This window comes from Monodelphis domestica, chromosome 5 (assembly GCF_027887165.1).
Source record: "Monodelphis domestica isolate mMonDom1 chromosome 5, mMonDom1.pri, whole genome shotgun sequence".
NCBI classification, from domain to species: domain Eukaryota; kingdom Metazoa; phylum Chordata; class Mammalia; order Didelphimorphia; family Didelphidae; genus Monodelphis; species Monodelphis domestica.
This window is the reverse complement of record NC_077231.1, coordinates 55449494-55521015: the sequence shown is the minus strand read 5'-3', so window position 1 is coordinate 55521015 and position 71522 is coordinate 55449494. Positions and strand designations below refer to the sequence as shown.

The window sequence follows — 71522 nt, the reverse complement described above, 5'->3', positions numbered from 1 at the left end:
GAATGAGAGGAGCAGAACCAGGAGAACATTGTACACAGAGCCTGATACACTGTGGCACAATCAAATGTAATGGGCTTCTCTACTAGCAGCAATGCAATGAGATCCAGGACAATTCTGAGGGGCTTAGGAGAAAGAATACTATCCACATTCAGATAAAGAACTGTGGGAATAGAAACACAGAAGAAAAACACCTGCTAGATCCCATGGGTCGATGGGGATATGATTGGGGATGTAGACTCTAAATGATTACACTAGTGCAAATATTGATAATATGGAAATAGTTCTTGATCAATGACATATGTAAAACCCAGAGGAATTGTGTGCCAGCTATGGGAGGGAGGTGGGGGTAGAGGAGGGAAAGAACATGAATCTTGTAACCATGGAAAAATATTCTAAATTAATTAATTAAATAAAATTTTCCAAAATTAAAAAATAAAGTAAATCATAGTTATAGAGTTATAATCTTAAAAAAATAAAAAAATATAAAAATAAAAATATCACACTGAGGTGTCCATTTGTTGGTTCACCGAACAGCCAAAGGAGTCCATCACACACACACACACACACACACACACACACACACACACACACACACACACACACACACGGTTAAGAACCTCTACCCTCCTCTCAAGGAACTTCCATTCTAATGAAGAAGACAACATGCAAATAAATAGGGACATACAAAGAGGACGAATAACATCACCCCATGATGCTTTAAGTTGCAAGTGAATAGGATTTAAATGAGGCACAGTTGCACAAAGTCATTGCCCTCACTCTCTCTTCCAAAGTCCTCAAAGTCCAATGGCAAGACAAAGTCCAGACTCCATGAGCAAATAAAAAATAATCTCAGACAGAAGGCATTAGCAGTAGAGCTAACATAGAAAAGCTTCCAACATAAAGTAGTATTTATAAAGTTGTCTTGAAGAATGCCAAGGAAGCTAAAAAGTAGGGATGAGGAAGGAGAGCTTTCCACTCATAGAGGACAGCCAAATCCTAAAGGCACCAAATCAGGAAATGGAATTTGTAAGAAATAGCAAATAAAACAGTAAAGCTAAATAATAGAATGTATTAAGAAAGCAAAGTGTAAAAAAAAAACTGTAAAAGTAAGAAGAACTATGAAGGGCTTTAAATGCCAAAAAGAAAATTTTATATCTGATCCTAGAAGTAATAGCAAGACACTGAAGCTCCTTGAGTATGGGAGTGATATTTTCAGATCTTTTGTTGCTGATCAGCTGTTTCAGTCGTGTCTGATTACTTGCCGACCCCATTTGGGCTTTTCTTGGCAAAGGTACTTGCCATTTCCTTCTCTAGCTCATTTTACAGATGTGGAAATTGAGATGAAGGGGCTAAGTGACTTATTTAAAGTCACGTAACTAGTCAGTATCTGAGTCTGGATTTGAACTCATGAAGATGAGTCTTCCTGATTCCAAGCCTAGTGTTCTATTCACTGTGCCACCTAGCTGGTGCTAGGTCCAGATCTACACTTTAGGAAAATCAACTTAGCAGCTGGGTAGAAAATAGAGACTTGAGGCCAAAAATCCAATTAGAAAAATATTTCACTATTCCAGGTCTGAAATCCTATACCAGGGTGGTGGCAGTGGGAGTAGGAAGAAGAGGGCATATATGAGACACAAAGGCAGAAATGATAAGACTCGGCAACAGATTCTCTGTGTAGGTTGAGTGCTAATAACGAGTCTGGGATGACATTGAAGCTGCAAGCTTGGGTGACTGGGAGATCGGGAGGTAACGCTGAAGGAAGTTAAGAAGAGAAAGTGTGGAGGGAAAGACACCAAGTTCTGTTTTGACCCTGTCAATTTTGCTGTGGCTAGAGGACAGCCAAGTGAAACTATACAGAAGGCAGTTCATTGGTGATGTGGGCTGATGCTTAGGAGAGAATCTAGGGATGGAGATGGAGATGGAGATGGAGATGGAGATGGAGATGATGGAGATGGAGATGGAGATGGAGATGGAGATGGAGATGGAGATGATGGAGATGGAGATGGAGATGGAGATGATGGAGATGGAGATGGAGATGGAGATGGAGATGGAGATGGAGATGGAGATGGAGATGGAGATGGAGATGGAGATGATGGAGATGGAGATGGAGATGGAGATGGAGATGGAGATGGAGATGATGGAGATGGAGATGGAGATGGAGATGATGGAGATGGAGATGGAGATGGAGATGGAGATGGAGATGGAGATGGAGAGAGATAGATGTTACACATATCCTTGTGGTATGCATAATATAGATCCATGCTGGCAAGGTGGTGGCACAGGTGCCCTGGCAGCACCATTCTCTGTCTCCACAATGCCCAACGACATTTTTTGCATGCCCCACCTCTCCATGCAGCTGTCTAGTGTGAGCTCTTCCTCCCTCCTCTGTCTGGGGTAATGGGTGGAGCACAGCTTGAAGTTGCAGTTTGGGCACATGCTCTTGAAAATATTCGCTAATGCTGCTATAGATAATATGTGTCTATATAACATATACATATTATAAATTCTAGATCTATAATACTCTACAAAATATACATAGTACATGTCTATATACTCTATACATATATGTACACATAATATATACACACCGTATGCCCTCTATTATATATGTAATATCTTGTAGAATCATCTGGAAAGAGATAATAATTGAACTCACAGGAACTAATCTGATGACCAACTAAGTTAGTTTAAAGGAAGAAGAGATGCGGGCCTAGGACAGAGCCATGGGGAACACATCCTTTTAGTGGACATGACATGGAGACCTACCAAAGGAGACAGAAGAAGTGGTCAGAAAGGCCAAAGAAGAATCAGGAGAAAATAGCTTCATGAACACCTAGAAAGGAAAAAGTATTCAGGAGAGAACGATGGGCTGGTGGTTTCTGCCCCACTCCTCCCTTCTTTGAACAGTGACAAAGATTTTAAAGAGGTCTAAAAGAATTAGGGCTGAGGGAAGGTCAGTAGATTTTGCAGTTAACAGGCGACCGGTAACCTTGGAGAGGGTATTTTCGATAGAATTTGAAGATGGAAGCCAAATTGCAGAGGATTTCAGAGAGATCAACAAGAGAGGGGCTACTCAATGCAGTCACTTTTTACAAAGTTCAACTGAGAAAGGGAACAGAATATACAATGAGAGCCAGGAGGAATGATAAGAACAAATGAGGGTTGCTTGGTTGGTTTTTAATTGTTTGCAGGCAGCAAAGAATGAAGCATTAGATAAGGAGAGATGGAAGACTAAATAAATAGAAAGTAAGGAGTTTGGCAATGGGACAATCTGATGGAAAATATTGAAGGGTATAGGAGCAAGGGTGTATATACAGGGCCTGGTCTTAGCCAGAAGAGCCATCTATTCATTGGAGACAGGAGTGAAGGAAGCGTTAATGGAGCTAGATATATGAGTGATATGAGGTGGAGAGAAGAGGAATTCTTGGTGAATGGCCTCTTTTTTTGAGTAAAATGTGAGGGGATGTCCTCAACTGAGAGGGTAGGAAGAAGGTACTATGAGAGGCTTGAAGAAAGTAAAAAAAAAAATGGGGGGGTTTAGAGTAGAACAAAAGGAAAAGGAGAGAAGGAAGAAGGGGAATTAAAGGAGGGGGGCAGTATTAAAGGTATATTGGGGGAGCTAGGTGGCGCAGTGGATACAGTACTGGGTTTATAGTCAGGAACACCAGAGTTTAAATTGGATCTTAGACACTTACTAGCTGTGTGACCCTGGGCAAGTTATTTAACCCTGTTTGCCTGTTTCCACATCTACAATGAGGTAGAGAAGGAAATGGCAAACCACTGCAGTATCTTTGCCAAGAAAATCCCAAAAGGAATTGCAAAGAGTAGGACAGGACTGAAAAATGACTAAATGACAACAATCCCTTGAGTTCTAAACAAAACAAACTCTAAAGATATTCAGAAACATCTCTACTTCTTTTTGAGGTAGGAAAGAATGGGCATCTGAGGGAGTGTCCATAAACTGAGGAATCAGTGACCAAGATATAGGATAGAAATATGATGACATACGAATGATGCTGAAGCTTTCATCAACCAAGATTCTAGAGGATTAATGATGAAACATGCTAGCCACCTTCTGAAGGAGAGGTGAAAGACTCAGAATGCAGAATGAGATGAATGTGGTTTTTGGACATGGCCAGTGTGGAAAGTGTTTTGATTGACTATACATGTTTGTAATTGGTTTTGTTTTTCTTGTGTTCTCCGTGGAGCACTAAGATGAGAAGGCAGATCTTGTCTAATTTAAGAGAAATAAAAGACTGAAGGAAAAAATGATGAGTATCTCTTTTAGAGTCCCTCTAAGACTGATAGCATCATCTTGGATTTTAAACTCTCCATGGCCATTGAATAAGCACTTGTCTGAATAACTTACTACAATATGGGCAGTAGCAAAATTCAAATCTTTTGCTTCCCCAAGTCACAACTTTACCCTCTTACTCTCTCTTTTTGAAACCCTTACCTTCTGTCTAGTATTCGATTCTAAGACAGAAGAGCAGCAAGGGCTAGGCAATAAGGGTTAAGTGACTTGCCCAAAGTCACACAGCTAGGAAGTCTATAAGGCCAAATTTGAATCCAGGTCCTTCCAACTCTAAACCTGGAGATCTATCCACTGTGCTACCTAGATACCCCACAACTTTCCTCTCTAAGAAAGCTGTTACTCAGGAACTCTATGTGTGAGCTTTGTTCTCTAAATTTGACACCCAAATTGTCAAATATCCCTTTTCTGGCAAGAAGACCAGATTCTGGAATCATATTGTCTAAGTAATCAAAATCTCTCCTTCTCTACAAGGGAGGTTGGGGTTTATGAAACAGCATCTATAAGCTCCACTCTTGAACCAAATGGGCATACACCCATCAGCCTCTGCCATGTCTTCTGCCAGAAATCTATCACTACTCAGCTGCTGAGATCTCATAAGCTGTGGAGGGGGGGGAGGGGGGGAAATTTCAGGATCATTCTGATCAGACCACATGCAAGCACAGATCCTAGCTCCTGCGGGGAGAGCCGGACTTCCCTCTCCCCAGAACCAGGTCTGGCCTGCTCTGTGCTGATCTATCTTCTAAGAAGGGAAAATAAAAAAGAAAGCCCAAGAGAGCAAACTGGTCTTTCAGTTTGTTTTGCTGGAGTACAGAGGGAAGCATCCCCTCCCAAAATATCCCGTCCTCCTAAATCCCAGTCAGCTAACAATCTTGGAAGCAACCCCCAGTCAGTCACTGAAAAATCAATCAAGAGTTTTCTTTGTCCTCTTCCAAGTCACTATTGAGCATGCTCTGACTCTTCATGGGAAGGTACCCTTCAAATGTTCCTTTAAAAAGACTTTTTTTAATTGATTAGAGAACTCCTTGAGTGAATTCTCCTCTGATCAGCCCTGCTTATATAATCTTAGTTGTCTGGAGCACTGAGAGATTATACAGGTTGCCCTTGGTTTCACAATAGCCAAGAGGTGTCAAGGAGGACGGAAACTCATTATCTCTTGACTCCAAGCCCAGCTCTCTCTCTCTCTATCCACTGTACTATCTCTGAGCTAAGAATTCTTTATACATGATCTAATTTCCACCCTACCATCAACACCATTTAGAGCCTTATTCTCTGATAAAGTCAAGAGGAGCAGCTAGGCAACTCAGTGGATAGAGAGCCAGCCTCAGAGATGGGAAGTCCTCAGTTCAATTCTGGCCTCAGATACTTCCTAGCTGTGTGACCCTGAGCAAGTCACTTATCCTCAATTACCTAGCCCTTACCACTCCTCTTTTCTGCCTTGGAACTGATCCTTGGTATCAATTCTAGAACAGAAGGTAAAGGTTTTTTGAAAAAAAGATAAATAGAAATGGGGGGGTGTAAAATAATCATTGACATTCTAATAATTTAGAGCAGACAGACTATAAGAAGTCAACTTCTCGGGGACCTGTGGCTTTAATGAATTGGATAACATTTGCAAGCCTTAGAAGAGCTGACAGTTAATAAATTTGGTCTGGAGAGGTGGTATTTTTGGAAACCCTACATAGAGAAAATTTTCAGTTTAGTCTAGTATTAACATGAGGCTTAAGACTCAAACCCCAAGCTTCACCAAAATAAAATGAAAGGTTCATTCTTTAAAGTGGTACCCACATCATTTTAATGGGAGAGGTGCCCACCTCTTCAGTTTGTCCTGCAGATCTGTTCTCTTTATAACTGCCAACATGATATCCCTAAAGCAAAGGGCAGACCAGGTCAGTAGTTGTTTTTCAGTCATTTTTCAGTCATGTCCAACTCTTTGTGACCCCCTTTGGTGTTTTCTTGGCAAAGAGATTGAAGTAGTGTGCCACTTCCTTCTCTAGCTCATTTTACAGATCAGAAAACTGAGGCAAACAGGGTCAAGTAACTTGGGTAGGGTCACACAGCTAGTAAATACCTAAGGCCAGATTTAGGTCATCCTAACTCCAAGGTGGACACTTTATTCAATGGGTTACCTAGTTGCCCAAGCCAGGTCATCCCTACACAAAAATCTTCATCTATTACCTCCAAATAAAAAAAGTAAATTCCTCAACTTGTCATTTCTAAAATTATTTTACTTGCCTCCCCTTCAGGAATTCTCTATCCCAGACAGACTGCTCTTCTGCCACACCCTGAATCTGTCATTCTATCCCACCCCTATAACCTTGTACAGGCTATCACCATGCCTTAAATGCATTTCCTTCCCCTCCTCAGCTCTTGTGTCACCTCCTAACACAGTGTCATTGCAGAATTCCATCCCAGTGATTCTGAACCTCAGGTAGCTATTCTTCAAATTCTATTCTCTGACCTCCACTGACTGCTGCCTTATTCCCACCCCATCATCCTAATCTCCCACTCTAAAGCTACCCAACTTTTCCTCTGTCCTCTGTGAAGATTGGGTTTAGCTATCTCGTGATTATGACAATGAAGATTCTTAGCTCTTTCTTGATTGTGAAGATAAAATTGCAATCACCTGATTGTAACAATGAAGGTATTTAGCTCTTACTTTATAGTGAAGCTAGAATTTTAAGCTACAATCTATTTTTAGATCTTAACTACAAAAAGGTGTTAAGTAACTACAAAAAGGTGAATTAATCACAAAAAGGTGTTAAATAACTACAAAAGGTGAACTTAACAAAAGAGGTGGTAAGTAACCCAAAAAAGATATAATCTAACCAAAGAAGGTGAGAACTAAAAAATGGACAGTCCTGGAGAAAAGCATCTGCTATGATTGGTAGATGTGAAAATTTAGAGGAGGTGACACAAGAGAAAAAGGTCTTTAAATAGAGGGGGAAAAAGACTGAAGAGTCATTAAGATTCAGACATTCAGATGAGTTTGGACACAGTCAGTCACCTGTGAAGGATCAGTCCCTCAGAGCTGAATGGAAAACAGAAAATCAGAGATTTGGAGATTCATTTGGACATCCAGGCACTGACTCAGAGAAGTGACTGGAATACAGATACCCAGACTTCTTTTAGACTGTTGCTGTTGGTGAGTGAAAAGCTGACTTAGTGACCCCACCTTTCTGGAGGCATGAAGCCTCCAGGTAAGGCCCATCTTCTTGAGACTCTCTTCCCCTGGCTGGGGCTTAGAAATTCTAATTGGTATCAGAAGAAGCCAGAGTTTTTTCTCTCTCTCCCATTCCTTAATATCTTCCTTCTATTGTAAATAAACTACTATAAATTCTATTTACTTTAGTAATTCATTTTGGGATTGAAAATTAAATCCCTGGAGACCTACCTAATTAATATATCATCAGTCCAATCACAATTTAAATTTAACACCTCTCTGGAATTAATGCTTAGAAGTCATCTTAAACCATTTCCTATCTCACTCCCTCCACCTTCCTAAATTCCCTGAGTCCTGGATCCCTCCCTATGACAGTTTCCCTGCTCATCCTATCTCTCACTAATATGGTTTTCCCTGAGATATCGTGACTTACTGGTCATGGAAAGGGAGTTGAAATACCCCTTACTCCTGTTTACCAATTCTGTCCTCTACCTATACCACTATTGCTCAGTAGTCTTTCCTCTGGGGGTCATTTAATCCATATTTATCACACAACTAAGTCTGGTAGCTGTGATCTGTAGACCTCCAGCACAATCTCCTTTTCTCAATGAATTCAGTGCCTGGAATGTATGTAGTCTTTCCATCCTCCTCAATTATTGCACTCATAGTAGGAGACTGCAGCACACAGACTAATGTTCTCTCTCAAATACTCTAATCTCCCAATTTCTCAACTTACTCATTTTCCAAGACCTACACCTCCACTCTCCACAGTTACACAGAGAGGTGGTCATACCCTTAATGTATACTTCCCCTTAACACTTGCTCGTGAAATTGAAATTCCTCTATCTGACCATAATCTGTTGTCATACTCCTCTCCTTCTGCTTGCAATTCTGAATCCTGTTCTTTCTTCTCACTACAGCCTCCAATATCTCAACACCCCCAGTTTTTTCTCAGGTCATCACCCCATGTACTGGCTATACTCTCTTTCTTTCTCTTCCTTACCCTCTTGATGAACCAGTTCAACTTCATACTTTCCAGAATCTCTTGCCCCTTTATCCTACCAGAGATTTTGTCCTGCCAAATCCCAGCCTCAGATAATTCTCATTTTTCCTAATGTTTCTTCCTACTCCCATGATGGAGAAAAGAAACAAAATCATGCTGACAGGGACCACTAGAAGTTGATGTTACATGATCTGAACTTGGCTCTCACTGCAGCAAGGCAACATTTTTACACCTCCATGATCAATTCACTATCCCACTTATCACTGTGGTTTTTCCAACTGTTTTCATACCTCCTCAAATCTCTCACAGTTCCTCCCCACCCCAACTCTCTCAGCTAAGAACTTTGCCTCATAATTCAGTAAAAAACTGAGGTTATTCAAAGAGGTTTCCTTCTTTCCTTCTTTTCTTATAGATAATTATCCTCCAAATACAATGCTCTCCAATGATATTGGCCCCTTTCTAATCCTCAGACAAGACACTACATTACTGGTCTCCAGGGATTTTCACTGGCTGTTCCTTATGTCTGGAATTCTCTCCCTCCTCATCTCCATCTTCCTTGGCTTTCTTCAATTTCCAGTTAAAATTTTGTCTTCTATAAGGATCCCTTTCCAGTCCATCTTAGTCTTAATGCCTTCCCTTCCTGGCAATTCCCATTTGATCTTGTCTATTTATTTGCATATGGGAATTTTCATATTGCCTCTCCCTATTAGACTGCCTCCTTTAGAGTGGAGACTGTCTTTTGTCTTTCTTTGCACTTCTTATTTAATTCATATGTAGGCTAGTTCACTTTTTCTCCCCTCTTCATTATGTTGTATTTTCTTCATATAGCTGTAAATTTAGAGCTTCAAGGAAACTTAGAGGTCAAAGGACCAAAGGACCACAGTTTTAAAGCTAGGAGGGATCCTAAAGGTCATTTGGTCCAATCCCCTTATTTTACAGATGAGTATGATAAAACCCATAGATGTTTAGTGGCTTTCTCAAGGTTACACAGGTAGCGAATGGATTAACCATATATATGTACATTGTATCTCATTGTAGACTCAAAGCTTCTTGAGGGCAGGGATTGTGTTCTGGCTTTGTATACCAGATACCTAACATAAGGCCTTGAGTACATAGTTAGCACTTTGTTAAATATTTTCATTGAATTAAATTAAAATGAATACAGGATTCATCTTCCCCAGTCCTTGCCACTCCCCCCCCCCCAAAAAAATTACAAACTGTTTGGCACCAAGGATAGTTCAGATAATAGTGGAATTTGAGCTGGACATGGTTATAAATCTCAGGTTCAACATTTACTAGTCATATAAATAATTATCTTCTCTAGGAATAATTGATTCACTATTGACAATGTTCATGAGCTTTTTGTGGCAAAAAAAAATTAGAAAATGAGGGGATGTCCCTTGATTGGGGAATGACTGAACAAATTGTGGTATATGATGGTGATGGAATACTATTGTGCTGTAAGGAATGATGAACTAAAGGATTTCTATATGAACTCAAAAGACCTCCATGAACTGATGCAGAGTGAAATAAGCAGAACCAGGAGAACATTATACACAGTAACTGAAACATTGTGGGATGATCAAATGTAATAAACTTTGCAACTGATAGCAATGTAACAATCAAGAACAATCCCATGGAATTTATAAAAAAGAATGTTATCCACATCTAGAGAAAGAACTGTGGGAGTTAGAAATGCAAAAGGAAAGCATATGATTTATCACTTAGTTATATGGGTACATGACTTGGGGTTGTGATTTTTAAAAGATTGCTCTATTACAATATGAATGATATGGAAATAGGTTTTGAGCAATAAGATGCTTATAAACCAGTGGAATTGCTTGTCAGCTCGAGGATGGGGGAGAGAACATGGAAGGGGAAGAACATGAATCGAGTAACCATTGAAAAATATTCTAAAAAATTAATTAAATAATGTGAAAATGAAAAAAATAACATAAGGATTGTTAGAATCCCCTCCTCCCCCTCCCGAAAAAAAAAAAAACAACATTGCTCACAACAGCTACTGAAAACCTTTTTTATTTCTCCTCCAACTTCCTAGGCTATCCACTACCACTTTCCTTCTTAACAGAGGGTCTCATGCCTTAATTTACTGAAAAAATCGATAAAGGTTTTCCATTGTCTTCTTTCTCCCTCACATTCAATCTCTCTACTGATTCCTCCACCATTTCTTATAAACATATCCAGGCCTCATTATTTGACCACGTTTTCTTCTCAAGCATATAACTACCTTTCATAGACAAACATTTTAAGCCCTTACCTTGCATATTAGAATCAATACTATGTATTAGTTCCAAGGCAAAAGAGTGATAAGGGCTAGACAATGGGGGTTAAGACTTGCCCAGTCACACAGTCAGGGCAGGTTTTTTTTTAAAGCTGCTTACAAACTAGATTCAGAAAGTTACTAAGCTGGGAACATCCTTTAACCAGGCTAGATACTGTTATTAGCCATATTCTGCCAAAGAGGTCAAAGGCAAAGGCAAAAGGCACACATATGCATGCACAGACACACATATATGTGTTCACATATATGTAGATGTGTATATGTACAAATGCGTAATATATACTTATGTTATATATAGATAAAGCATCACTTTTTTGTAGTAAAGAACTGGAAACTAAGCTGATGCTTTCGTCTGGGGAATGGCCATGCAAATTAGGGTTGATGTTGTTTGTCCTTCATTTTTGCAGAGGACCAATTATGCCACTGGATGGTGTCTTGAACTGAATTTAAGTGAGGCAGAATTGCATAAAGTCCTCAGTCTTACTTTCTCCTCCAGTCATCAAAGTCAAGTCTAGCAAGATAAAAGTCAAGACAACTGGTATTGACTCTGCATGCAATGGATGACCTTGGCTTCTTTGATGTCTGACCAAGCTCTCAGCACTTCACAGTGCCTGTTTCAGCTGCCTTCATGTCTGTTGGAACAAATTTTTCTCATATACCCATTCAACTGAGGGAAGGATTTAAAGGACTGTTATTGTGCCTTTGGAAATAATGACAGTGAAAGATTCAAAGAAAGTTGGAAAGACTTGTATGAACCACTGAGAACCAGTAAAGTGAGAACCAAAAAAATTTACATAGTGCTAATAATAATAGGCAGCATTTATAAAGTGCTCTAAAGCTTGTAAGATGCTTTAGATAAATCATCTCATTTTATCTTCCCTATAACCCGTTTTGCTGATAAGAAAACTGAGATTCAGAAGTTTAGTAACTTGCCCAGGGTAGGTCACACATCTAGTAAGTTTCTAAAGTTGGGTTATAACTCATGGCTTTCTGACTCTAAGTCTAGTGCTCCAGCCCTTTTTATACCTAGCTGCCTACAATGATCAGAATCATGTAAAGGAAAACTACTTTGAAAGACTTCATATTTCTGTCCAGTGAATCCAATGGTCAGCCATGACTTTAGAAGGGACCTCAGAAGTCATCTGGTCCAAAACAGCTTGCCTTATAAAAAGGCAGCCTGCCCGTCACCTATTGGCAGAGAGGTGATGAATAAGAGGTATAAAATGAGATACATTTTTGGACAGTGGAAAACTGTTTTGTCTCATCATATTTGTTACAAGAAAAGGCTTTTATTTGGGAATGGGGGTAGGGGAAGTCACTAGGTAGTGATAATGATAGGAAGGGAGGAAGGAAGGAAGGAAGGAAGGAAGGAAGGAAGGAAGGAAGGAAGGAAGGAAGGAAGGAAGGAAGGAAGGAAGGAAGGAAGGAAGGAAGGAAGGAAGGAAGGAAGGAAGGAAGGAAGGAAGGAAGGAAGGAAGGAAGGAAGGAAGGAAGGAAGGAAGGAAGGAAAGGTCAATGAAAATCTTTTTTAATACACAAGAAAACAGAAGAAAGTTTGGAAGGTGAAGGTCAAGAAGAGGACAGTTTTGTTACTATTGTTAAATTTAATAAATACTTTTTATAAACTATGTAACAGCAGGTCAAATTTTTATATACAATTCTTTGCATGTTCCTTTATCTACTGAAAAGTTCATGTCTTCTCTTTAGAGAGATATTGATGGATAGGAACAGAAATATAGATGAAGACAAAGATAAATTGGGAAAGGCTATCTCTATTTGTAATCTGGCTTCAAACTTTACCACATGACTAAAATAGCTCTCTTCAGATTACCAATTGATTTCATAACTTCTAAAACTAATACATTTGCTCAATCCTCAACCTTCTTGTCCTCCATATAGTTTTTGCCATTTTTTATTCCTTTTACTAAATACTCTCTTCCCCTTACTTTGATTATTGTCTTTGTACTTGAAAAGAACAAAAAGGACTCTTGACAAGAGCATAAATTGAATTTAAGTGAAGCAGAGTCGCACAAAGCCATCAGCCTCACATTCTCTTCCAGAGTCAAGGAAATCCAGTGGCAAAACATAATCAAGATGGCTGGTGATGGCCCCAGATGCTGTGGATGATGTTGGTTTCTTTGATGTCTAACTCAGCTCTCACAGCTCCACAGCACCTGATTCACACTCTTTCATGGTCATTGGAAAAAATTATTTTCATCTGATTATCCCACTAGAGGAAGTCTTGGCATGTCTGTGGTAGCTATCCCTCTAACTCACCAACAGGTTGGAGATGTCAGTTTCCATCAACATGGTTTAGCCTTTCTATTAAGACAGTTTACTGGTATATGGCTGCTACAGCTTCTTGAAACCACTGCTGAGTAGCAGGTGGATCCTGTCAGATAATTTTAGGGTTGTGACTTTAAATCTAGATTTAAATGGTCACCAAATAAAATTCCCAAGTCAGTCTGGAAATTTATGGTAATTTTATTAATATAGAGGGAAGGAATTTAAGGAGAAGGAAGAAAAAGGACATAGGATTTCTCCTACCTGGCCTATGCCAGGGGGAGTATTAAACTCCCAGCCTCTAGGATTCTGAAGAAGATTAGAGGCTTCTGAGAGGAAAAAGTTGGAAAGTAAAGGAGGAAAATTCAGCCAGAAACTCACCACCGAACTGGACAATAGCTTATAGCCACACTAAGATGCCGAAAGGCTCGGCACACAGCTCTCAGCTAACTCTCCAACGCCAATCAGGGAAAGAGAGAGAGTGTGTCCTTGAGGGATGAAAAATATCAAATATATAGACATTTCATCCTTGTGTCTCTCCTCTAAATCTTCACATCTACCAATCACTTTTTCTCCAGGACTGCCCATACTTTTAGTTCTCAACCTTCTTTGATTGATATCTTTTGAGTTACTTAACACTTCTTTGTTAAGTTCACCTTTTGTTAGTAACTTGACCTTTTGTGATTAATTTAACCTTTATAGTTATTTAACACCTTTTTGTATTAGATCTAAAAATAGACAGCTTAACGCTCTAGCTTTACTATAAGGTGAGAACTAATAACCTTCATAGTTCAATCAGAAGATTACAACTTTATCTTCCCCTAAAGTGCGTGTAAGTAGGTTGGAGTAGTTTTTAAAGTTCACAATCCTCAAGGACAAAAACAGCCTGGAAAAGCCCTCATACTACAAGAGCTGGTCTTCCCTGAACAGCTGGTACACCCCTCCCTATCTGAGAAAGGGTAATAACACTATCACTCACAGATATGAGAGAATATATACCATCCAAAAAAAGAACAGGCCTGACCACATCATTTCCTAGTTCAAGAATCTTCAATGACTCCCCATCAGCTCTAGAATAAAAAACAAACTTATTAGCTTGACATGTAAAGCCCTTCATGATCAGACTTGAGCTGTCTTTCCAGATTTCTTTCACATTATTTCCCTTCATAAGTCAACTGATTTTATAAACCTTAAAGGATATAAAGGGAAGCAGGAAAGAAGCATTTGTTAAGCTCTTCTTATGTGCCAGGGATTATGTTAAGCCTTTATAAATATGATCTTATTTGATCCTCCCAACTCCAAGAAGTGGAGACTATCATTATACTCATTTTACAGTTGAGGAAATGAGGGAGAGGTTAAGTGACTTGTCCAAGGTCACATACCTAGTAAATGTCTGAGGCTAGATTTGAACTCTGGCCTTCCTAATTCCAGGTCCAATGCTCCATCCAATGAGTTGACCAGCTGCTATTGAGCTAATGTTGTTATTGAAGTATGTCTCACACATATGTCAAAATTACAAGCTGCAAGAAGAAATAATCTTGTTGGACAATCTTATTTTTAATATTGAACAAAATGCATCAGAAGACAGTACTCATTGGAAAAGACTCTGAAATTGGGAGAGATTGAAGGCAAAAGGGAAAGAAGATGATGGAAGATGAGATGAAGAGATAGCGTCATGGAAACAACAAACATGGGGTAGATCAGCCTTCAGGAGATAGTGGGGGATGGAAAGGCCTGGTGTGCTATGGTCCATGAGGTCACAAAGAGTTGGACACAACTGAATGACTCAACAACAATAACAAAATGAGGAAATGTGCTCCCAAGGATGGTCAATACTTACACAGAGAGCCAACTCAGAAGACAACTTGAAGGGCCATTCCCATAGTGAAGTTCTCCAAATTTTGTGTGTTTGTGTGTGTGTGTGCATGTGTATGGGATAGTTTGCCAGTTTTATAAAAGCAATATTTTATTGCAAATTTTCTTATGTGAATTCATTAAGTGCTTTTTTAAAAACCCTCACCTTCCATCTCGGAATTGATACTATGTATTGGTTCCAAGGCAGAAGAGCAGTAAGGGCTAGGCAATGGGGGTTAAGTGACTTGCCTGGGGTCACACAGCTGGGAAGTGTCTGAGGCCAGATTTGAACCCAGGACCTCCCGTCTCTAGGCCTGGCTCTCAATCCACTGAGCTACCCAGCTGCCCCCAAGTGCTTTTGTTTTGAACTAATAAATGAGGTAGCTAGTTGTCCCAGTGGAAAGAGAACCAGACTTGGATTCAGGAAAACTTGAGTTCAAATCTTACCTTAGACACATACTAGCTGTGTGGCCCTAGGCAAGTCATTTTACCAAAGTTTTATACGTGAGTGACAATGTTCTCATTACCCCAAGTCTCAGGACATGATAGAGCCTCCCATAATGAGCTCTATAATAACTCAAAAAAGAATTTGGTCTAACCATCTATACAGGAAAACTAAGTCAATAAAGAACAAATGTTGCCAAAAATAACTCCCACTAAAATAACAATGAGAAAGGTCAAAGAGGAGCCCGGCTCTCCCTGAGAACACCCCAACAAGATTTTAGGAGGGTCCTAAAAGGTCAAAGGGTTTTAAATTAGCAAAGAACTGGACATTTTAAAAGGGCCCTGGGTCTAGGGAAATGGCTAAATGATGATCTCTGAATATAATGAAATATCCCCATAGTCTAAGAAATGACTAAGGAGACATATTTTGGGAAGAACCTAGAGACTTGTATGAACTAATGCAGGGTTGGTTCAATGAGCAGAATCAGGAAAGCAATTTATATGATGACTACAACATTGCAAAGGGAAACAGTATTGAAAGTTTTCCGAATTCTGATCAGTGCTATGAGCAATCATGACTTCACAAGGGCGATGATGCGTCATGCTTCCTATCTGTTTACAGAGGAGGGATAGACTGAGCAGGTACAGAATGAGACATCCATGTTCAGACATTACCAATGGCCCTGCAGCATCAGAAACATCCTCCACATATGGTCTGTGTGCCAACCCAGGAAAGCAGATTCTCGAATATTCAGTGGGAGTAGCCACACATCAGAAATGGACAAATAGGACAAGACAGAGCTTGATTTATTGTTTTGCTTATTGCCCAGCCTTAAGAAAGTAACAGAGAAAATGTGAGCGATGAAGATTAAAATGATGCATTTTTAATGCATTTTGGATGTATGAAAATGATGCAAATACCAGCATAGTTCTCATTCCATACATATATATTCTGACCATATGTTCCATTCATGTATCCCTCTTTGTGTGTGTGTGTCAGCTTATTTTTCCTATATCATGTTCCTTTAAACGTGTTCCCTTTCTCTACTAATGTTCCTCCTTATATGTGTTCCCTACACAGATCCATTCTAGAGTTCCCACTGATGGCATACATATATGGGATAGTATGCCACAGTTTTATAAGAAAATTATTTTGTGGTGAATTTTCTTATGTGGTTTCATTAAGTGTTTTTGCTTTAAACTAACTGAGGAAGCTAGTTGGCAGAAGCAGAAAGAGGACCAGACTTGGATTCAGGAACACCTGAGTTCAAAACTTATCTTAGACAGTAACTCTGTGGCCCTAAGCAAGTCACTTTACCAGAGTTCTAGCCTCCATTGTACTCTGTGGCCTACAAGATCCCTTTTGCTCCTAAATCAATGATTCTCTGATCCAATTAGGCAGTGTGGCATAATGGATGGAGAGCCAATCTTGAAGTCAAGAAGACATGTTCAAGTCCTGTATCTGACACATACTGCTGTGTGTGTGATCCTGAAAAAGTCCCTTAGCCTCTCAATGTCCTAGCCAATTGTCTAAGACTTTAAATTGCATAAAAGGTTTTGACTTGCATTGCCAGGAGACTTTTCTCACCTGAGAGCTCCCTACACCAGTGAAATAACAGGTTCAATTCTTGTCTTTATACCCATGTATAAATTTTGTCTAGGTTTCTCCAGATGGACTGGAAGGGACCCTCCCTCCCACACAAGCTCCCAAAGTCATCTGAAAAATCAAGTTGGAGATAGCTTTATCTCACCCTAGCAAAATGCAAAAGATTCCAGGACTAACAAAAGGCCATAAACAGGTCCAGAAAACATATCCACACTCCCAAATAGGTCAATAGCTGTCTCTTCTCCCCAAGAGAAATGAGTTTGGAGTTGTTACTTGGGCACCTTCTTAATATTTCAGTTAGTCTCACCACAGTCTTCTTGTAACCCAAGACTCAAAATATTGCCTCATGGTTCAGACTACCCCAAGATTCTCAGACATATTCTGGGTGCTGCTGAAAAAACAATCATTTGTCCACTGGACCTGTGCTGCCCTATTTACTTACCAGCCAAGCAAGACATTGTGCATGAACCAAATGGAATAATTCTCATTATTCACCAAGAAGCACAGTGCATCAGAAAATGACCTTCTTAAAAAGAAAAAAAAAAGAAAATGACTTTCTTTCTCTAGGAGGCCTAATTGTCAAGTCCTCAAACCCAGGAACTCAAAAATTTAGGGTTATCTGTGAGACAACTATAAAAAGCAACTGCCCAGGAAATGCCCTTTCCCTAATTAGAAAGCTAGATTTCTGGACAGATTTGCAGAGTAAGGAATCTAAATTCTCTCTTTTATTCTTTCTGTCTCTCTGACTTTGTCTCTGTGTCTCTCTATCTCTGCCTCTGACTTCTGAATCTGTCTATGTTTGTGTCTCTGTCTCTCTCTCCCTCCATTCATACATACACAAAATTAAAGTTTCGAGGTTTGAGAACATTATTCATCAATTTCTCTCTCAGTTATGTACATGTGCCCTGCTCTCATAAGATTACAGTTGGAAAGGGGCTTTGAGGCCATCTAGTCCAAATGCCTTCATTGTACAGATGAGAAAACTGGGGGTCAGTGACTTTCCCAAGGCTACATTATTAGAGGGCAGAGTCAGGAATCAGAACCAAATCTTTCTACTGCAACAATCCAGATGGCTAGATAACCCTACTTCAAGTCCTTGTCAACTATCCATGGGCAAAGAAAATGGTACGTTTGCCTTGTATGCAGATAGGTCTGCTCTACAGCACTGAGATTTGTCTTAGAAAGACAGAGACAGAAATAGAGTGTGCATTGGTTTATAGCTCTCTTTTCTAGACCATGAGACTGCTAAGTCTCTATCAAACAGTAAAATCATCAGAAATTCCCTGTGTCCTATTAGCAAGAGCCCAATGGGAGGCACTGCCACACTCCATGAGGAGAAACTCCAGATACCTCCAACCATCAGTGTCCTCTAACCTTATTGGGTTGACTGTAGAAGTCATCAATTTAATACTCTCCCCTAGACTGGGGGGTATTAATTGTTCTCTTGGTTCTAGTGTTACTTAGCTGGCCTTTCCATCTCAATCTTTTACTGAATGTCTGTCCAGACAACTAACTGTGGGGGCCCCAAGGCTCTGTCCTCAGCCTTCTAAGCAAACAGAGAGCTGGAATGTCCAGTCCTTGCTGGAAATTGTGAAATGGGAGGCAGGGAATGGAAGAGGAAGTCTTCTGTGAAGCCTGCTTCTGTTAGCATCTGACTCCAAGGTTGGTCTAGGCTAGGGTAAGGAAGTAGAAGGGATGATTCCCCTATTCATCTAGATTTCATTTTATCTATCTTTTATATCGCCCTTTAGGTGTATAAGGGTTGTTTCCCAATAGGCTGCAAGTCCCTTGAGGGTAAGGACTTTCTCTCCAATACCCACAGTGTCCGTTACATAGTAGGCCCTTAATTAATGATTGTTTACTTTTCAAACTTGTTGCTAGGTTTGTATCCTTTTAAAGCTTTCCTTTCCTTCATATTTCATTAAGCTAACAGTATCTATGGAGGATCATATGCCCCACCGCTGGAAATACAATACCAAGTCAAGAACTGTCTGCTATTCTTTGTGCCACAATATTCTCTCGTGAACTATTTAGAGAAATGGCTAGCTCTAAGGTGTTCGGTCTTCTCAGGAAGTATCAGAGAAGCAAACAAATGGCTCCCGATGCTCACGTTTTAAAAGATAAATGAAGATTTGGAGACAGGGCATCCTAACAGAAAATAATACCCGGCCGATGTCTATTTTTCTGAATTGTGGCCAACCACTCAAGCTCCATGAAAACTTGTTTCACAGGTCGGGGGGAGGGGGAGGGGGGAGTTAATAAGTGCTGAAATTAGAGCCAAGCCAATAAACATTTCCCGCGGCTGAGTGCGGTACAGCATGAACCCTCCCTTCCAACTCCAAACTTCCCCGTGGGTATCCTTTATCCCCCTAACTGCCTCGCCATCTGCTCCCATCCCAAGGTGGCAACCTGGGGCTCGTGCCTCCTCTAGGCCGGCTCTGACCGTGCCCGAACAAGCCCGGGCGCCCGGGCTTTCCAAGCAGGTGGCTGTTTTTGCAGGGAAGAGACCCGCCTTCAGCATCCCGGGGACGCGTGGATCGGTTTTCGCGGCTCCATCTGCTCTGCCCCCAGCTAATTGGCCGGCAGCGGAGCCGCCTTTTATGCATGACAAAAGAAGCCTTCTCCCTAGGCTCCTCCACGCCCCCTCCCCACGCCCCTCGTGCGCTTCCCGCTGCAGCCCGGCCCGGCCCAGGCAGAAATTGACGCGCCGCGCGCCCCACTCCCCTCTCTTCCCCTCCCCCGCCTCCCTCCCGCTTGCCCGCCTGACGTCTCGCAGGTACTACTACCCGGAAGGGGGAGGGGAGCGAGTTTGCTACAATTGGGCGGGTCCCGAGCCCGGACGCGCGGAGCGGAGCGCCAACATTCCGGAGGGGGCGGCGCGCCCGCAGGCTCGCGATTGGCGGGCTCTCCCGCGGGGCTCCCCCTCCGGCCGCCGCCCATTGGCTGGAGCCACACATTCCGTCTCAAGGCGCCAGAACCCGGGGGGGTTTAGCGGGGCCGGGGTAGCTCTGGACTCCAGTCGGGATCGGCGGGTCTGGGCCGGCGGGCGCTCCGTGCGGCGGCCAGAGGTAGCCTTGGCAGAGCCAGGCACGGCTTGTTCCCGAGCCCCCGCCCCGTGTGGGGGGCGCCGCGCTCGCCCTCGTCCGCCCATGGTCAAGTTCGAGGCGCCCCCCCAGCCCGGGAGCAGCCTGGCTTCCCGCGCCCCGGCGGCTCCGGCAAGGCAAGAGGAAACCTCCTTGGGAAGGAGGGCGGTAAGGATCTCTAAGGGCTCCTCGTCGCCGGCACCCCTCCCTCCTGTCGGAGAACGCGCCGTGGGTGGGGGTGAAGGGTGAGAAGTCGGGACCCCTAGCTCCCAGCGATGTCGGGGTGAGGGACTCCCTTTAGAGATCAGCCTTGGGGGAATCTCCTCCAGAAGCCCGAGGTCCCCCCAAGTGTTGTGACCCTCGGCTGTACTTTGCGCCAAAATTAACTGACCGGGAAGCCCCCGGGGCTGTCTGACAGATTTCCCTGACCGCCCGGGGTCTGCGACTGCCTTTTCCTTCTTTGATGCGAGTTGTTCTAGGTTTGTTCCCCTCGCGCGTTTTCGCTGATATTTGAGCGCTCTTTAGACGTTTGCATGGGCAAACCTGAGGGAGTGGGGGGTGGGGGGCTCGCGTGGGAATGCCCGAGGGAGTTAGGACTGGACGGAGGAATGCATGCAAAAGAAGTTGATTCTTTTCCCAAACTCTAAAATCTATTTTTCTTGCATAATTGCAACTTACAGATGGAAGTCAACTGTTTAACACTACAAGATCTGATCTGCCCCAGGCAGCCCAGGCTAGAATTTGTGATTGAAGATGGAGAAAATGCACAAAAGGTGAGTGGGCAGAAATATTCCAAGCCTAATAACCCAAGCCTTTAATATCTCTCTGTTCTGCAGGACCCTTCCAGGCCACTCCACTCATCCCCCCCCCCCACCCCGTGTGACCTTAGGCAAGTCACTTAACTTTTCTGAAGCCTGAGTTTCCCTTGTCTGACAAAATGAAGGGGTTGGACTAGACTGACCTGTTAAGGCCCCTTCCAGCTTGGAGTCTATAATCTTATGATGTGACTTGTGTTTCCAGTAAATCCAGCTTAACTTCTGTATTTTTCCTACACCTATCTTATATTTGAGGAGATGGCTATTTGAAAGATAGAGAGCTGAGCCTAGAGTCAGGAAGACCTAAGTTCAGATGAGGTGACCCTGGCCAAGTCACTTAACCCTGTTTGCCTCAGTTTCCTCCTCTGAAAAATGTGAAGGAAATGGCAAACCACTCTAGTAACTTTGCCAAGGAAACCCCAGGAGGCAGACAGGCCTGAAGTGGCTAAACAACAAAATACCATAACTGATTAGTAAATTCCTGGCAAATGAGGAAGCCCAGAAATTTTCTGTATTCAATATTCAGAATACAATAAAAGTTGCAATTATAGTCATTTTTTAAAGCAATGTCTCCCAGCCACTATAGTTTTACTTTTTTCCACTACCGTTAAATATTTAAAAACATATACAAGCTGATTTAAGCAGCAAATAACAGATATAGGATTTTTAAATAGGAGACCAGGAGAGAGTCTAGTCCAACTGCCTCATTTTACAGTTAAGAAAACTGAGGCTCAGTGAGGCTGATTTAAGCAGAATCAAATTTCACTTCAGGCACAAGCTGTGTTATTCTGGAGAAGAAACTTAATTTTTCAGAGTCTTCATGTCCTTAGCTGAAAAGTGAAGATAATATTAAGCACCTACCTCTCAGAGTTGTTGTGAGGACCAACTGAGATGTGTAAAGTGCTTTGCAAACTTTAAATCACTATAGAAATGTGAGCTATTACTGTTTTTATTAAGCAGTAACTGGACTTAATGGTGTTGTCTGTGTCCACCAGAGAAAGCTAATGGGCCTGTGTGCCTCTAGAATTCAGGACCTCAGTCTCAATAGCACTGTCTTCTGATTAGTAACTGCACTAATAGTTCACCTTTATACAATTCTGGAAGGTTTTCAGGGCACTTTTCATAGAGGTAGGTGCCTTTATTAGCCTCATTTATAGATGAGGAAACTGAGGCAGGCTTAAGTGACTTACCCAAGATCACAATGGTAAGTAACTAAGGCTGAATTTAAACTCAGATCTTCTAGTGCTTTATCCATTTCAGGACTCCCCTGCCTCTCTGATCAGCCAGAGATGCTAAAAGCTGGAAATTATACCACCTTGTTAGTTGATAAATTACTGCACATTTTAGGCAAAGGCAAAAAGCAGTCATTTGTAGGATTTTCTACCAAGAAGCAGCTTAGAAGTCATCTAACCTAACGCCTTTTAGTACTAAACCAAGTTTTAAAAAATAGAATTGTAATCTAGGCTTTGCCACTTCCTTAACAGTGGTCACTTAGTCACTCAGCTTCTCTGAGCTTATATTTAGATTTTGTGATAATAAGGATACTGACTTGCTAGGTTTTTAAGGAGTAAATTGCCAATAAGCACTTTCTCTTCTGGTTTCAGCCACTGGGGAGGGAGGCATGGCCTACTGATGGTCTTGGACTCAGGAAGAATTGGGTTCAGGCCTTCTTCCAATACTTCCTTTCTCTGTGTGTCTGTGGGCCAGTTGCTTAACCAGCTGCCAAATTCATATTCCCAAAATTGCTAATCCAGCTATCCCATCCCCACCCAGAGACCTTCAGTGGCTCCCAGGTACCTCTCAGTTAAAATGAAAATTTCACTCTTTTGAAAGGGAGAAAGCAAGCATCTCCAAAGTTCCTACTAAGAGCTAAGCACCTTACAATTATTGTCTCATCTGATCTTCACAATGGCCCTGGGAGTTAGGTGCTAACATCCCCATTTTACAGATGAGAGAACTGAAGCAGACAAAAGTGAGTTGCCTAAATTCACACCGGCTAGTGTTGGAGGTCACATTTGAACTCACTTTCTTTGTCTGTAAAATGAGGGAATTGGACTAGATAGCCTCCAAGGTCTCTTCCAGCTTGAAATTTGTGCTCATAGAAGAGCCATTGGATTTGGAGCAGGTGGACCTGGGTTCTAATCCTAGTTTTTGGTGATTTTTGCCTGGGTCATAATAGACAAAATTGCTCCCTTCTCCACTTTTCAAGTCTCCAGTTAAGGGCATTAAACTAGATTCCTCATTAAAGTCCTTTCCAGCTATCGATCTTGGGAATAAGTAGGGTTCTTAAGAATAGCATAGGATATTCTGTCATTATACTGAAGTTCATTAAGATGGTAGAGTTCATCCTTTGCGTGTGATTTTTTTCATGCCTCTTGAATTGTTTTTTCTTGAGAGGGAGATAATTAGAGTACATCATATTTACGTAAGGCTCTAGAGTTGACTGTGCCTTTTCATATTCTCATTTTCCATATAGCTCTGGGAAATAAGACAAGTATTCTCCCCATTTTACAGATTTAAAAAAAGGTTTCAAGAAGGACTGATTCATCTCAGTCACACCATAGAGCCAACACTCAACCAAGTCTGTTGTTTTTAAAGGCACACACTTTTCTCAAGGGAAGAAAATGCCCCAAAATTCTATTCATTAAAGGAGCATCTTTTTTTTAGTACCTAAGTTGTATTGGAGAGAAATGATTTAGAGGAAATATCTTATATGAGTTGAGAGTCTCTGATGATTTTTAAATAAAATGATGCTAAAGTGTCTCCTCTGTTCCCTTCTCTCCAATTCTTTTATCTTTATACAGCTACCAAACTTATATTCCCAAAATCTCTGATTGACCATCCTGACCCCACCCAAAGAACTTAAGTAGCTCCCAAGTACTGCTCAGTTAAAATGGAAATTTCACTCTTTTGGAAGGGAGAAAGCAAACATCTCCAAAGTACCTACTAAGAGTTAAGCACCTTACAGTTATTGTCTCATCTGATCCTCCCAATGGCCCTGGGACTTAGAGCTAATATCCCCATTTTGTAGATCAGACAACTGAGGCAGACAGATTAAGTGAGTTGCCTAAATTCACACATATGAACTCAGGTCTTCCTGACTCCAGACCCAGCACAATCTGACTCCAATCTATTTTTCCAGATCATTTCTTTCACAAACCTAGACTCAACCAAACTACCCAATTGCTATCCCCATGTGTGCTATTCCTCATCCTACCACTGCCCTTTTTTGCCTTGCCCTCAAAGCTCTTTTCTTTGCCAGGAATTGTCTCCCTCCTCACCTCTTTCTCGGAATCTGTAGCTCCCTTCCAGGGTCAGTTCAAGTGTATCCTCCTCCAGGAGACCTTTCCTGATTACCCCCACTGGAATTACTTTGTATATATTTTTCTATCTACTTTGTAATTGTTTTCCTACCTCCTCTTCGAGGTCAGAGATCATTTAGGCTTTTGTCTTTGTATCCCCACCTCTGGGCAAGGTCTGTAATAGACACTTAATAAATGTTTGCTCAGTTGAATTGCATGAAGACAGTGGGATTTTCAGAGCCTGGAAGGGCTGGGTGGATGAGGCCTGGTTGGCTTTCTTGGTCAATGACATTTTTGCCAGATGACTAGATGTAGAAGGCACGTCTCACTCTATCCAGCCATGATAAAAATGTCTCCTTAACACAGTGCTCCCATCCGATTGAACTTACACATTTTAATGAGTCATTAAATGCCTACTGTGTGCTGGGAGCTATGCTATGTAAGCCTTAGGGATCCTAAAAGAAGCAAAAGCCTTTCCCTGCCCACAGGGAGCTCACGTGCTAATGGGAAAGGACCCAAAACAACATGAATACTCCAGAAAATGGAATGCATCAATTGAAATTATTTAATCTCAAGAAGTAAGAATCATGGGATACGTTCATAATTAGCTATAAACCGGGGTCTCATTATGAGGAAGAAGAATCATCAGGTATTTTGTGTCTGGTTGAGGTTGGGTAAAAGATGCAGCCTGGAGGTAGTGGCTAGAGAGCCAATGTCAAGTCACAAAGACCCGAGTTCCAATTCTATCTGACACATACAGGCTCTGGGACTCTGGAGACGAGCCCCTTAGGCTACAGCAGCAAGAGATGATAAAACATCTTCTTTCATGCCACTTCCACTTGCAGGGGTGGGCGATGTCTGTTTCTCCTTTGATCATTTGATAATAGCAAGGACGATGGTGGTGAGGAAGAAGAAGTAGACTTGAAGCAAACAAACTGGGGTGGACATCGAGGCCTTGAATCTTCCTTTTCTTAGAGGCATTCTAGAGCAGGACTTATCCAGCCACAGTAGTCAGTAGCGTACTGGAGAGAACAGTAGCCTGGGGTAGAACGTTCATATTGGAATTCTCGCTCTGCTCCTTACCTCAGACATCACTCGCCCTTTAAGCCTCTGTTTCCTCATCTATAGAATGGGAATATCCATACATCTTGACTAAAGGAAGATAGGATTATAGCAAAGCAGTTGGTTAGCCATCAAGCGCCATCTAAGTGAGTTATTATCATCACTAGAGATAGGGAGATGTCGCAGTCTCCAGTCCAAGTCATGTGTCTCCTCAGCCAGAGAGACCACCAGCAAGCCTCCCCCAAAACAGCAAAGGGAGCCTTGCCTGTCCTCTGGTGATATCTCACGCCTGGACCATCATCTCCCTAAAATACCTTGGTGTGAGGAATACTCAACATGCCTGGCATCTTTGCAGGTTTTCGCCCATGATCTCCTTTTAAGGAAAACAGATTAGAGATGACAGTTCTACTCCCCCCCTCATCTTTTTGGTATTTAGAGGTCTTGTGATCTCATCCCCATTGTGTAACATCACACATACTGACTTGGGAGGCAGCATGGTCCAATAGGAAGAATACTGAATTCCGAGTCTCATGACCTGAGTTCAAATTCCAACTCTGCCAGCCTGGTGACCTTGGGCAGGTCATTTAACTTACTTGGACCTCAGTTTCCTCAAATGTAAAACAGCAAGGAGGTGAAGATCCCTTCTCGCTCTAAGTCTGTGATCTGAATGTTTGGCAATTGCCTCCCGTTGTTCATTCATTTCAGTCATGTCTGACTGACTCTTCATGACCCCCTTTTGGGTTTTCTTGGCAATGATGCTGGAGTAGTTTGCCATTTCCTTCTCTGTCTTATTTTACAATAACAACAACAAAATATTTGGGCAGTGCCGACCAGATCATTTCTATTTGACTTTATTGGGTTAGCACTCTGGCAGAGACAAGAGATAATAGCGTGCTGTGGTTCCTTGTCCTTCAATGACTTATGCTGCTGTAGGAGAACTCCCCACCCTCCTTCCTCTACCCTGCTGTGTTGTTTGGGTCAGATCTTGGCTCTGTACCCTTGGTCAGTGTACTTATTCATTTTCTTCATCTTTAAGGTAAAGGACTTAGACAAATAAAATGTATAGCATTTTAAGGTTTGCAAAGAAATTTACCTGTTATCTCCTTTGATCCCCACCACAACCCTGAAAGGTAGAGATTATTATCATCTCTATTTTACAAATGAGGAAACTGAGGCACGGGTCCTAAGTGGCTTACCCAGGGTCACATAGCCAGTCTTAAGTGTCTAAGGCAGGATGTGAATCATCGGTGAGTCCAAAGTTTTGCCCCCTTGCTGCTCTGACTTGTCAGGTACCTTCCAGATTCAAATGTATGACCCGGTTGTGCATAATTATGCACCACGTGATCTTTCGGGAGTTTACAAGTCTTAGAGGAACGGTAAATAAAATATAGGCCCCGATAAATACAATGCAAATCAGAATGTGGCCAGCGTTTAAAAGGTCCTTTTAATCCTTTGCCCATCATTAATCCAGGCCCCGAGGACCATTTCCTGTAGAATTAACATGAGCTGACATGTCCGCAGACTGGAAATGAGTGTATTCTTGAGTTCGACTCTGTTCAACCAACAGTGGCTTCATTAGCTCGGACAAATACTTGGAGTATGAGATCACAGCTCTACTTCTGAGCTTTCCCCACACTGACAAATAACGTTTTAAAAAATATTTGACCCACAGAAATTGTATTAATTCAGCCTACATTCACTGGTGTCCACGTCCTTCTACCTCCTGGCCCTATTCTAGGCATCTGTGGGTAGCAAATACACCGAGAGGGAAATCCTGTGAAAATCAAATTAAATGAGAATCAGGAGTGGCTGACGGGACAGACTCGATCTTACCCGACCCAATATGTAATTTCCATTAACCTCGCATTCATTTTTATCCAATTTGTTCGGCCCACGGGCCAGCTTTTATTTCCGTATCCATGCTAGTGGTGGACATGTTAAGAGACCTGTTGGTGACCCTAGCTGATTGACCGTCTCTCCACACAGCCCAACATCACTAAACACTCTCTCTCTCTCCGTAATAGGAAAACATATTTGTTGATCGATCCAGGTTGGCCCCCAAAACGCCAATGAAAAATGAACCGATTGATTTATCGAAGCAAAAAACCTACACTCCCGAAAGAAACCCAATTACCCCAGTGAAGCTTGCCGACAGGCCTCAGGCAGAGCCCTGGACCCCAACCGCTAACCTGAAGATGCTCATCAGTGCGGCTAGTCCTGACATGAGGGACCGGGAAAAGAAGAAGGAGCTGTTCAGACCAATCGAAAACAAGGATGATGCTTTCTCAGACTCCTTACAGGTAACGACGATAATCATTGTTTTTAACGTAGTGCTTTAAGGTTTGCAGAGTGCTTTACAAACATCTCATTTCATCCTGCCAGCAACTCTGCATGGTAAGTGCTCTTCTAGCCTCATTTCTACATAGGGGGAAACTGAGGCAGAGGTTCAGTGACTTGCCCAAAGTCACACAGATTAGGTGTGCAAAGCTGAATTTGCCCTTGGTCTTTCCCACTCCAGGCCCAGCAATTAATGCATGATACCCTCAGCTGCCTGAAAGCTAGACAGACCTGTAGAGTGGAAAACCAGCTAAACCGACGGCAAATTGAAAGAATTCAAAACATTGTCATACCTTAGTAGGGAAAGGATCTGGGTTTAAATCTCACCACCGGCTCTGGGACCTGGGCAAGTCCTTTAACCTCTTAATGAATGCTTTGGGGCAACCCAGTTAGACTTTTTGGCACAGTCCTAGCACAGAGTAAGCTTTTAATCTACTCCAGATTGGACAATTGTAGCTGGTCTGAATCCATTGTAGGCCTTTACACAGGACTGGCCAGTCAAGAGGTAGAGAAATGAATGAATGAATAAATACACCTTACACAAAGACGTTTTCATTACCAGGATTCTGCAGAGTATTCTTTTGGGAATAGGCACTGATTTCATTGGATTAGGGAACTCCCAGGTGAGGGAGCCCCTCTAGCTTTTTCTCTGCAATAAATAGGTCTTGTCTACAGCCCTGAGAGATTGAGGGACTTGGCAGATGGAACCAGAGAGAGAGAGAAAAAAATAAGAGTCTTCATTTTGAAAATTATTTCTCATCACAGATGCCTTTTTTAAAAACTGTGATGCTACCTTAAATAACCCAAAGAGCTATAATTTTTTAAAGCCTACTTTTTAACCCTGTTATTTTGTGAAGAAACTCTTGTATTCTATAAAATCCATTTTTTTTTAAATGTTCACTTCCACACGGGCTCTTGGGCTCTATTTTCAGTTCATCTTACCTGAAGATTTTTTTCTTCCAAGTGAATACACTTTACTTTTTCTAGTCATGATAGATTATTTGCAGTTAGCTGATTTGTCCTGTTTTGAACTCTTCATTACCTTGACTCATGAGTGTACCAGGAAGAACAGAGACAAATGAAACAGACCGGACAGTATTCAAAAATCTCAGTAGGCATCAGTTTCCCTTTCCTAACCACCAAAGTGCTTTCAAGAGCTGCAAATAAGGACAAGATTGACTTAATGATGAATATTTTTGGTTCCTTTTTTTTTTAAGCCTTATATTCTGTCTTAGAATCCACCCTAAATATCACTTCCAAGGCAGAAGAGCAGTAAGGGCTAGGCAGTGGGGATTAAATGACTTGCCCGGGGTCACATAGCTAAGAAGTATATGAGGCTAGGTTTGAACCCAGGACCTCCTCTCTCCAGGTTTGGCTCTCTATCCACTGAGCCCCCAGCTTCCTCTTATTCTTAATTCATACTTTATTTTCCATCAATAAAAACATTCAGACTCACAAACAAAAATGCTAGATGCTAAGCATTTAACATATAAACTTCCATAGTTTGTTGCCATTTTAAGATGTGTATTTCAGGAGAAAGAACGTCCTAGCAAATAGAGTGAGGAAGACCTGGATTCAAATCCTGCCTCCCAGGCATATCTGGGACTGTTCATTGTAGAGCAAGTGGAGAATTATTTCAGTGGAGGAAGTTTATTCGCCAGGAGAGCCTGTCAAAAAGTATCTATTATCAGGAGCAGCCAGGTGACTCAGTGAAAAGAAAGCCAGGCCTGAAGATGGGAGTTCTTGGTTTCAAATATGGCCTCTGTGTGACCCTAGGCAAGTCACTTAACCCCATTTGCCTAGCCTTCTGTCTTCTAGTTGTCACTAGGACAGAAGGCAGGTGTTAAAAATACACACAAGATCCAGCAGCTATGTCCTGGAGGGGGGTTTTCCCTCGTCTCCTTATGAAGCCTTTTTTTCTATATATTTACCCAGATTTTGTTCTTATTCCTTCCATTTACATACTTGTAAATATGAGGCACAGATCTTGGACTGGAAGCTCCTTCATTTTACAGGCCACGGGAAGTGAAATGACTTCCCCAAGGTCCTACAGGAAGCAAGCATGACTGCAGTGCATGGCGCATAGTAGGCATTCATGTTTATTAATCGATCCATTCTTTTTCATTGCCTTTTCCATTCTGGTCTAATACTTCCTCCTAAAATACTCTTTTCTCAACATTTCCTCCAGTTTCCTTGATGGAGATACAACTTATTAGCTCTGTCATTGGAGTGTTTGATCATTGAATAATTAAAACTAGAACAGAGAGAGCAAAATGGGTTTGCCGGTTTGTCTCTGGGAGTGTCCCGGCTAAGAGCTTTCTGGAGCATATGATGCTAAGTGGGTGTCACACCGCTTTGAAAGCCAGCCCTTGCCTCGGTGCCTCAAGCCGGGGCAGGTTTTACAACATGCTCAGTCTCTGCCCTGTCTTTTGTCATTCTTCCTTTGGAAAAAAATGTTCAGGGCAAAAGGTTCAAAATGAAGGCAGGGGATATAATGACATTAATAGCATTCAGCATAAACGCGGGAGGTAAGCATGGGTGACAAGCCCCCACTACGTGCCTCGATGCTTAGAAGTCATCGGGCCCCGGGCTCACACATCCCCGTTCTGTGCTGCTCAGTCGTTTTCAGTAGCGTCGAACTCCTCATACTGGAGTGGCTGCCGTTTCCTTCTCCGGCTCCGTTTACAGATAAGGAAATGGAGGCAAGCAGGGCGAGGCGGTCGGCCCAGAGCGAACCTAGCTATGAAGGGTCTGAGGCCACATTTGAACGAGGGAGCTGAGTCTTCCTGACTCGAGACCGAGTCCTCTCCACTAAGCCAACCAGCTCTTCTCCTACCTGCCCTTATTCCTAGTCAGATCCACTAAGAGTCTCGCAGAGTTCTAGCACTCCCAAATGAACCATTTTAGCCTCTCCCTCGTGGTGGTGGTGGTGGTCGAGAGCCGTGGTCTCATCCGTGCAGGGCCCTGCCAGTGAGGAAGTTCCCTCCACCGCTTCTGCCATTTGTAATCCCTGCAAACGACCTCATGACTTCTGGCTTAAAGGCCTTCCCGGGGTCACAGCCAGTACACATCAGAGGCAGACCCTGGGGCAGAGCCCGAGCAATCCTGACTAGAACCAGCGCTCTTTCCATGCCTCCACGCTTAGGATCCTGCTGGTAGAGCTAGAAGTTAGATTGCTTTGTCCAGCCTTTCCTCTTTCAGGTGAGGAGACGGAGGCCCAGGGACTGAATGACTTGCCTGGGTCTCACGGGGAGTAAGGAGGAGAGCTGGGACGGGGACCTCGATCCGTTAGCCCCGGATCCAGCCAGCTTCTCCCCTCCCCGCCCTGGAAGTGGGCTCACACGCTCTGAGGATCCACATGTCACGGCCCACCACTCTTCCCCGGCTCCCCAGCGGCACAGTGATAAGGTCTGGGGCTGGCTGATATTTCCTAAGCCTAGGACACTCCCCCGCTTAGTTCAGGTCTCCCCCTTCCCTAGAACTTGGACTAGCCAGACGATAGATTTTTTAGGATTAGGAAAGGGGAGATAAGTATAAGGGATCGGCCTCTCAGAAAAAAGACGTTCCCGGGTTAGTGGCGGCTGCCCCATGGCCCAGAGGGCTGGAGTGGAGCGTCCCTCCTCGCTCTTCTATCAGCTCATGCTTGTTCCGGGCAGCCTTGCCTTGTCCATGAGGGGTGCCTGGGAGGGGGCTCTTTCCATGATTGACGTGTCAGCGCGGATGCCATCTTCTCGGCAACCCCACTGCATTCTTTTTTTTTTTAAACCCTTACCTTCCATCTTGGAGTCAATACTGTGTATTGGCTCCAAGGCAGAAGAGTGGTAAGGTCTAGGCAATGGGGGTCAAGGGACTTGCCCAGGGTCACACAACTGGGAAGTGTCTGAGGTCAGATTTGAACCTAGGACCTCCCATCTCTAGGCATGGCTCTCAACACACTGAGCTACCCAGCTGCCCCTGCGTTCTCATTTCTAAGAGCTCTCCGTGATTTCCTGTCAGTGTCGCTGCACCCCGCACTGCTGTTTGCACATCCTTGCAGTCACAACAGAGTCCTGCTAGGAGCGTCCTGTGTGGGGCTGCCACAGTCTCCTCTGACGATCCCTGGAGGAATGACTTTTGGTCTTATACGTATACATATGTTTATAGCTGCTGACTTTTTTGTGTGTCTCAGATATTAAACCCTTACGAGAAAATTTTGCTAACAGACTTTTCCTCTCATTTAACTGCTTTCCATCTTACCGTAGGTGTATTCATTTTATCTGTATAGAAGCTTTTAAGTCTCATAGAATTCAATTAAGTTTCACATAATTGAATATAAATAATTTCTCATAGACTTAAATAAAATTAAATTTTGTCTTCTGTAAGCACTTCTATTTGTTGTTCAGTTAAGAATATATCACCAAGGGGCAGCTGGGCATCTCAGTGGATTGAGAGCCAGGCCAGAGATGGGAGATCCTGGGTTCAAGTGTGTCCTCAGGTACGTCCTAGCTGGGTGACCCTGGGCAAGTCACTTAACTCCCATCGCCTAGCCCCTATCACTCTTCTGCCTTGGAACTGATACTTTGTATCAACTCTTGAGATACAAGGTAAGGTTTTTTTAAAAGAATATAATCTTTATGATTGGAATGTATTGTAGAAGGTGGTGTGAGCTGTTGGTCTAAGCCTATTTTCTGCCGAATGCTGTGCCGTTTTCATCAGAATAGAGAGGTTTGGGGTTTTTCCCATGAGACACTGCACTCCAGAGCCCCTTTGGTTCTGATCCTCCCTTGTGTAGTCTGTGAAACGTGGGCTCAAAGCCAGGGCGAAGCGCCTTTCCCGGGTCAGCCAGCCACGGTTATCTGAGAGGAGCTCCAGCCCTGGGCTTCACTCTAGTCGTGAGGCCAGGCTCTGCCCCCTCGCTGACGTGGCACGGGACCCTCTGACGGTGAGCGTCCTAAAGGCTTTCACTTCCTCTGTGGCGTCTCACGTGAACACGCTCTGACCAGGGCCGCCCGCAGCCCTCGTGTTCCTTCCCCCGGGCACAGAGAGCGGCGGGTCAAGGCCATCTCTGGAATGGTGCCTTGGGGAGCACCCGAACACCGGCATCTCCCCATCTACGAGAAGCCCTCCCCGGCGGCTTCTGTTCCCAGCACCCCGCCGGGCCCAACAGGAGCCTCATGGTGGGAGGGAAGAGACCGGGGCCAGACTAGCTTGGACATCTCAGGGCTTACATTCAGGTCCTCACTGGGCCTCACTCATTTTAATTTACTTAAGAGTCAAGGGACAATGGGTCACTGTGGATAGAGAGCTGACCTGGGGTCAGGAACACTTGAGTTCAAGCCCTGCCTTAGACTCTTCCTAAATGTGTGCCCCTGCGCGAGTCACTTAACTGCTGTTTGCCTCAGTTTCCTCATCTGTCAAATGAGGGTAACGACAGCACCTACCTCCCAGAGTGGTTGGGAGGATCAAAGGAGATAATAGCTGTAAAGTGCTTAGCACAGTGCCTGGCTGTAGTAGATACTATATAAATATTTGTTCCCCTTTTCTTCCCCTCTGACACTTCCTGGCTGTGTGACCTGGGCAAGTCATTTAACTTTTAATGCCTTGGGTTTCTAAGACTTTAAGTTTTAGCTCTGCATTAGTAAGGGGAGTTTTCTCATTGGGAGTTCCCCATACCAATGAGATCACAGCTCTAATCCAGAACAGATGATGAATAAAAGTCAAGAAGGGTTAGAAAGGGCAATTAGATGGCTCATTGGATTGAGAGTCAGGACTAGAGACAGGTGGTTCTGGGTTCAAGGCTGGCCTCAGACACTTCCTAACTCCAAAACCCTAGGCAAGTCCCCTAACCCCCACTGCCTAGCCCTTACTGCTCTTCTGCCTTAGAACCCATACTTATTACTAATTCCAAGATAGAAAGTTGGAGTTTTTTTGTTTTTTTGTTTTTAAAGGAAGGGTTAGAAAAAGAAAACTATTGTTGCTGGAAAACATTCTGATTTTCTTTGTTCCTTGCAGATTCCTGTTATCCCTCAGATTCCCCTTCTTATATTTTAATGGATTATTTCCCTCTTCTGTCTTCCTCTCCCCATCACCCACCATAGTTTGACGCTGTTGGATGTGGCACTGTGGATGAATTTGACAAGCAGCGGCCAAGCAGAAAGCAGAAGAGTTTAGGACTCCTGTGCCAAAAATTTCTGGCTCGCTATCCAAGTTACCCCTTGTCCACTGAGAAAACAACAATATCCCTGGATGAAGTGGCCGCCAGTCTGGGTGCGTATGTTCCTGACGTGAGTCTTGGGGAAGCTGGTCAGAAAACGGGGTTCCTTTAACCTGGACCTCTTCACAGAGGGCAAGTGATGGAGATGAGATGTGGAGAAATGGTTTCTCCTGCACTGTGGCCCAGTTTTGTGTGGTGCCTCTTTGAAGATAGAGAGAGCGGGTGGGGGGGGGGGTGCTGTCCTGAAAGAGCCCCCAGCACAGCGCCTGGCAGCTAACTAAATGTTTACTGACTGTAAGGCAGAGGGGGGTTTACACAATGCCTCCATTGTTGATGGCTGAGCTGGGCACGTTGAGGCCTCTCCAAACCTCAGTTTCCCCATGAGGGCCAGATAAGTTGTCCTCTAAGGACCCTGCTGGGTGCCCAGCAGATGCAGTGGATAGAGCAGCAGCCTGGAGCACCAAAACTCTCCTTTGCCAGTTCACACGTCGTTCCAGACACTTAGTAGCTGTGGGTCCCTGGGCAAGTCTCTTAACCCCACTTACCCAGCCTTTCCTGCTCTTTTGCCTTAGAATCAATAGCGATTCTTGGACAGAAGGTAAGGCTTTAATTTTTTTCAAAGAAGGAGAAATGAAGGACTTCCTTCTGCGGGAACCAGCGCAGAATGTAAGAGCCCCCCAGTGGGCTCGCCCTATTAGAGGGGCTTCACAGCACCAGTATCTTGCGGATGTGAGCGGTCAAGATGGCCAGGAGGCGGGTTTATGTTTCCTGCCACCAGAGTGGCCATTATGAGCCACACAAACCTTCCAGACCAAGGCAGGTCGGGTGACCCCTGTGTCCAGCTTCCAGGGGGCCCTCCTTGAGCATTGTTGCCGAGGCGCAGGCAGCGTAAGGTGGCCCGATGGGACACCGGGACGGTTCCCCGGGAGCTCTGTCACTTCACCCAAGCCCCTGGCCGAGGGACCGATTGAACAGTTGTGTCTCGCTTGAGCTTTATGCTTCCCAGTAACCTGCTGAGTACAAATGCCTCCCGCCCAACAGACAGGCCTACCAAGAGGTTCAATGCCTTACCCATCCAGCGTTGGTGGTGGTTCTCATTTTTCAGTTGTGTCTGACTTTCTGTGGCCTCATTGGGGGTTTCCTGACAAAGATCCTGCAGTGATTGGCCATTGGCTTCTCCAGCTCATTTTATAGATGAGAAAACAGAGGCAAACAGAGTTAAGTGACTTGCCTAGGCACACACAGCTAGTAAATGTCAGAGGCTGGGTTTAAATTCAGAAAGAATCTTCCCAACTCCAGACCTATATTTCTATCTTCAGTGCCCCCATCACATACTGCGCCACACAGCCCATACTAGAGTCTAGTTTTGAGACTGGGTCTCCTAACTCTAAAACTCATGCTTACTCCCTGAACATCTTTGTTCTATCCCAGTTGGGGTCTTCTACCATTATTTAGAAGTCATAGCATGGGCAGTTGGAGGATACAAATAGGAACCCATGTTTTAACTAGCCCTGGGTTCAAATCCCAGCTCTACTACTCAATATTTGTTTGACCTTGAGCAAATCACTTAAAACTTTCGAGATTTCATTTCCTCATTTTAAAAAATCTAAATGAATGGTCTCATGAATCAAAACAGATTTTACTATAACAAGGATTTGAGATGGAAATGATGAGAGAGAAAATAAAAGAATAAGATTTCACTTTCACTGATGTTTAAAATAAAAGGAGAGGAGAGATCATCAGTCTCCTGGGATGAAGGGGGTTCTCAAAAAGCCTAATCAGTGACTAACAGAAGAGTGAGGATGGTAACAATGTGCAAATCCTCAATGGCGGAACTAATGTCATAACCAGGATTAGAAGGATTACTTGGATCCAAAAGGAAATGGAGGCTGGGTACCAAGAGAAAAGCTTTCTGACAGCAAGATCCCCCAGAGCGAACAAAAGCAGAAGGCATAGGGTAGCTATTTGACCTCTGAAAATGAATGTTTTCATGAAATAGCAAGTAAATAGTTAAATTCATTACTACTTGTTAGGTCAATGGACGTGAACAAAATGTTTGAGGATTTTCCTTCACACGATGATTCAGGAGTTCACATTTTTAAGCCTTGTGTTATTTTCCAAGTGAGGGATATTTTTCTTCTTGTGGCCTGACCCCTTTAGACAGTCTAGCGAAGCCTATGAAGACCCCCTTCTTAGAATAATGCCTAAGAATAAGTGCCTAAAATACAGTACATAGGGTTACAAAGGAAACCAGTTCTGCTAAAATTCAGTTATCCAAATGTTCTGCAAACAAGACGCTAGGTTAAGAATCGCTGCTCTTTGTCCATCAGAGCCAAAAGTCATCTTGAAGGTCATTTCCAAATCCCATTTTACAGGTGAAAAAACTGAGGTCCACAGAGATAAAGTGACTTTCCCAAAGCAGCAGCTTATTTGTAGCAGAGTTGGACTCAGATGCCAAATTTCCTAAACCTCCCTCTAGTGCTCTATCCTTAGAGATGGAAACGATCAGGTACCAGTCTTGGAATCAGGGAGACCCAAGTTCAAATCCTGCTTCCTCTACTTACCTGTTTTGTGGCTCTAGAGGCAAATTTTTTTTGTCTATGAGCTTCAGTTTCCTCATTTGCAAACTGAAGGAGATTTGACTCCGTTGTTCCTTCCAGCTCCAGATGTTGGCATCTAGAGCAGTGGAAAAGGACAAAGTCAAGAGATGAGGTCATGCGTGAGGAACAGTAAGACTAAGTCTGAAATTATAAGGGCCCGAGAGTAAAAATGTGAGGAGACTGGAGAAGTGGAGATTTGGTTGAAAATGGGGGCGAGATTGTTAGACTGTGGCTTTAGGGAGGTCATTTGGCAGCCGAGTGGAGAATAGAGCAGAATGGGGAAAGACTTCAGGCAAGGAGACTAAGCAGAAGCCCATTGCTATTAGAGCAGTCCAGGGGTGGTGGTCACAGTCTGCACTAAAGGGATCCATCAAAATCTGATTTTCAAGTAAATCTATGAAAACCGGAACGGAGTTGCCCTGGACACACGGCCTGATCAGTCTTCATGCCAGGGCTGTTCCGTTGGGGATTCGTCATGGACCAAAACCTTAGGACTGACCTCTCAGTTCTTTTGAGTGCATGTGACCAGCTAATGCCTCTTAGCAATCAACATTGCGATTGTGTGCTTTGCGATTAAAGCGTATTGCCCCTGATAAACATTCCAAGGGCAGAAGTTCCCTGTTGATTTTAGTCCACCCTCGTTGCCCAAACTAGGAAGAGAGCCAACCAGGCAGAAGGAGGCCCTCCATACATACTTGTCAGAATTCTTTTGCTGTGGATATTTACAGCAGAACAAATGGGTGCTTGTTGCTAAATCAAATAATTCATAGATGAGGAAGAATTCTTCTTGGAGCCATTCCAACACGGGGCCTGCAAGCTAGCCAGGATTTTAGGCAGATTCACTGACCATTTCTAGGGATGAGACCTGTTTTATACATAGAAGAATGCTGTGGGATGGTAGGATAAAGCAGACTCATCCCCAATACTCTGCTCTCCCCAACCATATTCTCTTCTCAAGATCGAAGGAAACCATCCCTGAGATTTGATCGGCACCAATGACTAAAGATCTAGACTGCACTCTGGCTGTGGTGCCATGCTTCCCGTCACTTAAAACGTACACAGGCCTGTCGTGCTGGTTCAGGCTTGCAGACTTGCCAGATGGAGCAGCGCCTTCTGAGTTCCTGTACCATTTTCTTAGTAGAGTCTCCTTCCTTTCAATGTTAGGTAAACCTTGTTAACTGTGTAGGGTGGCCTACAAGGGTCTGGTTTCATTCAAATCTCTGTCCCACACTACCAGGGGCAGCCTGATCCAGGCCTAGACGTCATCAGATGGTAACGGGCGTGAGGGATCTCTGAATCAGTTGATCTGGTTGATTAAAATAACTTGCATTTCCTTGGTTACATGAACAGGGAGCTTTGAGAATGTCACTTGACAAGGGAGTTCAGAATGAAGTCACTTTAATGTCCCTTTTTGTTGTTCTCGTCACAATTCTGGATAGAGAATGGTACACCGAAAAATGGGACAGTGGCCAGCTGTAGGTCTGGCGTGTGTACAAGTATACACGGCTTCTTCATGGACAGGCTTACCTGTTCTCTCGTCTCAGTCTTTCAGATTACGTTCAGATCACTGAGGGCAAGAACAGTTTTTTGGCCCAGGACCTACCCTAGTCCCTTGGGCCTATCAGGCTTCAATAAGATCCTAGATTTAGATCTGGAAGAGAACTGAGAAGTCATGAAGTTCTACCTTCTCATTTTCAAGAAGAGGGAACTGAGGGCCAGCAAAGTTAAGTGATTTATCCAGTCACCTTGCTAGTAAACATCTGAAGCAGCCTTCTAACCCAGATCCCTGACTCCAAGTCTAGCACTGTGCCAACTCTCAAATCCTTAATAAATGTGGAATTCCTAAGGCTCCCAGGGGCCACTCCATGGCACAGTGGATAGAGTGCCAAGCTTGGAATTGGGAATACTTATCTTTCCGAGTTCAAATCCGGCCTCAGACACTTCCTAGCTGTTTAACTCTGGACAAATCACTTCACCTTGTTTGCCTGTTTCCAAATCTCTAAAATGACCCGGAGAAAGAAATGGCAAACCTCTGCAGTCTCTTTGCCAAGAATGCCCAGAGGGGTCAGGAAGAGCCAAGACACGACTAAACAACAAAATTTGAATGTCTGCGATGTAGAAGTCAAAAAATGAAAAGTATTTACCAACTGCTTACTCCACTGGGATCTTCGGAGCATTTGGGAAGGGAGATGTTTGAAGAATTCGTCCTTGGACTCTTCTTTGGTCTAGATCTATGACTCCATGGCTCGGAATCTCCCCCATGGAAGTGGTTCAGTGCCTGCACCAAGCAGCTTGTAGTCAGCGTTTCCTGGGGCACCAAGAAGTGAGTGTGCCCCACCCAGGAGGATTTAACCCAGCTGTCAAGTACTAGCATGGAATATTCTGTAGCTGGCATTCCTAGCAACATACTCCAGAGTTAGTTGGGCATTTCAACCCATTGGCACTGAGACAGGATGCTTTGGCCAAACAAAATGAATGATGTAGTCACTGCTCTCAAGAAGCTCATCCTTTAATAGGGGAGATGAGTCACTATAATATAAGGTGGCTGATAGGAGAGGCATTGTTGGATAATGCATAGAGAGGACTGTCTTGGGTTCAAATCCTGAATCTAACTAGCTCTGTGACCAGACAAATCACTGAATCCCTCAATAACTCCAAGCAACTCCCTAAGATTATATTCTAGATGAGTGGCCAGGATGCATTGGTGGAGAGAGTTTCCATAAGACAAGTTCTCACACACAGATGAAGTCACATGTCTGGATCAAATGAGATAATATTTGTGAAACACTTGGTGTCTGGCACGTAACAGATGCTTTAATAATTGCTTGTTCTCTCCCTCCCCCCCCTCCATTCAAGAAAATGAACATTTTATTGAATATATGCAGACTCTATTGAGTGAATCTAGAATGTCACCAAATGCTTTTCATTTTGATGCAATTCAAAACTTCTGAAAAATGTATTAAGCACCTACTATGTGCTTGGTTCTGGGAACACAGATACAAAGAGTGAAACAACCTCTACTTTCTCCTCCCCCCCCAAAAAAAAAAAAATCCCTACCTCCTGTCTTCAAATCAATACAAAGTATCCATTCCAAGACAGAAGAGCATTAAGGACTAGGCAGTAGGGGTTAAGTGACTTGCTCAGGGTCACATAGCTAGTGTCTGAGGCCAGATTGAACCAAGATTCTCCTGGTGCTCTATCCACTGTGCCACCTAGCTGCCCCTAAAGAGCTTTCCTTCTAAGGAACTCCTTTCCCAAGTCCTATTCTGCAACAGTCGTTCTACCATTATTCATCAGACCCAGCCAGCCTAAAGCCTTGATCTTTGCGAGCATCAGTGACAAAGACAGAAAGACAAGTGTGAAACAGACACTGCCCTCACCGAGCTGACAGTCCAGCCAGGGGAGAGGCCATGCCTACGCACACGCACACTGTGCCTACGTAAATACACTAAGTAGATACCAGGTTACTGTTGAGGTAGGGGGGAAGGTTTCGTGGGGAAAGGGCCCCAGAGCCGATCTGTGAAGGGAACTAGAGCCATCATTGGATTAAGCCCAGATTTAGCCTGAGGCTCTCCAAGCCTTCTGAGTAAGGGATCATCCCAAGAAATAAGAGGAGTCGTTGCACTTATGTAAATTATTTTGCTCCTCTTTGCTCGATTCTTCACTGGAAACCTTATCAAACCTGTTGCAGGTATAGTCTCTGTCATCCAGCAGTCTACACTCTATAAAGCGTTTGGTTTTTTCTGATAGGTGTCGAACGAAGACGCATCTATGACATCGTGAATGTTTTGGAGTCCCTGCACATGGTTAGCCGAGTGGCCAAAAATCAGTATGGCTGGCATGGACGGCATGGCCTCCAGAAAACCTTAAAGAACCTCCAGAGACTAGGAGAGGAACAGAAGTATGAGGAGCAGATGGCCTATTTTCACCAAAAGGAACTCAACCTGGTGGAGCCTAAATTTGGAGAACGTAAAAGGGAAGGTTTCCTAGATTCCCAAGACCAGCCATTATTGGATTTCTCCGAGCCTGACTGTACGTCTGGTGAGTATGCTGAGCACGTGGGTAACAGCTGTGCTTCCCCAAGAGTGTCAGCGCTCGGGTGAAAGGTGCAGAATCTGCAGCTCTAGAGATTTCCTCTCGTTGCCTGTTTCCCAGACGAGGATTCTCTCCAATCACGCACTTAATAATAGGGGTAGGGGATGAACGACTGACCTGGGATTTCACTAAAATAAAACTTGCCTTATGGTATGGGTCAGATTCTATCCTCTTCTGGCATGGTGTCGTGAAGAGAGAAATGGCCTTGGGGTCGAGAGCTCGATCCTGGCTTCCCCTGGAATCATCTTCCTATTGAAATGGGAAATTGTCCAGTTGATCGAGTCATCTCAAGGAGGTAAAAAAACCCTCTTGGAATCCAGGGGATGCCCCAGGGAACTCTTTTAAGGCTGTAAGTTGCAAAAACGGGCTTGTCCACGTCGGTAGAAGGAGTTCCCTATATCAGTAAAACTGCAAGCCTGGACCTAAAATAGATGTCTTGAGGGCTTGAGCTTGATTCTCCAGGCTCAAGTTTCCCTGGACCTGCCCCCCTCCCCCCGTATGCTGTCTGACCCACAACTGGGTGCAGCCTTTGCCCCGATGAGCTGGGCCTCTTGACCCTTGTGTTCTCTTCCTCTTGAAGCATCTGCCAACAGCAGGAAGGACAAGTCGTTGCGGATCATGAGCCAGAAGTTTGTCATGCTCTTCCTTGTTTCAAAAACGAAGATAGTCACCCTAGATGTGGCAGCCAAGATACTGATCGAGGAGAGCCAGGACGCAGCTGATCACAGCAAGTTCAAAAGTAAGTCTGTCCGTGAACACGGTCCGAGGCTGGAAACTGCTTGGTGCGTCGCTTGCCTGACCAGCTTCTGGGCAAGGGCAGGTGACTGTTGCTGTAAACCATCAAATGGGGGTCGTAACAGAGAAATCATTTAGACCCATTGCCTGGTTTTTCCATTGGGGAAACAGAGGCTCGCCAAAGCAAAGGGCTGCCATGATGAAAAATGGCAGGACCAGGAGCAGACCCGAGTCCTCTCCCCTTTCCCCATCACCTCAGCACAGATGAAGCCCTCGAGGCAGCCGGGTGGTTCGGTAGACAACTGGTCATGGCTCTGGATCCTGCCTCAGATTCTTTCCCCAGACTCAGCATCCTCCCGCGCAGGCCATTGGGAGGAGCGCCCTGTGGGCCTTCAAGGCCGCCTGATACTGCTGCCGCCTGGGGGCTTGCTCAGGAGTGCCATCCTTCCCCGCATGTCCTTATGAGCTCTCAGCAGCTGCTCTCCTAGCAGGCGGGACAGTACTGTGAGGCCCAGGCTCCACTGGTGCCTCCTCTCCCACATTCCTTCCTTTTCCTCTTCTCTACTCCTGGACACATTCCAAGAAGGGGGGGGGGGGGCACCTCCAGGAACGCTCAGGCTCCTGGGGGGTTGAGCAGAATGATAATGATTAGCAATTAGTAGTATGCAGTAATTACATATTTATATCTAAACACTCATTGTAATCATTACTGATATATTATAACCACATCTTTTTATATAAATATTACTAATTGCAATAACCAGTCATTATTATTATCTGCCCAAATTCACACTAGGCCAAGCATTGCCAGGAGTTATTTTTATTATAATGATGATGACAACAATGTCATTTATTTAGCACTTTATATGTTATAATTGCATTCGAACCCACGTCCTCAGACTAAACTTAGCACTCCCCACCGCACCATCCTGCTGACTTAGTTGAACCCTGTAGGTAAGAAAATAGCTACTGTCTTTTTCGTGGCCTCAGCTTGGCTCATTCAGCCCCTTTCCTTGGGACAGCGCCGAGGTTCGAGGGCACCTTTGAAACCCCTTAGACGAAGGAAGGAAACCGCATGAGAAGCAGCCCCCAGCCCATCCTCTGTCGTGAAGGAGAGCACAGTTGCTATCTGTGTGCAATCACTTTCCCATGTGGATGGAGCTTTTCCCAGAAACCTTCAGCTGCCCAAGAGGAAATCTCTCCACCTCATTTACCTTCCCCGTTTCTGTGGCTTTTCGGGTGTTGTCTGCTCTGAGCCACATGGAATTCTTCCTGAGATTTCCTTTGGCAAGTGAGGTTTTTGGTCTGGTCAAAACAAAGGAGTTTTGAGAGAATGCTTTCTCTTGCTGCAATGGTGGCCAGCTTGGGTGATAGAGAAGCGTACAGTCAAATTTGGAGTGCTGAACCGGAACCTAAAGGAGGACTGGGTTAGACTTGATGGCCTTAAAGGGAGAGTTTTTCTAGCTCTGCAACCTAAGATCTTATGACTTGAGTTCAAATCCTGGTTCTATCACTTCCTCAGATGAGGATATTGTTTTAGGTGGCTTCTGAAGTCCCATCCAATGTAGCTCTACTCCTCTGATCCAAATCACAGGCATTTGAGATGAAAAGCCGCCCTCTGGGTCAGATTGCCTATCATGGCAGTATCTCAGTGACCATAAGCCCTGAAGGCATTCCATGGGACCTGGGGGGTTCTTGATCTCTTGACAGATGCTGCTCATGCTTCTTCAGAGACCATAGGGCCTGCTTTTGACAGTGCCATACATCAGAATTTTAATTTGCCAGAAGTTTCTTTAAAGGATTCATTTTCCCAGGTGGTACTTTTGTCTTTGCTGTCGGTCTCTCTCCCTCCTCCCCCTGCTACCAGATGCATTATAGAAGAGGGGAGCTATTTGGAATATTAAGTCCTGCTTCTCTCCATCTGAGCTTTTATCAAGCAACAGACAGTACAGTGGTTAGAGCACTGAGGCTAGAGTCAGGAAGATCTGAGTTCAAATCTAGCCTCAGACACTTCCTAGTTGCGTGACCCCCATCAAGTCACTTAATTGCTTCCGTTGCCTCATCAGTAAAATGAGCTGGAGAAGGAAATGGCAAACTACTCTAGTATCTTTGCCACAAAAACCCCAGGTGGGGGTCAAAAAGCGTTGGAAGTGACTGAAAAGCACCCAAACAACCACAAACAGAACTCTTCCCTAGAGCCTGAGCCCAGCAGTCCTGGGTCCATTAACCATGACACCATCGTTGGTTCTCTCTCAGCAAAGGTACGGAGGCTCTATGACATTGCCAACGTTCTGACCAGCCTGGTGCTAATTAAGAAAGTCCACGTGACAGAAGAGCGAGGTCGGAAGCCGGCGTTCAAGTGGATTGGTCCTGTGGATTTCAGCACAGAAACTGGTAGGTGGGGGCATGGCATAGAGGCTTGCTTTATTTGTGACCCTAAACCGGACCTGGTATTCTTGACTTCCGTAACTTTCCAGGCTGTTTTCTCCCTCTCCACTCAATCGTGCAAAGCTATCAAGTTTCAGGGTAGCTTGAGGACAAGGTTATTTTAAAAACAAGGTTTTATTGATGCTTTTCTTTCTGAAAAACTGATTTATTGGCCATATCTGACAGTAAATGCCTAATTCCAGACCCAGAGTCCACTACCCCTCTTCCAGGGTAAAGGGATAGATTTCATCTGCCCTCCGGATCAAGGCTTAACTGTCAAAATGAGCAGTTCTCAGTTCATCTCAAGAAGCAGAAATCAGGCTAGTTAACACTTGAAGGATTTAGAAAAACAGAAGAGGAAGACGATTCCGGGGGGGGGGGGGCGGAGCATCAGCAAAGGCACAGTGATGGGAGTTTAGGCACCGAGGAGGGACAGAAAAGAAACCGACCTGCCTGAAACAGAGTGTATCTGTCAAGGAAAAAACATGAGAAATAAGATTAGATGAGTGGAATGGAACCAGATCAGAGAAGACCTTGAAAAGCCAGCCAAGGAGTTTGAGATGAATGTAGGGAGCAAGGGGAGCCACAATAGGTTCATGGGTAAGGAGAGGGTTAGATGCTAACATCAGTATCTAAAGGACAATTTATCCTAGTCATGATGGAATTTTCAAGATGGAAGATTGAAAATAAAGAGACCAGCAGAGAGGGTGTTGTTTAAGGTAATCTGAAGAGAAGCTATTTGAGTCAAACTTTAAAGGATGGATAGAGTTCAACAGACAGAATAGGGAAGGAAAAATGGTATTGATACAAAAATCAGGTTTCCATTTTTTTCTTACATCTGGTTTATACAAACCTTAGAGAGGTAGCTAGGGGGCACAGTGGATAGAGAGCTGGCAGGAAGACTTATCTTCATGGGTTCAAATCTGGCCTGAGACACTTATTAGGTATGACCCTGGGCAAGTCACTTTAACCTGTTTGCCTCAATTTCTTCATCTGTAAAATGATCTAGAGAAGGAAATGACAAAACACTCCAGGATCTCTGCCAAGAAAACCCTAACCAGGGTCAGGAAGAGCCAAGCACAACTGAAACAACTGAACAACAAACCTAAGAATGGCCTATGGTTGATTTTCCTGTTAGTCACTATCTATATATTCTTTGTTTTCCAAAAGATGTTCTTTTATTATTATTTATACTAGCATTTATGTAGCACTTTCAATTTTGCAAGGCCCTTTACAAATATTACTTCATTTGATGCTTACAACAACTCTGGGAAATGGGAACTTTTCTTGTCCCCATTTAACAGATGAGGAATCCAAGGCTTAAAAGATTAAGTTACTTCCCCGGGATCAGAAAAGCTAGTAAGTTTTGGAGACTGGGTTTGAACTCAGGTCTTCCCAACTCCCGCTCTAGTGCTTTATTCACAATGGTGCCCATTCAGTCCCATAAAGAGTATATATATATATATGCCTGTGAGTATGGATGCGTATTTCTCTTAAAGCAGGAAAAGTTATTTTAATTCTCTAACAAACTAAATTTTAAAAGAGTCTAACTTCACATGTAAAACGCAGTGGAATTGCATGTCAGCCTCAGGAGGGGGGTGGAGGAAAGAGAGGGAAAGAACATGAATCTTGTAACCATAAAAAAATATTCTAAATTAATTAAATAAAATTTTCCAAATTAAAAAATTAACTAATTAATTAAAAGAGTTTAATTTTAGGAAATCAGTCTCTGCAATATTATGTAATTTCCTCAATGCATCTTCTCAAATTTTTCAAGTTTTCCCCAAAAGGAGAGAGCAGTTGCATTCTTTCTCAAATATACCTTTTACAAGGCACAAATCATAATGAACATCCCTTGTGTTCTGTTGTGCTTTGTATCTGAAAATCTTAATTAAATTGTTATCATATTCATTTTATAACTGCAAAGGCAAATGCAATATTGTGCAAACGCTATAATTTGGGGCACCCAAAGTTTTAGCAAGAGATAATTATTTTATATTTTTCTAGATGTCCTATTTAGCTAACAAATTCAGGAGACAAAAACAAACCTGTGATTAAGTTGAGCATTATCTGGTCTTATTTTAAGAAAGCCCGTTGTATTTAACCTCTCCTTTGGAGCATTTAGGCCTGTTCAACTCCCCCTCTGGCACCTTCTTGTTCAGCCCCCTCATTTTTGATATGAAGAAACTGAGGCCAAGAAAGATGGAGCACTTTACTCCTCTCAGTTGTAAGCAAGCCTCATGGGTGGGACTGACCCAAGTCTGCTGACTCCAGAGTTGCCCTTAAAATGTCATTTTCTGCCTTGGGGGCACAGCAAGCTCCCCGTTAGTCCAAGTGGTTAAGCAGAGGCTGGGGAGCTCTTTGCCAGGAAGCCGGCAGAAAGGATTCATGATTAGAATAAGCTTCCGGGCGTGTGCACAGTGTTCAGCATGTCCCCAGATATTACATACAGGGGTGTGCAGACCTGTGCATGCTGGTATACACACCCGCAGGGCTTTGCCTCCGGGTTCAGCAAATCCTGAAACGTGTCCTATTTTTCACTTCATGGCTTGAGCCCTGTTGCTGGTCAGCGTCCTAAATTCATTCCTTTCTGTAGGGGAACAGCTGGAGGTTTCGGCGGCGGCTCTACCAGAAATGAAAGAGGAGCAGTGCTCCCCTGGCCAGCCGTGTGGGAAGCAGAGACTCTCCCGCCACAGCTCCTTGAGCACGATTGCCCCCTCAGAAAGGAACAAGAGGAAAGCGAGCTCAGAGCCCAGCAGCCCTCGCCGAGGAGAGCAAGGTAGATCTTCTGGGGAGCGCCAGGCTGAGGCGGTGTCTGGCACCAGCAGGCGCTTCTTAATGAGGCCAAGAGGAAATCTGCGAACTGAGAGCCGTAGCCCTGCCCCTCCCCTGCTGACCTCTCTTGGATGCTCTGTTGTGGCTGGAAAGCCAGCCTATTGGGCTTTTATTTTTAAACTCTTACCTTCTGCAAGGACTAGACAATTGGGGTTAAGTAACTTGTCCGGGATCACACGCTTAGGAAGCGTCTGAGGCTGGATTTGAACCCGGGTCTATTTACTGTGCCTCCGCACCTCCCCTTCAGCAGGCTCTTAACAGTTGGCCCAGTGCATGCCACCACGCAGCCCCCCGGCCGGCGAGGTGGGCTTGAACATCCCCCTCCATTCCTGCTCTCCTGGGCCACGATTTGAGAGAGTGTTACAGTCCTTCAGTTCCAAATACGGATTTCTGCTGCCTAGGAAGCCCCTCTCGGTGTTCGCTAATGACCCTCCCGTTGTGCTTTGCAGGTTCTGATGAATATTGCTCCAAAATAGTCAACCTGGCAGCCGCCTGCAGGCAGAAAATACATAAAGATTCGCAGTAAGTAGTTCTGAAAACAAGAGATTTTGCACTCTAGATTTGTCCTCAGGAAGTTCTGTGGTCATTGTTCAGACACTTCCCGTCGTGGCCGACTTCGCGACTGATTTTAATTTTGTTTTGCTAGTGGACCTCTGATATTACTGGTTCTGGTGAGGAGGAGCACCTGCTCCGCGATCTCGAGGCTTGGAGAGCTGAAGCACCCAGAGACATATGGGATATAGCGTGTGTGTGCATGTGCATGTGGGTGTGCGTGTGTGCGTGCGTGGGTGTAGCGATTGACTACACACATATAATGCGGTAATTTTATTATATGGAGGTGGTATGTCACCCAGGGTCCCGTAGCCATAATGTGTCACAGGCAGAACTTGCACTTGGGTCTTCCGGACTCCCAGGCGAGCGCTGGCACCGCCACACCTGGCTCCCTCCCAACTTTAGTATTTCCCTGAGTAAGTCCCAGAAGACACCTGCCCTTCGAGGCTTTGCTGCCTGTAAAGTTAAGAGTTTTAGATTTCTTGGTTCGTCTATGATGTTTTTTCTTCCTCTTTCTCTTTATTTTCGATTCTTTTTGATTTTCTGCACAAATTCTTTTTGTGTATGTCCTGGAGCCCTTGGCAGACTAATGAAGCCCAAGGACTCCTGCCCAGAATTGTGTCCTTAAATGCATGAAATAAAATACAAAGGCAACATTCCACGGAAGTGCCATCATCAAATCTTTTTAAACACACATTCACAAACTGCAGGTTAAGAGCCTCTGTGTAATGAAAGGGAGGAAAATACAAAAAACAAAGAATATCAATTAAATTTATTTTTCCGAGAATGATAAATTATTGGTCCCCCCAGAGTGTGGTTTCCTTCTCGGTTTACCGTGCCTTTGGTGCATGCCGCGGCAGTGTCCTTGCACTCTTCGAGTTGGCCCCATGTACACGGACTAATCACGTTCCGCTCTCTTCCAGGAGTAAGGGAAGCACCAGTAAAAAGGCGGCCCACTCGTCAGGCAAGCTGGAGCCTGTTCCTCCTCTGGACTCAGAATATTGCTTTCATCCGTTATCCCAGCAAGTGTTTTCAGTCGCCTCGGCAGACCTGTCCCCTGCCGGCCTGCAGAACGGCCTCGACGGCCCCGTCGCTCTCCTCCCCAGGCCCGCGTCCCCCGAGCCAGAGAACCTGAAGTCCGCCGTGTTTCACAGCCAGCCTCTGGTCTACGTTCCCTCTGCTTCTCTCTTCATGCTGTATGGCAGCCTCCAGGAAGGGCCCCCCAACCCAGAAAAGGGCCGCGAGACCCCCGAGGTGGCGGCAACGGCCGCCTACCCCCCAGAACTGTCCGCTCTGCCCCTGGTGAGCGCTCACAAGCGCAGGCCTCCGCGAGCTCAGGAACCGGCTGCCAAGAGGCAGAGCCCGGAGGGCGAGGAGAGCCCGCTGTCCCTGGTGCTGCCCAAGGTAAGCTGGCGCTGCCCCTGGAGATGCTCGGGCTTCGCCCTGGCCCTCCCGCGAGCTGGGAAGGAGCCACGGGGGTCGCTCTTGACTTGGCCTCCCTAAGAGTCCCATTTCCTAAAACCCAGTTGGCCCTTCGGTGAGATGAGCCGCTGCCACAGAGGCCTCCACAGCCTTCTTAAGAAATCCCCTCACAGAAAGCCTGGGGCGGGCCCGAGAGCCCAGAGCCGGCTTTGAGCATGGGAAAAGGGATCCTGCTGGGCCGAGGGCAGAACCAGCCTCAGAGGAGCCCGTTCAGGCTTGAGATCAGAGGACGTCCCAGGATTGAGAGCTGACCCCGCGAGACAGGATGCCTCCGGGGGTGGGGGAGTGAGCTCCCCGTCCTGGCACAGCCCGCTGGACAGTGCCTTGTCCTGTGTCCTCGGAGGTGGCCCTCAAGATCCCTTTGAAGACTGATTCTGTGAAATTGGGAGAGAATTCCAATTCACTTTATTTTTTTTTATTTTTTTTTTATTTTTTTTTTATTTTTTTTCCCAAGCATAAGAAATGGAGGCAGCAAGGTAGCCCAGTGGCTAGAGATGGGAGGTCCTGGGTTCAAATCTGGCCTCAGACACTTCCTAGCTGTGTGATGCTGGACGTGTCACATCACCCCGGCTGCTGCTCCTCTGTCTTAGAATTGATAAGACAGAAGGTAAACTTTTAAAAAGAAGAAAGAGAAATAAAGGAAAGATGGTGGAAATCTGCAGTGACAACATCTAAGGATTAGATATCAGTCAATCAGCAGCATTTTTTTAACCCTTTACCTTCTGTCCTAGAATAGATTCTAAGGATCTCTTCCACGGCAGAACCCTGGGGTGAAGTGACTAGCCCAGGGTCACACAGCTGGGAAGTGTCTGGGACCAGAGGTGAGCTCTCTGCATGGAGCCACCCGGCTGCCCTCAGCAGCCATTGAAGGGCTGGGGGGTCGGTCGGGGGGGGGTTGTCATGTGGCATCAGAGAGCATGGAGAAGGCTCTCCCTTTGTCCAGAGAGCAGAGCAGCCCAGGAGCGTGTGGGAGGAGCTGCTGCTGACTCTCCCCTCACTCTAGAGGAGGTGCCTCCCCGAGAGCTCTCTGTCCCAGACCCTAAGCCTAGAAATAAGAATAAAGAGTCTCCCAATGGGTGCGGCCCCTCGGAGGACACTAAAGAGTAGAGATGGAGCAGAGCCTCGAACCCGTGTCTTTGTGGATGCAAATCCAGCGCTCTGCTCCCCGCACGGCGCCTGCCTGTGATTTCTGCCCCTTCGGTGGTCCTCGGTCTCTCAATCAAGCTGCTGGGGTGGCGCAGCGCAGAAAGGGTGTCTGTTTCATGCAGCATTTTGGGGAGGCCGAGGCTGGCAAGGCAGGCATACAGGAGGCTTTTTTTCACTTTTGTCTGCTTTTCTTTCTGGTTTTGCTTAGAGAGTCCCAGAGCCCCCTGGCGCCGACTCTCCCCGGAGGGCTGCTGGGGCAGAAGTGACGCTTGCGGAAGAGGCGCCGAGAAAGACACCCCTCCGGGGCCTGGTCACCCCGGAAAGGGGCCCCCCTCTGAGAAACGCAAACGCCGAAAAGCCTTCAAAAGAAAGAGAAAACGTCTCGGAAGAAAACGCCAAAGACCCGTCTCAGTCCCAGTATCTTTATGTGCAGTCTGCGCCCGGTAAGAAAGAGGAAACGGTTCCAGAAACTCGTCTACCTTCACGTTCAGAGAGTTTGGGGGGCGATAAAAGTTCATTGTATCAGCCAGGCAGTGTCGGTCTACGGGGCGATGGTGGCCCCGGGGACAATCCATCTCCTGGCTTCCTTCCCACGCCAAACCGTCCCTGGGGCCGGGTTTCCTGTTCCTGTAAAACTGAGATGATGGCAGCTGGTGCGTCCAAGATGCTGAGCGGGGACGTGCGGCAGCGAACGGCGTTCTTTTCTGGGGGGAGCTTCACCGAATCTGCTATCAGCCAGGCCTGGGGACAATTGTTAGCGTCCCTCCAGAGCACGTTCTGGAAACAGCCCGGTGAGATGGGGTGGCACCATGCCGTGCTAACGTTAACGGCCAGGCTTGCTAGAAACCCATTTTGAAAGATGAACAACTATTGACCGTGAAACCATGGCGGTTGCCAAGACATTTCATTGATTTTCTTTCATTTCCACATCTTTGACATGTTGAGATTTCCCCACCGTTGGCATTTCTTCTACCAACCCAGATGGCAGCCTTTCTTAGCCTTGCTGCATGATCCTTTTTTAATTTATTATTTTAAAAATAATTTTCTTTTGAAATTTTGAGATCCAAATTCTCCCCCTCCCCCGGCCCACTGAGAAGGCGCTCTCCCGGCTCTCCGTGTGAAATCAGGCAGCGGGTCCTTCCCGGTTAGCCACGTTGCAAAGAAAATAAGGTGAGGGAAGGAGAGTTGGGTTGGCACTCCAAGTTCTCCGCTTTCTCTGGAGGCGAATAGCATCTTTTCATGGTGCCTCCTTTGGGCCTGTCAGGGACCGTCGCACCGGTCAGCATAGCTGAGTCTTTCAGGTCTGTGACTCTTCCAGCATCGCGTGGATGCGCCCCGCGCTCGCCCGCTCCTTTGCGCTTCACGGAGGTGTCGCCGGGTTTCTCTGGAACCACTCGGCCCGGTGATCCCTTAGAGCGTGCTAGTTCTCCATCACGGCAGGCCCAACACTTCCCGCCCCCGTTGAGGTTCTCCTTGGCAAAGATCCTGGAGAGGTTTGCCATTCTTTCTCCAGCTCATTTTACAGCTCTGTGTCTTGCCCAAGGACAGACACCTAGTCATTGTGTTGGACACGTTTGAACTAAAATCTCCCGACTGGGGGCGCATCCGTGTATCTCCTGAGCCGCCTGGCTGCCTCTCGGCAGAGCTGGGATGCTGCCAGCCGTGCAGATCTCTGCCCGTCTCCTCCATGCCCCCCACCCAGAGGCCTGGAAGCCTAAGAGTACGGCGGCGTGTCCTGGCTGTCTGCCTCTCTGCCCTGCTCCAGCCCAGATTCCCTTCCTGTGGCCCGGCTCTCCCTGAGGGCCCCCTTTCTGCCTGTTCTCCTTTGAAGTTCCTTTCTGAATACTAAGTAACCCTAATTCTCCTCTGTTGTTTTAGGATTAAATGGTTTTAATTTCCTGCTGCCTGCCCACCAGGCTGCCAGTGCTGTTGGACCATCTCCAAGTCAGTTGACTTCTGTCCATGTTCCGTGCATGGTCGTGCCGTCCACAGCGCTGGCCACGATGCCCTTTATCTATTCTCCGGCAATCAACAGCCCAGGGCCTTCCTCGAGCCCGGTGAATTTTGGCCTGTCGGGCCTCCGATCATCCGCTCAGTTTCTTATGGGCACCAGCGTGGTTAATCCAAAGACATCAAAAGCCCCCTCCTCAGACCCACAGAATCCAGCGCAGTCTCCGGTTCACCTCAGCCCCGGCGTGTCCAGGTCCCAGAATACAGTAACGCCCGATTCCCCCATCTGCATGGGTCACCCAGTCACAATTATGAAATTACCCCAGGTGAGTCCTAATCACACTTTTACATTAACATTTAATTCACAGTCTTCATTACAAACCTAGAGTTTTTTGACATTCAGAGATGAGGGGAAACAATGTTATCTTTTTTTAAATAATATTTTATCTGTCCCATTGTGTGTAAAAACAATCCTTTTAACTTTTTTTTTTAAGTTCTGAGTTCCAAATTCTCTCCTTCTCTCTCTCTCTTTCTTTCTTTCTGCCCCCTCCCCGCCCCACAGAAGAGATCTCAAATTTTGGATTTTATATTCTTGTATTATTATATAAAAATGTATTTTATATTCTTATTTTTATTCTTATATTTTATTTATGTATTTATATTCATATATTTTTTTTAATATTAGCTATTCATGGTAGAAATTTAGAGATAAAAGAGACCATAAAGATCGCCTAAGCCAGCCCCTTCATTTTACAAAGAAGGGAATTGAGGCCTAGCGAGGCAAAGCAATTTGTTCAATGTCATACGTTCAGAGCCTGGATTTGAACCCCCTTCTCTGACCCCAGAGTCCAGCATCCATTCTGCATCCACCCTCACCAAGACAGATTCCAAGTCTTCCACACTTCCCCCCTGATGTGCTTCTTGTCTGTGTTTTTCTCTAAACCATTCACAGACAAGTCCCGAAGTGAGGCAGAGGCCTGCTTGTTTTTTAACTATTTCAAGGGCACGAGTCCGTGAGCCAGGCCGGCTGTGAGGTCGCCGGGATGCTGGTGGCGATGCTAATGGCCCGCCTGTCTGGCACACTGACGGGGGCCGGCTCCTTGCTTGGGGCTTGACAGTCATTGCCTCTTCTGCTGGATAGAGAAGGCGGGCCTCCCCTCAGGGTTTGGAGCTGCCTCCCCTAGTGGCCAGCAAAGCTTCCCAGGAGCCGCATTTAAAAGGCATCTGCAGAGAGCCCAGGGACAGCCGGGGGTGCCGCCATTCTCTCCAGTAGGGGAAAGCAGGGCACCCCGTTTTCTAGGTCTCCCTCCTTAGCGAAGCCAGGCCTTTTCCTGTGGACAGAGGCGACAGCTTCCTGCCAGAGCGCGGGCTGCGGCCGGCAGGGACCGCGCTGTGATCTTCAGCAGGTCCTTTCCCTGGGCCTCCCCTCCCTGGGCTGTGAGGACAGCCAGCGGATGGAGAACTTCAAGGCTCAGAGTGCCAAGTGAAGAGGAGAGGTCGTTCCTAGAAGCCTCTGGTTCCGAGACATGAGACCAGGGAGGCGCTTTGTCCAAAGGGAAAGTCTGTGAAGGCTGCACCCGTCCCCTTCCTCCACCCTCCCCTTTGTCTGTGCTTTTAAGAAGGTTGTGGTCGTTGCAGCTCACACACATCATGGTAAGCTTTCCAGAACGCTTGAGGGACATGATCTCGTCGGTCCATCACTCCCGTGTTCTCCTCGTTTTACTGATGGGGAAACTGAGGCGAGGAAATAGAGAGCCACATTGGAACTGCCAGTCCGCTGCTGCGAGGGGCCGTACGCTTTCAGACTTGGTACGAGGGCCCGCCGGTGCCCACTGCCGGCGCTCCTCGCTCTGCCCGGGGACCTTGGGCACACCCGCTGCTTTGGCCGACCCCAGTCTTCCGTCCACGGGGATAAGCCAAAGCAAACTCACTAAGAGCAGGAGTTGCCCCAGAGAGCTGAGGGCCTCGGCATAGCCTCCACGTTAGGGCCGTAGAAGAGGCAGCGCGGCTGGGATCGGTGCACGCGGGACCGAGCGTGGTTCCGGCTGTTCCGATCCCGGTCAGGGTCTTGGACGAGCGTCGCCGAGCAAGCCGTTCCGAGGCTTTGGCGGCTCCTCGTTTTTCTCCCTTCTGCCAGGGAAGCTGGTTGCCCTTCCCGTTCGTGCGTCCCTTTGCATCCCGGTGGCGAGGGCTGACGCGCTTTCTTTTTCTCGTTCCCAACAGTCGCCGGGCCCCGTGACCCCCAAGAGCATCCGGCCGCCGTACTACGAGACCTTCTTCAAAACTCCCGGCAGCCTGGGAGAGCCCGTGACTTGGAGAAAGATCGCAGGGAGTCAGAGGAGTCTGAGCTCCGCCCAGAGGAGACTCCAGATACCCAGTGGCAGCACCGACTGACCGCCGCTGGGCCGAGTCAGACGCAGAGACCCGGCGGGGATCTCAGGCCTCGTGAGGGGGGCTCGCTAGTCCCTCGGGGACCGACACTCCCAGAGAGCCTAAGAATAGCCGTCCCCGTCCGGGCCTTCTGCCCGCCAGTCCCGCTAAGCCTCCCTCCTCCAATCGTCCGTTTTCCCGAGCCGTCTCGTTCTTAGCTGCTCCCTTAACAGCCGTCGGGTTTCAAACCCTGCGCGGCGGAGCCCCCAGAGCTTTGGCTCAGCGCTGCCGTCTCATCGTCTTCTTGCCCGTAAGCAGCCCGCCGAGGCCAGCAGCCTCGGGCCGGAAAGGTGAGCCGTCTAGCACTTAACTAGGTTCTCGCTCCTTCCCTTGACCTAGACTCGACTTGCCCTGAGTAAATCTGTGGTACAACCAATTCCTTTCTGCAGTTAAAAGCGCAACTGCTCTACCGTCTCTGTCGGCCGGAGACCGCGTCATCGACACGTCTATTTATTTATTTTGTTCTTGAAATGGGACTTGGTGGGAAGGGAAACGTTTACAGCTACAGGAAAAGACACCGATTTCTCAGGGGGTGACTACTTGAATGTGAATCCCATTCTCTGTGATTTGCCCTGGACTTAAAAATCCTCCTCACCCACGGAGGCATGTATGCGCGCCACCAGAACGAGACCAGAACGACTGTGAAGAGCGGCGAGCCGGTACGAGGACATCCATGAATTGTCCTCGCCGCATTGATGCAGGTTAGAAACGAGGCGCGCCAGGAGGGCGACGCGCGTGCCCGCCTCTCCAGGGGAGCGTCCGGCCCCGCAGTCCAGCTCCTCCTCCTCCCACCGTCCCCCCCGCGCCACACTCTCCTTCACTATGTGAAATGGAGGGAAATGAATTGGGTGCACATTCCTCCTAGCACTTTGCTCAGGTCAGAGGAGAAGGGGAGAGGCTCTCCCTGAGCAGCGGGGTCTGCGGGGACACCCCCAAGAATGAGGAGCTCGATTCCCCTAGGAAAACCCAGCGTTCTCTCCTCGGACCTACGGCTGTATCCCTGCAGGAGGTCAGGGAGGAGGGGGCCCATCACAGCATCTGCGAGCGGCTCAAAGGCAGGCTGATACTCGAGGAAATGAGAATGGTTCATCTCTAGGGGTTGGGCGTGGTGTCTCCGACAGCAGCCCCAGTGCCTTCTACTGTAGCCCTCTGCTCCGCCACAGGGCGCACTTGTCACGAGGGCAAGGCCCCGGGATGTGCCGGTATTTATCTGCCTCAGGGCAGAGTTCTCCTTTCTCCCCTCCTGTCTAGATGTAGAGTCCCCTCATTTGATCCCAATTAAACATTATCCCCCCCAAAATGAATTTAAATATTAATTTAAATGACTCTGGGAGTCCGATTAGCTTTTTTTTAACCAATCCAATTCAACGAGCATTTCGGGAGCACCTGCCCCGTGCCAGGCACTGTGCTGGGTGCTGGAGATACAGAGACCAAAATCAAATAGTCTTTGTTGTCCTCAAGGGACGCCCATTCTACTCAGTGAAACAGGAAAGACACGATCTCGTACAGCCCTCGAGGTAGGCGGCTTCATTAAGTAAATATGCCCGTTTTCTATTTAAAGTTTTAGACACTACACTTCTGAAGTTTACATGATTCTTTTCCTTTTTGTATCTTACTCTTCTGAACCTCTTAGAAGCTAAACAAATAACTAGAAAGTAACTTTATTGGTATGTGAAAAATGAGATGAACTATTGGAGGCCAACAGTTAATGCCGAGTGATTTTGAGAGAGCTGTGTGGTGGGCTTGGGAACCAGGGAACTGGGTTCGAGTTCAGCTTCTGGCACAGTGACTGGGACCCCCTGGGCCGACCCCTTCATTCTGAGCCGCAGGGGTAGTCAGCCTAGCTTGGCCTCATGAGGGAGCTCCCTCGATGAACTCACAGGAACGGCGCGACGATTAGGCAGCTGATGCGATGGACAGCCTAGTGATCTGTACGGGCTACACGTGTTTTTATTCTAGGCCAACTGTAAGGATTCTTTCCTAACATTTCCGCTGAGACGGCCTCTCTTCTAGGGGAAGCTGTCTGTCTCCTCTCTCCTTCCCCCAGCTTCCCCTCCACTGAAAACTCAGCCCTGGGTAGCGTTTCTTCCTTCCCTTCCTATCTCATTTGGACTCTTTCCTGCACCGTGCGCCTAACCACCAGGGAGACAGCTTGTGACGAGGACCATCTTGGGGGATCCCAGGAAGTTCCTGTCCCACGTCTGGCAGTTCTACAGGGCCGCCGATGGGCTGCCCGGACCACGTCCCTCCGTACGACCCGGAACGCCGTTCCCAGAGGGTCCGACGTCCACTTGGAAGCGTGCGGCCTCGCTGAAGGAGACAGCAGCGGTCGCTTCTCTCGGCCACCGCAATTCCAGCAGAGCCCTTTCCGTGCCGAGCTGCTGCTGAATGCCACTCCAGGGGGGTCTTTTGTTTTTTTAGTAGTGAAGAAGCAATGGCAATCTATAATGTAAAATGTTCACCAGAAGAAAAAGAAATGTCCGCCACGCCGCTCGGACGATGCCGCCTTTGCATTTGCGCTGAGGAAGGTGCCCGCACGGCCCAGCGTTTGTGAAGCCCTCGCGCCCCGTCTGGCCTAAGTGTTGGGGACATAATGAATATACTTGAATCTACCGCCAAGTTTACATTTCTCGATTTCTTTTTTAAGGTGCTGTTTCTATATTTAAAAGAGCTGTATTTTTTCTCCATGTAAAGCTGCTTGCTGTTTATATTATTGCACTGCTAGTTTTCTGTACTTATTAATTTTATTGCTGCTTGTAGCTTTCTGCCTATCGTTCCTCCCTTCCTTCTCCTTAGCTCTCTTCTCTATAGCCATCTGCATAGAACTATTTACTACAAGCGCACTGATTTCTTTCTTCTAGAAAAATACTCAATTTTGTGAGATAGCAATAAAGAAATTTGAAAGCAAGAAGTGGTTTCTGGGCATTTCTTTTTATGGGGTGTTTGTTTGGCTTTTCCTAACATGATGGAGAATTGGTTGCCGTTCCCTTTCAGCTATTCAGATCTCATTGTGGTGTAGCAAGATGCGATTTTGAATAATCTGACCCCAAGTTAGGGTCCCTTCTCTGCCACTTACTGTGTCCCCTTAAATAATTCACTTTGCCCAACTGGCCCTTGTAATAAGCATCTGTAATAGGAAGGGTTTGGATGAAGTCAGTGATTTTTTTAACTCTTAAACCTTCTGCCTTAGAAGCAAAACTACATATCGGTTCTAAGGTAGAAGAGCAGTAAGGGCTAGGCAGTGGAGGGTGATGTGACACACAGGGACCCACAGCTGGGAAGTGTCTGAGGCCAAATTTGAACCCAGGACCTCCTGCCTCTAGGCCTAGCTCTCAATCCACTGAGCCACCCAGCTGCCCCCTAAGATCAGTGGTTTTTTAGGAGACATGCTAGTAAGTTCTTTTTAAATGCTTATTTTATTCTTTATTTTTTTTTTTGCTCTTTAGGTCTTCCAGGAATTTTTTTGGACCTGTGTCCAACCTGTATTTTTCCTCAAAGCTTTGGTTGTTTTTGTTTATATATTTTCTGAGCCTGTGTTGTGATCTTCCCAGTCACTGTAGCATAGATCAGGTTCCTTTTTTGGTTGGTTTTTGCCCATTTTGGTAGCCTTTTTCTTAGCTTTGAACTTACATTAAAGTTAGGCTCTGCTTTCCTGGAGGGTGAGGAGGCACCATCCCAAACTTCAAGCTTTTGAATGCTGCTATTTTCAGAGCTAGTTCTGGCAGGGGGAGGCCTGCAAGTTTTGGGGTGCTTCCAGGGAAGAATAATCTAGGAGGTGGTGTGGTCTCTGGTCTCTTCATCTGGGCCATGGACCTTATCCAGCAAGGATCCCTGCTCCCAACTGTAAGCTCTCTATCCCTGGAACTGTGTCCTGGATCCAGGTAATGGGCAATGGAGTTGCCACATGGGATTCCTTCCTGTGCTAGCCCTTAAGACCTTTCTAATCGGGTGTCCTGCGGCAGCTGCACCATCACTTCCTCCAAGGTCTTCCCCATCCTGTACTTCCAGCCAGTCCCCTCTGATCTCCTAAACTGTCCTGGGCTGGGAGTGTCTCACCCCCAACCTTTGGTTGCTTGTGCTTCTTTAGAATTCAATTGGATATATTTTAAAGTTGTTTAGAGGGGATGTGGGGAGAGTTGGGCTCGAGTGATGTAAAAGATCAGCAGTTTCATGAAGGCACACTTGCGCAATCACTCAAGCTGAGCACGAGCCCTTAATGAGTTTGGGGTTTGGGTTGGACGTTGGGTTTCACTGGGATGGAGATATCCCGGGGAGATGCCTCTGTCAATGTAGATGGGCACTTTATCTGCAACTTGGTTAATTGCCCAGAGCACTGAGAACTGGGGCTTCTATTTGTGTCTTCTTGAATCGAGACCTCTCGGAAATGAGCTCAGAAGTTCCTGGGTAACACCAAGCCTAGCAAAGACAGAAGCTCACAGTTGGCCACTTAGCAACTTTATTGATTGATGCAACCAATATTTATTTTTGGAAGAATTTTAAAACCCTTAAAATGTTTCCAACTATGTTAAAACACGATTGCTCCCTCCGTCTAAATGTCCTAGAGTGCAATTATTAGAAAGAAAAAAACAAGCAAGACCCCAGGAGACTGGAGTCAAGGCTGCCAGGAAGGCTTCTACTATACTCTAAAGGAAATGGCTCACAAAAATAGTTTCACTTTCTTAATGGAATTTCTTAAAGATTTTTTTTTTTTGCATGGGTTTTGGTCCATAAGTTGCTCAATAAACACTTGATTGATTGGGAGGCAAGACGAAGAGAAGAGAGAAAGAAAAAAGGGAAAAAAGGAAGTCTGGAACCAGAGAGAGGCAACCAAGAAGTGCAATTAAGCAGCGAATTATGCAGACAGCTGCTCCCTTTATATCAGGCAAGGAACCCTGGAGATCGGTGCTGGAGCAGGGCTTCTTCAAGACAATCAAGTCTGGCCCACTGGCAAAGAGACCATTAATCCAGAGCTAGAAGGAACCTTAGAGCCCATCTTTCCAATTCTTTTATTTTATAGATGACAAAACTATGGCCCAAGGAGACTATTTGCACAAGTTGATCTGCCCATGTCACAAGTAGTGAGCAGCAGAGGTGAGATTTGAACCCAGGTTCTAATTAGAACCAAAATGCTTCCTCCAAAAAGTTGAATGAGCTACTATGGCTGAAAGATGGGAGGAGAAAGTGAAAAAGATCTAGGACTCTGGTCAGAAGCCCTGTGGCAAATTTCCCTGCTCAGCCATGGATGAATCCGGAACTGAGAGAAACTCTAAATTGATTACATCTATTCTGGGTCTTCCATTATGAATTGAATTTGCCAATCAATGGCCAATAAGCTACACTTTGCAATCACTGGACCCAAATTAGACATCTTTTCATCTTTAAAGGACTGAATCATGCTGTCTACCTGCCAGAACAATGCTGGTCTTAAAATGCAGAATAAGGGACAGCAAGGTTTCAGAATGGATGAGTGCCGAGTCTGGAGTCTGAAAGACTGGGTTCAAATTTGGCCTCAGACACTTCCTAGCTGAGTCACCCTGGACAAGTCATTTAATCCCAGTTGCCTAGCCCTTGTCCTTCTGTATTAGAGTTGTTACTAAAGCAGAAAGGATTTAATTTTTTTTTAATGCAGAATAAGACAAATTTGGATAAAGCCACTGTGGACAACCGCTTTTTCTGGATAATGAATATTTGTTATGAGGGTTTTCTATTTTTTTAAGTATCCAATTGGGGCAATAGGAATGAGATAATACTTTTAAAGGAGTTTGGGGACAAGGAGCAGTCTAATTTTCAACAAATTCTATTTTGAACCTTAACAGTGCTAGGTTTAGCCCAGAAGACCTAGCTTTAAATCTCTACTCTTCTAACTATTTGTATGAATTAAAGTGGAGAAGGGGCTTATCTTGTAAGGCTCTCTGGGACTTAGTTACCTCATCTGTAAACTGAGGGAAGTAAAACAAGATGGCCCCTGAAGCCTCTTTACCCCCCAAACAATAATCCACAATTATTGGGTGATGCATTACAAAACATAAATGTGGATATCTATTCACTATTGAATTTCATGTATTTTTCCAGTCATAAAACTGAGAGATAGTTTGGTATAATGGACAGAGACCTGGGAAGGATCCCTGATCCAGAAGCCAAGAAGATCTAGATTCAAATCCTGATGATGAATGGTCTTAGAGACCAGTGTTGAATGTGTGACTTTGAACCCACCACAGAGATCAAAACCTCTTAGCTCACATTCTAGATTTGCAGAGTGCCTTACACATATTATCTCAGTTGATCTGAACAATGAGGTTGTGAAGCATATACCATTATTAACTCCATCTTATATAGAGGTGAGGAAATGGAGGTTAGGAGTTTAGTGACCAGCCCAAGGTCAGAAAGCTGGGAAGTATCCCAGGCAAGACTGGAACTCAGTCACAGCCAGTAAGCATTTATTAAGCACCTACTATGGCATTGTACTAAGCACTTGGCATACAAAAAGAGGCAAACGATAGTCCCTGCTTAAGTATTCCTGTCTCCAAGTCCTGTACTCCAGCCACTTTGTCAACTCTTCTTTGGAGGGACTTGGAATCAGATGCTCTGGATTCTGGATTCATAATTCAGCCTGGCTACTTATTCTAGAAGTGATGCTAGGTTGGAAGAGATGTGGCAAAATTGGGACGCTAATGCATTGCTGGTGGAGTTGTGAATTGATCCAACCATTCTGGGGGGCAATTTGGAACTATGCCCAAAGGGCACTAAAAGACTGCCTGCCCTTTGATCTAGTCATGCCACTTCTGAGTGTATACCCCAAGGAGATAAGGAAAAAGACTTGTACAAGAATATTCATATCTGTGCTCTTTGTGGTGGAAAAAAATTGGAAAATAAGGATTGGGGAATGGCTGAACAAATTATGGTATATGTTGGTGATGGAATACTATTGTGCTCAAAGGAATAATAAAGTGGAGGAATTCCATGGGGACTAAACAAATTCCAGGAAGTGATGCAGAATGAAAGAAGCAGAACCTGGAGAACATTGTACACAGAGACTGATACACTGTGGTATAATCGAAGGTAATGGACTTCTCTACTAGCAGCAATGCATATGACCCAGGACAATCCAGAGGAACTTGTGAGAAAGAACACTATCCACATCCAGAGAAGAACTGTGGGAGCAGAAATGGATTAGAAAAATGTGTGATCGACCACACAGTGCAATAGGGATGTGATTAGGGTTTCGATATTAAAGGATCACTCTACTGCAAATATGAATAGCATGTAAATAAGGTTTGAACAATGATGCATGTATAACCCAGTGGAATTGCTTGTCAGCTTTGGGAGGGGGGAGGAAAGGAGGCAGATCATGAATCATGTAACCATGGAAAAAAAGAAAGGAAGGAAGAAAGAAAGAGAGGAAGGAAGGAAGGATGGAAGAAACAAAGGAAGGAGGAAGGAAAGAAGGAAAGAAAGGCATGATGCTAGGTTAAAGAACAATGTCTCTGGGCTCCAATCTTTAAAATAGGAATGGGAAAGGGGTGGGTAGACTAGACAGACTCTGAAGCCCATCATAGCTACCAATTTGGTTTCAAGATCATTAGAAGATGAATATTCGTAAAAGACCAATTTCTAAAAGTTTCTCAACGGTTGATGGTAGAAGACGCCATACATATATATCATTTCCTCATACCTGTCCCACCTTCCAGTTGGAGATTCCAGTATTCCCCACACGATGGCAGCAGCGTCTAACAGCGACATGTCAAGAAAGCTGCTATTGTTTCAAATCCTCTCAATTTCAGCAGGAATCTATAGTTTCAATAGGAAGTTTGCCTTTCCATTGCACACAGATGTCTATTCATTACTGAATTTCAAGGATTTCCTGATCCCAAAACACATTAAAAGGCAACAGGCTAACTCCATGAGTTTTGGGGGGTTTTTTCTTGAATAAATGATATGTTTCTTCTTTCACAACCTGATGAACAGGGAAACACATGCTGCATGATAACATATGTTTCTATATCATTTTACCTGCCATCTCAGGGAGGGTGGAGGAGAAAGAGGTCTCCCTCTTTGGGAGAATATGGATCCAACATGGAAAAAAGGTGAGAGAGAGAGAGAGAGAGAGAGAGAGAGAGAGAGAAGGAGGGAGGGAAAGAGGAAGGGAAGTAAAGAGGGAGGAAAGTAAAGAGGGAGGGAGGGAGGGAGAGAATGGTATAATGGACAGAGAACCAGGAAAGGATCCTGATCCGGAAGATTAAAAGACTTAGGTTCCTGTACAGCTGCTGACAAAAATCTGGCTTTGTGACTCTGGGCAAAATAAATGAAAGTACAATTGAACATGCTTACTTGTTCATTCATGTCTGACTCCTTGTGACCCTATGGATGATAGCACACTGATATAATCCATAAGTTTTTCTTTTTTAATTAATTTTTGTTTTTATAACCCTTAGCTTATGTCTTAGGATCAATATTGAGCATTAGTTCTAAAGTGAGAGAATGATAAGGGCTAGGCAATGAGGGTGAAATGACTTGCCAGGGTCACATAGCTAGAAAATGTCTGAGGCCAGATTTGAACCTAGGATCTCCCATCTCTAGGCCTGGCTTTCCATCCACTGAGCCACCTAGCTGCCCTACCCATATGGTTTTCTTAACAAAGAGACTGGAGGAGTTTGCCATTTCCTTCTCCGGTGCATTGAGGCAGACGTTAAGTGATTTGCCCAGGGTCTCACAGGTAGTTTCTGCAGCTGGATTTAAACTTGGGTTTTGGCTCCAGGCCAGACGTTCTGTCCACTGAGCCACCTAGCTGCCTCAAACACAGATCATATTAAAGCGTAGTTTTTTAAGTCATTATGTGGCCTGCAGGGATTTTTGTGGCTAGGTGGGGCGTCCCTTCTATCTGAGGCTGATTCTGCTCTAGGAGCTGTCTATGATGATATAGTGCCATATCCTCGGCTCAGAGTTCCTTTCACCAATGACATCAAAGGGCCAGTCCCTGCTCCTGGGAAACAAACCACCATGTACATTCTACGAATTCAGAAGACATTTAAATACCTCTCAGCTCACCTGAGGTGGAGCTAGCTATTCCATGGACTCACACCCGCCCCCCGCCCCCCCTTACATACCTCATTATCAGCGCTGCCTGGGATTGGGTTACTAAGCAACTAAAAGGGCATTGTTGGGCATGAACATTAGCCATTAGTTGCCCTCATTTTCTCTAATGAGACCTTGGCTGGTGCCCAAGTTACCTTTTTCACATGGAGAGCCGAAGAGCTTGCACAAGACTTATTTAGCTCGGTGAAATGAATCACATCGTTGCTATTTCCCAAGCATTTTAATGAAATAAATTCATCTCGGATCTCATCACCATTTGGGGTTTCAGTTTTTAGAAAGGGATTTCCTTCTCGGAAATGAAGACAACAATTGTATTGGGTAGGTTCTCTATAAATCCCGAGATTGCGCACACGCCTTACGCTGAAGGACCTGAATCTGGAGGCGACACGGTACAATGGAGGATGCCCATTGCCGAGTTAGAGGCTCTTGGTTCAGCACCCAGCTCCGACATTTACCACTGGTGGGACCCTGGGCCGCCCATTATCGAGGCTGCGGCTCCCAGTCTCTTCCTGTGTGAAACAAGGAAACTGGACGAGATGACCTCTTTGGTCCCTTCCAAATCTGCACTCTTTGTGTTTAACTATTTGTATGATATGCGGATGTGGCATTTTAGTCCATCAATAAACATTAACTGCCTACTATGTGCTTAGGCACTGTATTAAACTAGGTACCAAATCTCAATTTTTTTTTTTGCTTTATATTAAATACTTAGTAACCATCACCACTAACAAAAATAAATAAATAAATAAATGCATTAAAAACTATGTGCAAAACCACAAACCTTGTGTTTTTGTAATTTATCCAGAAGAATGTAAATTATATGTGTGTGTTAATATTAACATTCTGTGCTTTTGAGTTGCCTTTGAATTTGTTTTACTTGGATTCACTTTTTCCTCGATTTTGTGGCTATTTCTGAAATGTCATCATGGTATGTAGTAGTGTTTGTTCTCTTTTCATTTCTTCCTGTTGCCCTTATTTTCTTCATATTTCTAGTATTTGCCATCTTTAATAACATAATACAATCTATTCAGCCATTTCTCCCTGTGTTACTTCCAAAATATTTCAATTTGTGCAATTGTCATTACAAAGAGTCCATATTTTCATATTCATATCACATATATATATATATATATATGTATGTATAGCTTTTTACCCTTCTCACAATACCATTCTGGTAATGGGATCCCTAAATCAGTGAGAATGAACAGCTTTACAGCTCTTACTGTCTATTTTTCATTTTTTTCCAAAAAACAATTCATAGCGGCTCTAACAATGTAATATTGGGCCTGTTTCTCTATGTTCCTATCAGCATTGAATTTGATCAACTTAATCTGTCTGTGTTATAGGAGACACACCTAAGTTCGTATCAGGATCTTGCCCCAAGAATGGGACATTCAAATTGTTCAATCAAGATGAAAAGAATTTTATTTGAAGAAGAGGTTTTTAAGATAGTTTAAGAGTCTAGGCTGGGGGAATGGCCTCAGGGGCTCATAGAGCAACCTGGAGGCTGGTGGAATATTATTGAGAGTCTGGAAGCTTCCAGAGAAATCTCCACCTTTTCTTGTTGTAGCCCGAAAACCCTGGGAAATGGGCATGGCCAAATTCTGGTGGAAGTGTGGTTTGAGGTACATGTCATAGGTGAACTTGGGAGCACCAGAAAGGGAATAAGAAGCATGTGGAGGTTGGGGGGTGGGGGTGGGGATTCTTCTAGAATGCCAGAGCCCTTAGAGTGCATGGCCTATGTTCCCCCTATTGTCCACCTTGTCATTCTTTGTCAGTGGGGGAAAAGTCTCACTGGCCTTCTAGAATGTTTTCTTCAATGATGAGAGCAGGGAGGGAGATGGACAGTGGAGGACTACTCTAGGTAATTAATAATGCCTGATAGTTCAGAACTAAAGTAAATATAGAACAATATGAGTGAATAATAAAACCAAACAGCACAAAGCTGATGCCCAGTATGAGACATTATAGATCCAGTACAGGTGATAGTTATTGATGATACGGAATGGGTTCAACAATCCAGATTCTGCAATTCATGTTCAACTAATGCTGAAACTACAGATATCGTTGTTGATGTTTAAGTAGGGCTAATTAGTGAGAAATACAAGATTTAAGAATACAAGGGTCTTGTTTCTAATTACTGTCCCTCACTCTCCACTGCCCATCTCCACACTTTGATTCTCAGTTAACATACATTAACAGGGCCATGTTTGACTAGTTTGGCCCTTAAGGACCAGACACAATCTGTTGCCAGGACCATACACTTTCCAAAACCAAGTTTCAGCTTGGTCATACCCAGTAGAACTTTTGTTTAGATGCTACTACCTCTCAGGAATGCAGGATTACTTTCAAAGTATGATGTGTTAAGTAAGATTTTTGCAGTATATTTATACTCTCTAAATCATTGTTGTCTCACCAGAAACCATGTTTGGATTATGTGTATGCTCAGGCTTAGATCTGTTACTAGCTTCATGTGGGAAGGAGGGAGCTCTCCATATATCTATAATATTTAACTTATCTAAGGTTTTATTCATCTCTTTAACTTCTTTCTTACTTATTTTTGGTTAGATGGATCTAGTTCTGAGAAGGAAAAGTCCTCTGCTATTATTTTGTTATCTATTTCTATCTGTATCTTATCTATTTTTTTCCTTTAAAAATCTGGCTTCTATAAGTCTTGGTCCAATACTAACAATACTTCATTATCCATAATACTCACCTACCCCCCAAAATAATATAGTTACCCTATTTATTCCTTCCAGTTATATCTGTTTTAGCCTCAACCCTGTCAGAAATCATGACTGCTACTCCTGAATGCTCTGGATCAGATGAGGCATAATTTATTTTGCTCCAGTCCCTCACCTTCAGTCTATGTGTGTCTTTCATTTTCAGTGTGTTTCTTTTAGATAACACATTGTTTGGTCTTGGTTTCTGCTATTTTCTTGGGTCAATTAATTTCATTTATACTCAATATCACTTACTAGCTATTTTTTTCCCATTTACTCCATCCTTCTCACTGTTTATCTCCCTCTTCATCTTTCTGCCATATACTTCCTCAGATATCCAATTTCCTTTGACTGATACCTCTAATTCACATATCTCCCCCAAAGTTCCCTTTTTCCTCTCTCCTTGCCCTTCTAGTTCCTTCTTGATGCACCTTCAAAAGGTCCCTCTTTTGCCCCTTTACATTTACCTTTTAATTCTTATTCTATCCACATTTATTTCCATAAATCCATTCATTGTTCCACCAACTGTGCCCTCCTATTTCTTGATATAAGTTCGATTCTAAAAATCCCTTCTCTATCTTGTCCTAAGAGTCTCTCTTTTATTCCCTCACCTTACCCCTCTAACTTTTGTTGTGTAGTCCCCTCTAGGTATCTTTTCCTTCCTTCCTTCCCTCCCTTTATTTATCCCCCTGCCCTCATTTCTCTTAACTCAGCCTTTCTTCTCTTATTCCCTCAGTCCCTCCAGGGGATTCCCAGTTCCTCTCTTATTTCACCCCCCTTCCCTTCAGTTCCTCTGTACATTAAGAAAAACTTTACCCTTCTAATTGTGTATATTATTCTCTCTTTATCCCAGGTCTAATGAAAGTAAGGTTCTACATTGCAGAATATAGAACGAATGACTTTGATTGCATCAAAGTGAAGGGTTTTTATACAGACAAAACCAATGCAACCAAAATTGGAGGGGGGGTGACAAACTGGGAGAGCATTTTTATAGCAAAGCTCTCTGACAAAGGTTTAACTTACCAACTATATAGGGAACTACGTCAAGTTTGCGAAGGATCAAGCCATTCCCCAGTCCACAAATGGTCAAGGGACATGAATGGGTAGTTTTCACATGGTGAAATTGTAACAATGAGCATATGAGGTGTTCTGAATCTCTCCTGATTAGAGAAATGCAGATTGAATGCCACCTTGCACCTAGCAGATTGGCCAATGTGACAGCAAGGGAGGGTGATGGATGTTGGAGGGGATGTGTAAAAACTGGGACTCTAATGCACTGCTCATGGAGTTGTAAATTGGCCTGGTCATTCTGGAGGGCAATTTAGAACTATGCACAGGGGTCTTTGAATGAATGCCTACCCTTTGGCCCAGCCATGCCACTGCTGGGTTTGTACCCCAGGAAGATGATGGGGAAGGAGACTTGTACAGAGATGTTTATAGCTGTGCTCTTTTTGGTGGCAGGGGATTGAAAAATGGGGGAGAGGTGTCCATCAATGGGGGAATGGCTAAGTTAATTGTAGTATGTATTGGTGATGGAGTATTACTATGCTGAAGAGAATGAAGAAATGGAGGAATTCCATGTGGACAGGAGCAACCTCCAGGAATTGTTATAGTGCGATGGGAGCAGGACAATCCAGAGGAATTTATGAGAAAGAATGCTATCTGCATCCAGAGAAAGAACTGTGGGAGCAGAAATGAATAGAAGAATATATGCTCAATCATGTAGTGCAATGCGGATCTGATTGAAGTTTTGATGTTGAGGGATCACTCTACTGCAAATATGAATGGCATGGAAATATGTTTTGAACAATGATACATGTATGGCCCAATGGAACTGCTTGTTGACTTTGGAAGGGAGGGGGAGAGAATGAGAGAGGGGGGATTATGGATTATGTGGCCATGGAAGAATATTCTAAACGAAAATTTGAAAATTTAAAAAGAAAGTAAGATTCTAGTTCTACCAACCCTCCAACCCTTCCTCCATGGGAGTTTCTCCATTCATTCCTCCTCCATATGAGATAGCCATTCCACCTTACCTCTTCCTGGTCTATTGCACTACCATTCTGGTTTATTTTATAATATTCACCTCAATTTTGAGTCTTCCCTCCATACTCACCCCTTCAAAATGCCAAAGCAATGATGACATTCCCACAGGCCATAGATATTTTCCCATTCAGAAAGCAAACAATTTGACCTTTGGGGTTGTTTTTTATTAGTCTTTTATTACTTTGGTATGTTTCTTATAGATCATATTTTCTGTTAAGTTCTGGGTTTTCCCCTAACCCCCAAAATAGTTGAAAATCCTTTAGTTTGTTAAATATCCATTTTTTTACCTTTTATAAACTCACCTTTGCCTGGATACGTTATTCTTGGGTATAAGCCCAGTTCTTTTGCTCTAAAAAATATTTTGTTCCATGTTCTGAATTCTTTTAATGTTAAAGTTGTTAAGTCTTATTTTATTCTGACTATAGCTCCACAGTATTTAAGGGTTTTGTTTTGTTTTTGCTGTTTCTTGTAGTATTTTCTTCTACACTTGGAAGCCACAGAACATAGTAATGATGTTCCTGTGGATTTTCATCTGTGATCTCTTTGAGGTGGTGAATGGTGGATTCTTTCAATTTCTTTTTTTACTCTCTGATTCTAAAATTTCTAGGCAGTTTTCTTTGATGATTTTTTTTCATAACTTTCTAAGAGACCAATTTTTCTTATATGGTCTCTCCATCTATTTTCCCAGTCATCTGCTTTTGTGAGAAGATGTTTAATATTCTCTTCCATTATTTCATTCTTTTGATTTTGCTTTATTATCTTAGAAATCATTAATTTTCCCTTTTCCAATTCTAGCTCTTAATAAATTATTTTCTTTCAAGTGTTTCAGGACCTCCTTTTCCATTTGGGTGAGCTTTCTTTCATAATTTTTTTCATTTTCCTGCATTGTTCTTATTTTGTTTTCTAAATTTTCCTCAACCTCTCTCATTTGATTTTTGAAATCTTTATAAAGCTCTTTCAAAAGCTCTTTTTGAGCTTATGGCCATTTATTGTATTTCTCTGCTGTTTTTGAAGTAGGTGTTTTTATTTCACTGTCCTCTGAGTTTGAGAAAAGTTCTTCTCTGTCCCCATAATAACTATCAATAGTTGGTTCTTTCTCCTTTGTTTGCTTATTTTTATTTATTTATTTGTTTGTTTATTTACTTTCATTTTAGGAGCCAGGTCAATAGACTTAATTATTGGCTTTTTTGCTAGTGTCCTGGGGTTCTTTGTGTGTTGGGTTATATTATCACAAGCCTTAGGGTTCTTTTGTGTATTTGTTTCTTCCCAGTCCTATTTAGTTATGTTACTTTTTATTGTTCAGGGTTGGATGTATCCCTGCTCAAATCTTAGGAAGTGATTGACCTCAGGTGCCTATGGGTAGTTCTGTCATTGCAACTGTATGCATCTTCCCCTAAGGTAGCAGCCAGGGAGCACACTCTCCTAGAAATGACCATAGCTGACAGGGACCAAGTCCCTTAGCAACCACAGTCACTGGTGTTGCAGGCTCCTTCCTCATTCTTCCTTTCCTGCTGCTGTAGCCTGGGATCCAGCAAATGTCTAGTCTGTGTTCCTCAAACCTCCCAAGACCCTTGTTCATTAGCAGCAAGGCTCAAATTCCTGCCCTTAGGTCCTGATATGCATAGACTCTGTGGTGTCCATCCTTCAACCCCCAGCTGTCAGTTGGGGCAGCTGGGGGGGGGGGGCTGGGTCTCTGGAGCTGAGGTCACAGCAGACATAGTTGCTCCCAGGGACCTCTGCCTTGGATTCCTGTGGTATCCTCAGGGATGCAAGCTCTGGAGCTCAGCAACAAAGTGAGATTGCCTACTGCTCAAAGGGACTGCCTTATTGATTTCTCACTATTTGATTTATTCCTGTTCTCAGGACCTATAGAAATGGGATTGAAGCCAGGAAGTCAGAAACCTTCCTCCCCTGTTATCCCTGGCTATTCAGCTTCACTCACAACTCCTGTCTGTTTTTGATGATTTTATCATTGATTCTATGGAATTATTTTTGGTTGTTTGTGGAGGGTATTAGGAAGGTGAGGAATCTCCCCACCACCACCACATATGAATTGAAATTAGCATTTCACACAGGGACAGCATAGATTTATTGCTGGAAAAGCTATTACAGGTAATCTAGTCCATCTGTTTCCAAAGTATGGTCTGGGGACTACTGCAGGTCCCCAGGACTCTAAGGGGGGTCTGTGAGATCAAAACTATTTCATAATATCTAACATGAAAAATAATAAAATATGTAACCCAAATAAGCAATTGTTCCTGTGGATGGGAGGTCTTCAATAATTTTTAAAAGTCCAAATGGATCAGAAAAGTTGGGATACTGGTCCAACCATTCTGGCCAGCAATTTACAACTATATGCAAAGGATACTATAAAATTCTTCATACCCTTTGATCTAGCAATGCCACTACTAGGTCTGTATCCCAACAAGATCTAAAAAGGGGAAGTATGGTTGGAGAAGGGCCTATTTATACACAAATATTTAGAGCAGTTTTTATTGTGATAGCAAAGAATTGGAAATTGAGGGGATGTCCACCAATGTGGGAACAAGTTGTGATATAAGAATGTAATAGAATATTCTTGTGCTATAAGAAATGATGAGTAGGGTACTACCATAAAAACCTGGAAAGACTTCCATGAATATTGTACACAAAACAGCAATATTATATATAATGATCAATTGCAAATGGCTTAGCTATTCCCCACATTATAATGATCCAAGCCAGTTCCAAGGGGACTCATGACGAAGGATGCTATCCACCTCCAGAGAAAGAATTGATGGAATCTAAATGCAGATTGAAGCATACTATTTTTCACTTTATTTCCTTCCCAGTTTTTTGTTTTATATGTCTTCTTCCACAACATGACTAAAATGGAAGTATGTTTTGCATGATCACACATGTATAGTCTAGATAGAACTGGAAGGAGAGGATGAATGGAAAGAAAGAAAGAATTTGAGATTTGCGAATTTAGAAAATATTAAAGACTTTTATTACTTGTAATTGGAAAAAATAAATTTCTTTTCTTTTTACAGGGTATAAATGGATCCTGAGTACAAAAAAAAATGAGGAACATTGATCTAACCCAAGTGAGACTTTCACAATCTGACCCCTATCTTTCTACCTTCACTATATTATCATTCCCCTCCTTCATTTTACAATCCAAACAAACCATCCTTCTCTCTGTTCTTCCTATACTATCGCCTATCTCTGGACCTGGAACTGGCCTTTTCCCATTCCTGGAATGTAGTCCCTCCTCACCTTCACATCAGAGAATCTCTTTTCCTTCAAGGTACAGCTCTAGCACAATCTTCTACATAGTCTTTTCTGATCCCCAACCCTCTCCACCATCTGTTAGTATGTTCTCTCCCTAAATACTTTGTGTTATTTTGTATTTATTTTCTGCAATGTTTGTTCCATCTCTACTGAAAGAATGTAAGCTTCTTAACAGTAGGGTTTGTTTCACTCTGTGTTTTTGTATCCTCAGCACCTGGCACAATGCCTGGTACATAGGAGGTGCTTAATGAATGATTGGTCATGGATGGGTGGATCTATTACATCACCCTGCCTCTCCCCATTTTACAGATGAGGAAACTGAGAGTCAGACAGGTTAAGCAACCACACAGAGGACACTTGGCTTATATCATGGATG

The 71522-nt window shown here is 44.4% G+C and overlaps 1 protein-coding gene and 1 long non-coding RNA gene across 4 annotated transcripts; one reads left to right on the top strand and one right to left on the bottom strand.

Moving 5' to 3' along the window:
* Positions 1–19923: 19923 nt before the first annotated feature.
* E2F7 (E2F transcription factor 7) lies at positions 19924–56919 on the top strand. Of its 3 annotated transcripts, none has more exons than XM_007503087.3 (13): positions 19924–20218; positions 20731–20823; positions 27254–27529; positions 33644–33812; positions 40110–40400; positions 41035–41193; positions 43446–43583; positions 46213–46395; positions 46901–46973; positions 47927–48407; positions 49840–50074; positions 51510–51907; positions 53805–56919. In XM_007503087.3, the coding sequence occupies exons 1-13, from the start codon at positions 20117–20119 to the stop codon at positions 53973–53975; spliced, it is 2769 nt and encodes a 922-aa protein (XP_007503149.2). In that variant the 5' UTR covers positions 19924–20116; the 3' UTR covers positions 53976–56919. The 3 variants fall into 3 exon arrangements, with proteins under 3 accessions (XP_007503149.2, XP_007503150.2, XP_007503151.2); XM_007503088.2 differs by having other exon boundaries at positions 19943–20187; XM_007503089.3 differs by having other exon boundaries at positions 20199–20295.
* On the bottom strand, positions 55657–62123 carry LOC103099433 (uncharacterized). Its single transcript, XR_001624692.2, has 2 exons — positions 61684–62123; positions 55657–58427 (listed from the first exon to the last, which is right to left on the bottom strand). It is a non-coding gene; the product is annotated as an uncharacterized LOC103099433 (long non-coding RNA).
* Between the last annotated feature and the right edge of the window lie 9399 nt (positions 62124–71522).

Coding starts and splice junctions, on each gene's coding strand:
- E2F7 (XM_007503087.3), top strand. CDS start 20,117: ATGGTCAAGTTCGAGGCGCCCCCCCAGCCCGGGAGCAGCCTGGCTTCC. Junction 43,584..46,212: donor GGATTTCAGCACAGAAACTG/GTAGGTGGGGGC, acceptor TCCTTTCTGTAG/GGGAACAGCTGGAGGTTTCG. Junction 46,974..47,926: donor AAAATACATAAAGATTCGCA/GTAAGTAGTTCT, acceptor GCTCTCTTCCAG/GAGTAAGGGAAGCACCAGTA.